Source organism: Pseudonaja textilis, chromosome 2, assembly GCF_049901715.1.
Source record: "Pseudonaja textilis isolate UNSWEBS1 chromosome 2, rPseTex1.2, whole genome shotgun sequence".
Lineage (NCBI taxonomy): Eukaryota > Metazoa > Chordata > Lepidosauria > Squamata > Elapidae > Pseudonaja > Pseudonaja textilis.
This window is the reverse complement of record NC_141991.1, coordinates 109,836,951-109,897,898: the sequence shown is the minus strand read 5'-3', so window position 1 is coordinate 109,897,898 and position 60,948 is coordinate 109,836,951. Positions and strand designations below refer to the sequence as shown.

Here is a 60,948-nt window from a genome sequence, read left to right as displayed (position 1 = left end):
AAATTTCTCCTGTCCATCAATTCTTCTACAAGTTTCCATATGTAATGTTGAATGCTAGTTCCTCCAGAAGAATCAGAAAAACTGATGCTTACCAATGCAGAATGATCAATTTGCAGAGGTGCTTCTGTTTCAAAATTTTGTTTTTGAAGGACTGTGCTTCCAAACATTAGCTTAGCTTTAGATTATTCTCAGCTTGAGACACAGACAAGGATCTTGTCACAAATTCATAAATTCCACTGAATGGTAGTTGAGAAGGCGTAATTGTCAAAACTTTGTATTTATTAGATTTTATCCCATTTTTATTACTTTACAAGTAACTCAAGGCAATGAACACACTCCTGGTATATACTCCTGGTTTCTAGGCTAGATAAAACTAATAGTGATTACGACTGGAGGAGAACTCTGATTAATAAGATCTGTTGGAAAAGCTCTTATAAAAAGAGCTTTTAAAAACTGCAGGTTCAGTTTCTTGGAATAAAACCTAAAACACGGAATTGCCTTTATTTGCCTTAATAGTGATAAAGTAAAGTTGATGGAGCCAGCATTCATGATTGACAAATGCTTCTCAGGCAGATAATATACATCCCTCTGTCTCAAGGAGGATCTTCTTGAGGAAATGCTTCTTTAGCATGTAAGCAAATACCCATAAGCCCTCCCTTTCCAGGTGAAAAAGTTTTTGTAGTTTTGGAAATTGCAGACAGTTCTCACATAGCAGACAAGCTGTGAACCAAAAGGGTGGAAAGAAAAAGAAAAATACATTCTGTAGCTTCTGAGAAAACCAGAATTTGCAGAAAGGATTTTCCTGGTAACACATTGGCATGATTCCAAGGAAGTCCTATAGAGGAAAAGAAATGTTAAGTAAGAATGTACTAATCTGGCTTCTTTTTTCTATCTGTTTGTACAGAGACAATCAAATAATCAATCTTAAAAATTCAACCCTTGTGCATTTTGTGCAAATTATCCTTCATATAAGACTTGCATCTAAATGAGAGCACATTAGAATTGCATGGGTATCTGCTAAATCTTTTGTCCTGTATGTGTTCGAGACACTGCCCGATTGTAGCACCCCTATATTTTTATTTTCTACACCACTATGGTTTTGCATGTAAATACAGGTAGTCCTAGACTTACACTAGTTTGTTCAGTGACTGTTCAAAGTTACAATGGCATTGAAATAGTGACTGTTTTTGACTGTTATGATCGTTATTCACTCTTATGAGCGTTGCAGCATCCCCATGGTCATGTGATCAAAATTCGGAAGCTTGGGGACTGGTTCATATTGATGATAGTTGCAGTGTTCCGGGGTCACGTAATCCACTTTTGTGATGTGACAAACAAAGAAAATGGGGGAAGTCTACTTCACTTAACAACCATGCTACTAACTTAACAACTGCAGTGAGTCACTTAACTATGAGAAGAAAGGTCATAAAATGGGGCAAAACTTACTTACTTACTTAGCAGTAGAAATTTTGGACTCAATTGTGGTCATACGTTGAGGACTACCCGTAGTTTAAAAAAAATTAGAAGATCAACTTTCATGAGATTGATACATTTCTCCATGGATAGATGGGGCCAATATAAGTAGCATTCCGGTTTTTCACCCAGGAGGCAGCTAAATAGTTTCTATCTGCTTTTTCTCTCTTTTTTTTTATAATTTAATAAGCATGCACATTTCTATTGCTCAATAAGGCATGCCAGTTGTAAAGAAAAGAGCAAGTATAAACATCCCCCTGAAAGCAAGAAGGTAACAGCAAAAACAGTCACTACATTAAGGCAGGAAGCGGAGCTAGATTGTAGGACCGGATGTTTTCAGGGAGAGCTGATTTGAGTTCTCCAGCCTTACCCCTACATATTCAGTAGTGCCGCTACAAAAGCAATTATAATTTTTTTATGTGTACCACAATTTAGTGAGAGAGCTTGATCCAGCTGAAACAAAAGTACCAATTCCTTACAGCATGCTTGTTGAATAACCCTAAAGATCACATTCAGGTCTCATTTAATCTGTTCTAATCCTGCCTGGACTACAATTGGAGTTCATCTTGGAAAAATCCAAACAAGGACACTTCATTAATTCTAAGTGTATGCTAGAAAACAATTATATACTGTAGAATTGATTGCAATAAATTCACTGTATGCATTATGTTTCTTGAACACCTTCACTTTGAGTACAGAGCTTCCTGCCTTTGGCAGTGTCCTAGACAGAATTCAAGTTAAAGGTGTTCTATGAAGAAACTGTGTTGGCCATTTGCTCTCCAGGGAATATAAAAGTCAAACCAAAAGAAAATGGAGCAAGCACTTTGAGCAATTGGTTTCAATACATGCAATGATATATGTAATAATCATGTTGAGGTTGTTAGACAAATATCTTTTTCAAAGTAAGTTGATAGGCTAATAGTAACTAGTGCCTCTTGTCAATGCTGCAAGCCTTTAATTACTTTTGATTGCAATTGCAATTATACTTCCAAATGTGATTATATGTGTAAATATAAAGCCAATGTGAAAAACCCTTCTAGTACAGGATCTGGCTTGAGTTGGAGAAATCAAAGATCACACCCTCAATCACTCAGAACTCACTGGCTAAATTTAGGCTGGTTGATCACCTACCTCTTAACAGATAATATGGTTAATATAATATTTATATCATATGACACACATGGGAAGCATCTGCTTCCTAATATAGTTCTGAATACATCAGCATCCCAGCTAATGTGTCTCCTTTGTCTTAGGAGCATCTAGTATTAGGTATACCAGAAACAACGCAAAGCAACAGTAATTTGTTGTACAAAGCTAATATGTAGAAATAAACACTCTGGAGAACTCTCGTTGATCACTCTGGTTATTACCATTCTTACTTTAAAGCTGACATGGCAACAGATTCAAATGTGTATCATTAATTACACATACATCATATATAAATCAGGAATAGTGGGCTTGCTACTTCAGTTGTTGCTAGATTACAGCTTTAACATGGCTGACGATCAGAGGTATTGATAGCTGTAATCCAACATCCACAGGAGCACAGTTCTTCCTAGTTATGTTCCTTAAGTCCCACTGAATTTACTAGAGCTTACTTCTGAGTTCCTTAAGATACAAGTACCCTTCTTTTAGGCCTGATCTTTCTTTCACAACAGAACCAGATTCATTAGGCTACGCCCTGCCTCCATGTGTAAGGTTTACTATTTCACAGCTTTCCCCCCCCCTCCCCTGCTGGCAGAGGGGCTGGGTCTTGCATGATGTGGGATCCTCACGCATGCTGTTTGTTATTCTGCCCCTTTCTGAAAGTTTTTCTTTCGTCCTACAAAGAAGAGGCGGGGTGGGGAGGCCAAAGGACTCTTTGAAGATACTTGACTTTCTATGATTAATTGCAACAAGGAGCCCACACAAGGGAGGGAGGTTATTTTTGATTTATTGACGTTTCTTTGTAAGAACAAATTTATAGCAGAGGGAAGCAGCTTCTTAAGAGGAATATCAAATGGTTAAAAGGTTCCATGCACTCTTTGATGTCATGGCCCTGTGGAATGTGGGAAAGGATTGAAGGACAGGCACTGTTTATTCATAAAATAAAGATCAGGTACCTGCCGTTGGCACAGATTTGGGGCTGGGCTCCTATTTAAGAACTTAAGACAGTGCTCAGGCCTGGAGATGACAAGAGCCCTTGATGTGGCCAAGCCTCCCAAGCGTACTCACCCTTTCCACACACCTCTAGAAGGTGGCACCTGTTTTTCTCATTAGGAAAGTAAAAACATTACCTGACTATGAATGGCATCAGAAGGGCAGAGCAGAGTTTCAGATAGCCACCATCTGCTCCAGGAATTGTATTACAAGAAACTCCCAACAAACTCACAGTTATTTTAGGCAACACTGACAGCCACTAAGCACCCCAACAGAGATGGCAAACAGAGCTGAGAAGGAAGGCAAGTTGTCATTCCAGGAAGTCAGCACATTTTGTAGGAAATTCCATATTACAAGTCTGTGGCTCATTTTGTTTGAGTTCAGCAAGATCTTCTTAGTAACAGGAATGCAGGTTTTTCACTCATCGGGTTTCTAGAAATCCAGAAGCTAAGGAAATTAAGAATGTCAACATAAATAACAGATTTGCCCCAAATTAATTAACAAATCTCAGTTCCATTTGCCCAGTGAGGATATTACCAGTTAAACATCTCCCTGTAAAAGGAGATTGAGATGCTTTTGCCCATATCCTTATCTTATGAATTATGGGATCTGAGCTGTTGTACACACCAGCTGTGGCAAGATTTTTTCCATGTGTTCCACTTCCACCCTAGCTACATCTTCGGTCTGAGCTTGTCGTGCTGCTCGTGCCGCTGCTTCTGCAAAAGACACAAACATGGCAAGCAAAAATAAGTACAGGGCACATTGGGAAGGCTGGCAAAGATGGCACGTAGCAAGGGTTTTTCTTAATGGAAAGGGGTATTTTATGTTTGTGGTCCTTTTTCTTGTCGCATTATAAAAACAAAATTATTAGAGAGCAAGCATGTGCTCTTTTTATATGTATCCTTGACACATGACTAGATAATTCATAAGAGGCAGAAAGATCCTAAGTAGTAACTCACAGATTAAAATTTCTAGAAATTTTTGATTTTTAATCAGCATGCATACTTTAAAAGCAGTTCATATTAAGATCAGAAATCAATCCTGGGATCGGAATAAAAAATGAGATTTATGAGTGATACACTTGCTTCTGCTAAGTACACCAAGGCATGAATTAAGAAGACTGGAACTTCATTGTACAAGAAAAACGTTAAGGTGCTACAGGCCCTCTCCCACCTTTCTATGACTCAGTGTAGTTTAATTACCTCGGACAAATATTTTAAGCATTTCAGCCGTCAGCAACACTGCATCACCACTGGCTGAAAGAGAAGGAAAGTTCCTATGAGACCATGTCTAAGCATCATCATTCCCTACACACATTGCACATGCAACCCCAGAACCCATACGCCATGGCTATTGTTTCAGTTATTTCTCATGTTCCAGGGCACGGGTCTTGCCACAGAAACATTTGGGAAGATGTCCAGCAGCAGTTGGCCTCTTTACAGAGGCAGAAGGGGAAGCAATTACCGTACCTCGGGTTTTGTCATCTTTGAAGTGGAGTTGGAGCAGTTTGTTCACAGTCTCCTGCATAGAAAGGGACAATTCAGTTAAGAATTGTTAATGGAGAAAAAGTGAATCTTTATCTTTCCAGTTTTAAAAACTACTCAATAGGTAATGTAATATATTTTAGGTCACCTCCTGTTGGCATAGAAATACGTCAAAAGAAACTGACCAAATATATTACCAGGCTTACATCTTTTTCTTTTGAGAGCAAGAGGGAATCAACTACTGAAGCCTTCATACCTACACAATATGAAGATCCTATCATCCACTCTTCTAGCTGCTTGGACCAAATTTTAATTACTTAACAGTACATCTCCCATCCATTTCTACCAGCCATCCCACCTGTTTACAATTATTTACTTCAATGAACACTATTCCTTGCTTTTTAAAATTTTTTCCTTCTAGTCTTTCTGGAAATGGTAGAAAACCAATAAAGTACATTGTTTGGCATTTTCCATTATTCCTACTGACAGTTGGTTTCTTTGGGTGGGGGGAATAAAGGCATACAGAAGTTTTTTTTTAATCTCAGTAAAGAGGAAAATGTTTAGAAAAAAATAGAGTTAAATGATATTAAATGATTATAGTCAAGTATCATATATCCAATATCTTAATATGTACACTTTGGGGGAAACTTCTTGTAGTTTAAAAGCAAAACAACCCTCCTTTATCTTTGTTTTCTATTCTTATTAGAACAATGCAGCTTCAAAAATAATATGATATATTGTGAAAGTTCTCTAACCAATATTTACATTTACTGTTATGCTAGTTAAAATAGGCTGCAATCCACTGGTTTGGCTGGGAGAACTATTATTTTGTTTGTCATCTTGAAGAGCTATCTTCCATTAAAGGAGCATTTGTCTCAACTTCAAAGCTATTGGACTTTATGCACTTACTGTGTAAAAAAACTTTTAAGTACTTAACACAGTAAATCTGTAGACACATCTACCAGGTAATGAATTCAATGGGCTTTCTCTTAGGTAAGGGTATGTAAAAATATATCTTACCTGGATTTACAAACTTCATAGCCATTTCTTTGTTAAAAACCCATACCATTTCTGAATTTTGAGCTCTAAACCAACAAATTACTGATTAATCTAGAAAGTAAGGTCATACGTATCAAATATTTTTTTAGGTTGGGGTTTTAAGTGATACAATAATATCAAAGTCAGTGCATCAAAACTCAGAAATTCTAGCAATTCTGCATTCCACATAACCTGAATGTACATAGCAACATAACTTTTGATTAAAGACACAAAATAAAAGTGATGAAGAAAATATGATTTTGGGGGGAAACTTTATTAATTTGTAAATAAGACAAGCTGCATTTTTATTCCAAAACTGAAGAGAGAAAAGTGACCTAGAACACTACAGTTTAGTAACTGCAATTCTAGCAACTGAACAAACTAGTATATGAATCCATGTATGATATATAGCAACTGTTTTAAACATAAATTGATACTAAAACTTTACATGTGATGGACATGGATTACCCCACTAATTAAGTACTCTTACTCGATTTACCACTTAATCAAACCTCACCCCAAATATTCTTGTTTAGAAGATCAACACACTGATGAAAATAATTCCATGAATTGGTCTTCTGGGGAAGAAATGGCGGATTGAAGATGAATGCAGGAAAAGCAGGGTGGAATGAAGAGCTGTCGGGTAGACCAGCTTTTTGTAATTCCTCTCCAGACAAGAGGATTTGAGAGTGTCCATAAGTGCTCCAGACAGTTGCTCTCTACAGATCATTGGTGAGTTTAGAGTTCTGAGAAATGGGGGAATAACCATCTTGACCAAACCAGTCAAGCACCTTTGAAACAACACTGAGTTCATGTATTTTCTTTTTAATCATTTTTGGAAATTTAACAATCTTTCAACTGTTATGAATCTTTGGATCAATATGTTTTATAGAACTGAATGGGTTTCTTTAATTCTTACCGAAAGAAGTTATTAAGGACAAAAATTAAGGGATAAATAGTAAAAATGTGATCAAATTTTTGATTTAAAAAAGTTTCAAATGGTTATGGACCCAGATAAATTTGAAATAACATTTTAGAGTTTATTATGAAGAACCATTCTTGTAGGAAAATATAATTTTGAATTTTTTTAAAAATGAAAAAGACAAAATTAGGCATTAAAGGAAAATAGATGAAACATTACAATTATAGAAGGACACTCAAACTCAACTTACGAATACAGAATGCAGCAAATTATTTTAACATTGGACATACTAAAATATTTTTGAACAATGAACATAGATAGCACTATGTTTAAAAAATACTATGGAAGAGCTTTTATCTGACATGATTGAGACTGATTTGAAAGTGGATTTAAAAATGATGGACTACATGAATAACATGGAAAAAGATGTTACACTGGATATACAAACATGCTGATATTTTAATAAAACTGTGTGACATGGATAATTTTCCTACACTAGATTTACAAAAGAGGTATGTTAAAGCTTTGAAGAATTTTGTGTGGAGAACAAGTACTGAAAAGAAATCAAGTTCTGAGTCATTGTTTGAAGGGAGTAGAGATCAAGAATGATAGGAGAAAAAGGAAGGAATATAAAATTAGTGTATTTGATCAAGGCTAAAATAGCTATCCTTCCTCTGGTAACCCTTAATGGACATCTGCTGATATCATAACTGAAATGACAAGGTTTGATGAATGTGTTTACAGATAAGAGATAGGATATAGATTTTATAAAAATGGGAAAGAAGATCATTTGTTGCATTTTAAAACGTGATGTTACTAAAATTGTTTATTCTTTCTGTGATAAAAAGGGGAAGTCACTTTTTAATTTTGTTTACTATATTCTTTCTTTTCTTTCTTATTTTTTATATTTTATCTATTCTGCACCTTCTATTTTTATTTTTTAGTCTATTAGTTTTTATTGTTGTAAATTGTAATATTTAATAAAATTATTTAAAGTGATAATTCTATGAATTATAAAGAGAATTAAGAGTTTATAAGCATAGTAAGAAAAAAGTAGAAAGAACTGAGCACTAAAAGAAGTTCAAATGGATTAGTAGCAACTGTTAAATATCTGATAGGCAGGCAGATGGAAAAAAAGTATATTTCTAAGCACACCTAGTTTGCTATTCTGCTCACTTTTACTCAGATCACTTATTTATATAATATACAAATGTACACAATACAAAAGCTATCGAAGTAATAATTCTTAACAAAGAATATCCAAACAACTACAAAGTTTACAGAATGTAAGCTATATTATCTCACTTGAAACATTTTATACCATTTCTTCAGCCTGATGAAGGTTGGGTTTCAGGGAGAGAGGAAAGGAAGACAAGCTTCATGGGCTTATGCTAATCAGAATAGAAGGAGCACCACATCTTTTTTTCTAATTTTTTTTTTTAAAATTCCCTTCCGTGAAAGGTAAAGGGGAAAAAAGTGTTCTTCCAGCTCTAGAGCCAGGTACTTTTGTCTTCCTATTCATGCAATTGTTTATCAAGTCAGACTATTAGTAAACCAAGTTCAATATTATGTATCCTGCCTAGCAGGTTTCTAAGATTTCAGCTCTTTTGCAGTTGTACTTGCCAACACTTTACAAAGAAGCTGTGATTTGTCTCCTAAAACTTTGGACTTCGGCTTAGGGATACTTAATCATGTAAAATTGAGCTATAAAACTGGGCTAATTAAAACTGGGCATTCAATTATGCTCTTGAAGTAATTTTTTTTTAAAAAAAATACATTTTTTGTACAAAAGAAGCAGGCACATTTTCATTCTACTGCAGGCTTAATAGGAAACAAAATAGAAAATAAACGAAGCTCTAGTGCTATCTACTGTATCAGTCTAGAACTGCTCCAGAGAATTTCATTAATTGAACACCTAACACTCGCTTGAAGAAACATCAAATGATACGTTTGTGTGTCATTTAAAATGCATTTTGAGAAAATGATAGTTATTAATATACAGCTTCAGTAGCTGAGTGAAACTTATTATTCAGTACTGAGATAGCATTTTACTCCAAAATGAATTCAACTTTTATATGTTTCTTGGCCTCTTAGCAGTCTGTCCCCTCCTTTATTACTTTGCTCTCCTGACCGTACTGCCCTATTAGACCTTCCAGAATCCAATCTTCCATTACTAAATGTTTAGGGAAACTATTATCCTCAGGATGCATGACCCCTGGGCACTCTTTTAAAAAAACATTTTTAATTTTCCTTTGATTATATGGACAATATTCCAGTTTTAATATTGTGATCTCTCTCAGTTCAACAGTATACTTTATCCAATTTTTAATTAAATCCCAAGTATTATTTGAAGTTAAGTCTGAGGCTGTTTCTTTCCTAATCAAAGTTGTCACCGGTTTTGAACATAACAATTTATATCTAATTACATGTTCATAACGTAGACATGCTCTTATCCATGCAACAAAAAGAGTTCCAAGGAACAGCGCTCAGTATAAAGTTGTGTACTTCCATCCTAACGGTGTAACAACTAACAAAAGAGCCTTTGTCTTCGCGTTATAATGTAAAGCTAGTGTGCACAAATACATTATGATGAATAAACAGATTATTTCGTAATAATAGAAATAATAAACATGGATTAAACTTGTCCCGTAGACGGTATTAGGGGCGGCAAAACAAGACATGATCTCCGGCGTCCCCAGTCCAGGATACCAGAGAGACTCGATTTCATTTTATAGCCCAACTTAACCTATTTCTAACTCGTACTTTATAGGCGCCGCCTCAATCATCTTTATAGCTCATGGGCAGTTCTTCCAAAAGTCCTCTAATTTTTGCTTTTCAGCCAGCGGGGCCTCCATTTCTTTCCCACTCATCAATTCCTACTACACAGACTCCATTCCCAGATTGCCAATGGACCGGTCTATTCCTGCCTCAGTTCAAGTTGCAAGCCTCCGCCCTGCCAGACAGCCGGATCCCCGAACCTTAAATTCTTCTCCTTATACAACAACACCCCAACCCTTGGGATAGCTGGTCTGCATGGGAAGCCTCCGGACATTCCCACGTTACATCTCCCGATACATCCTGGTACGAATTGCTAAAACTTCGAATTGCCGGCGCCTCTTTCCTTTCTCCTTTCTCGCCCATCTTAAATCCTAACCCAGAAAGACCAAGTTGAACTCTTTGTTGTTGTTGTTGTTTCCCCACTGTTTGCTTCTCCCGGCCCATTTCCCTAACCTTTTTGAAGCCTCCCGCGCACTCTTCCCCGGTCTCCATTTCACACAGCATTCCCTTGATTAGATTCGGCGCTCAAAATCATCAGGACATCGCGTGGCATGTTGGGAAGTGTAGTTCCTGGAGTCCCACCCTCAACCGTTTACTTCCGGAGAAGACCGGAACCACCAGCGTCTTGCAAGAAAGAGGCATGCTGGGAAGCGTAGTTGATTTTTTTTCCCCTCTCCTCCCGCCCTTCAGTCTCTGTAAAGCGGCTGATCTGAAAAGAGGCGGGAGGCTTAAGTTAGAAGTTTCATTTTAGGAAAGAAAAGCGAGCTGAGCTGGGGTCGGTGCCCGAAAGTATCGAGTCAGGCTCTGAGGATGGAGGAAATGGGGAAAGAAGGGGGAACGATCACAATATGAGAGTCTTGATTACAGTAAGTGGTCCAGGAAGGCCATCCGCGGCAGGGCGCCCAGGTGTCCTGCTTTGTGAACGCGTTTTCTCTGTTTCTCATGGACGCTTGCTTAGCCTTTTGCTCATCGGCCCTGGTTTTCGGAAAAGTTGTGAGAATGGACTTGTGGGTGGACGTTGTGTCGACCCTGTTGAATCATAGTCCTACACTTTAGTTCTTTGCTTGTGAAACTTCCGTCCGAGAAAATAGGTGGATTCACACGTGAACAAGCGACGATTTAGGACCGAGATCTATGCCTGTAGTGCCATAATATATTGAACACCTAGGACTTACTATTAGATATTGCAACTCAACTCCGTTGAATTCACTACTGTAATCTAAAAAAAAAAAAAAGCTTTAAAAAGTGGCTTGGGGATCTGGATTCTTATTTTCTAAAGGCAATTCTAGGATTTGAGCACAGTAAACCTGTTTAGGATCTCTGTTTAAATCTAAAAATAATTTAGAAGTCTCTTTAAATGGTTACACACCAACAAGTTATCTTTAATACTTGATGTTTCCTTTATCTTTTTCGTCATTCGTACACTTGTTTGTTTAATTTTTCCACTTGTAAGTATTTAAAGAGAGATGAAAATGAGTTTAAGGTTTACTGTTGAAAGTTCACAAAAAAACTTTAGAAAGGATTAAAAATAAATAATTGCTGGGACGTTTTTGAATAAAATGTAGGAGGACTAGGGAGTTGTATGCATTAAATATTTTCAACCATTTTTAATTCACATTTTAAAAGATTACATTGTATTAATGTTATATCAAGTGAAACAAAGTATTTCTATACAAGATTCCACAGGCTTCAAAACTATAACTTTATTACATGATGATTTAAGGACGAGTTCAGTTTGGGGTGGGTGAGATACTCTTAAATTGTTTCAGTGCTTGGGCTGTGAGAGTAGATTCAGTTTTTGAGTGACGATCACATAAGTGTCAGTTCATTTACTTTGAACTAATTTAAAGTATATAGATTATTACTGTCTGGAATATAGAAACACAAAGTGCCTATTGTAATTATACATAGTATGCTACATTACCTTCTCATAGACCACAACACCATAATGGCAACCGGATGATTCTAAAACAAATATCTGGGGAGAGAGGCATCAACTTGGCGCCTTTGTGCAAAACTTTGGCTCCATCCTTACATTTTAAATTAAGTTAAAACATTAGCTTGTTGACACACAAAGAATAGACAAACTTGCCAGATGTCATATGTTTTGCAGAATGTGCAATCCAGATTTTAACAATAAAACCCACACACTGAGTTTCAAGGAATCCTGTACAAAAACCGCACATGCGCGCATACACACATACAGAGACACAGGGTTGCACACATGTTTATGTTAACGAGTGGTCTCTTAACTCCACAGAAGATACAACTTCAAAGAATGCAATTTTATCTCAAAACAGTTGTGCCATAAAACAAGCATTAAATGTATTATTTATTTCATTGGATCATTTTTATTTTTCTGGATCTTAGCATATGTTTTAACTGATATCTTTGCTATTGACCTTTTTATTGAAAAAATATACTCGCTATATAGTATGAATAACTCAGTGAATCTACTGTTTTTCGGTAGAGAGAAACAACGCCAAAGAAATAATTAAAATGCCTCTGAACTACAGTTCCCAGCATGCCCTATTTTCCAGGTAGTAAGATGTAGAAGACAAGATATTTAACTACAATTCCCAACATGCTGCAGTCTCCTTAGTTACAAAAATAGGCATTGGCAGTTGAAGGGCGAGGCTTTAGTTCTAGCAACCGTCAGCAAGCTTTTGAACCAAGTTTGACTGTCTCAAGGCTTCTAGTAACAGAGGTATAAGCTGAGGAAGCTGGTTTCAACATTTGGAGATCACTTAGATTAGGTTCAAATAAGATCACTAAGCAAAATATGCTCTGGCAATAATCTGCAGTTGTTGTTATCCACCAGGCTACCAGCTGCTGCCTTTTGATATTGCCATCAGTCTTAACCCCTTATCTATATGGGGGAATGAGTGAAGCTGATGCCTGCTACAGAGATGGATGCCTTTCGACAGTCTTATACCAGGTTGTGCAAAGAGAACGGTGCTGAGCCTCAAGAGAGTATCCTGCCACACTTGGAGGAAGCAACAGGACGAAACCGCTTGGATTTGGCCACGCAGAGCCTTTCTGTAGATAGTTGCGGAATCCTTGGCAAGCTTTTGCAGGATGACCTCCAGTTCACTGAGCTCATACTGAGTGATTGTATGCTGAGTGAAGAAGGTGGGACCTTCTTTGTCCACAAGGCAATTCTTTATTTCTCTCCTGTCCTGAAAACTTATTGGAGTTCATGGTACTTCCGTTGTGTTGCTTGCTGTTAACTTCACTTTGTAATAAACCACTCTTGTGTTAACAGTTGGCCTAGACAGGTCATCTCTAAAATGGAGATCAGTCATAAAATTGAGACAAGGACATATGGTGATACATACCTTCCCAAAAGACAGGAGGAGAAAGAAGTGTTAGAGTGTTCAAGAGTATATTCTCATGATCAGCCAAAGTAAATCTATACATTATTTAATAATATGACAGTGGTTTCACATGTCACATCAAGCATGAACTCACCCGCTCTGGTTTACTCAATAAATCATGGTTAAACGAAACAAGATTCAGTACAAAGTGTAAATGTCGATGTTTTTTAAAAAATTGGGAAACTTGCTAACTTTTTCAGATATGATTCTTTTTCCTTGTAGGGGCTAAGCTGCTATTACATGGACTTTGCTCCAATACAGTTGTGAAGTTCTTAAATCTGAAGGTGAGTGTGCTGTACCTTAATCTTAGGGTAGCAAAATGTTAAAGATGCTTTTGCTTTGGGGAATAATAGCAGGGTGAATTTAAAATAGTCAAAAGCTTTCTGAGGCAAATCATATAACTGGAGTCTATAGGGTATGTGCAAACTTACAAAACCTGTTGTTTTTAGAATAGCAGTTGAAGATAAGTAATTTTTGAATAATTAAATAAGAATATAAAATGCACAAATAGAATAAAGGTAAAGAAAGAAAGAACTTCTGGTAAATTGTTTTTCAGCTGTTCAGTTTTTAAGCATATTTATATTTCCCAATCCTTACTAGATAATTTGGTATTAGAGATTATAGTAGCATTATTAAATTTATTATTAATTGACTATATTGTCACACACATACTGGTAAGTATATGGATATATATATATAAGCATACATATTCGTGACTCAGATTTACATTAATTTTCACACTACAATTTCTTTCTTTCCAAATCAATACTGGGAAGCTATTAATAAAATTTCTATGCTACCTTTCTATTTATACAGAAAATGATGGTAGAATCATAAAGATAATGTGGAACCATTAAATGTAAAACATAGAAATGGACATGAATTCGTGAATTCTGTAGTGAGAAGTGCAAACAATGCAAATGAATATGAATTAACAAGTGTGAAGAGGAGACGGTCAAAGTTTTCAGAATTTTCAGAGTTCTGTGGATGAAGCCATGGTTCTGTTTAATGTCTGGATGTATCCATGTTTTGAGTAATGGAGAGACTAACTAGTTTGGTTTCTTTTAGGGAAACAACCTGCGAACTGTTGGGGCTGAAGCTCTGGGAAAGCTCCTCAGGCAAAACAAAACTATCCAGAGGTGAGCAATCATAGGAACGGGGTGGGTGGGGGTCTGTCAACTGTGCGCACCCAATTGATTCAGATTGTCAGAGGAGCCTTCCTGTATTTGCATTATGTCTGCTTGGGAGAGGACTCCGGAATCCCTTTTCAACTACAACCTACGTCTTCTATGCCTCTATTAATTGCCTCCTTCTTCCCAAGGCTCATTTTGGAGTGGAACAATCTAGGTGTATGGGAAGAAAGCTTCACTATCTTCTGTGAGGGGCTCGGGGCAAACCACCATCTCCAGATGTTGGATCTGCGCAACAATCAAATCAACCATCAGGGAGCAGGAGAACTGGCCATGGCACTAAAAGCCAACTCTAGTCTACAAGAACTTGGTAAGCCTGGCCTTTTTAAAAACAGAGGGTAATTCCCATCCCTCCCCCTTTGACAACCAAGACCATTTTACTGGGAAATAAAAACTGCTAATTGTTTTTTTTATGCTTGGTTTATTAAAAATTTTGATTATAATTGTCAAATCTGGTATAAAGTAAACTTAAAGAAAAAAATAGGAGTAAGAAGTATGTGGTATTTCTTCATTACATATCCCATCTCTTATCTAGAAACAAATCCATAAAACATCATGTTTTTAGTCCTGGTGTCAGTAGAAAGTCCTTAAAAGGGCTGCCAAAAGTAACTATGTGTCTTGTTACAACCTTGATCAAATAAACCAGCTTTATATTCCTTCCTTTTGCTTCTAACAGTTTAGTTCATTCAGAAATTGTCATAGGATTTAATTTCTCTTCATTTCTTTTTTTTGCCATTCTTCAAGGTTTTAACAAGCCACTTTTGTAAAACCAGTAAGAAAAAAATAGATCACTCTCTGGGTTTATCATTTATATTTCCCTTTTAAATTTTAAAATTTCATCCAATTTATTTTGGAAATCCAATGAAACACCCTTTTCTTAGTCATTCTCTTGGCCTGTCAGTTGTAAATCCAATTTCCTGTCTTGTCAGATAAAATTTGTTCTACATCTATCATTTATTCAATAACATCTTTTGGCCATCATTACTGACATGGTTGATATTGTGGCTATTGTTTTCTGATTCCATTCTTCAAAAGTCTCCATCATGGTTTTAAAAATTTGAAGTGTTTAAAAAAAAATCTTTAAAAGTTTACAGCATAGTAGCGAGTAAGATGGCTAATCTCATTGTCTTGTAACTGGACCAAACTGCTGTCCTTCAATCTCTTTACAAGGAGCAGCTGTCTAGAACACTTCTGGGCAATCTCCTATCCTATCCTAATCTGGAGATAATAAGGAACCAGTCTGCTCACTGGTTCCTTGGTTTTTACAACAAATATCTGTTCTGCTTTTGCAGAGCTATCATCAGTTCACCTCTGCTGAAAGTCTGGAAATAATTGCTGCTGATTTGAAAATTGCATGAATTATTTATAAGCTAGGTGGAGCTTTTTATGGAATTGGGCCTGATATTTATACAATTAATGAAGTATTTCAGCTTGCAGAGATATTGTACTGCAGCACATTGTTCGAAAGTAGATACTTTTCCACATAGTCTACAATGTCCAACAGTAGGCACAACTATAGAGGCCTGTTCTGTGCAATTTGATAGAGAACTATCAAAAATTAAGCCACACTGATTGACTTGCTGCTGCCTTCCTAAGCAGTGCTTAATAATATATTCCGCAGCATCCTTTGAGAAATACTGTTTATAGTTCATTCTGGTAAAAGTTGACTGGTTTCAATTACTGATGTACCTGTTTGGGAATGCAAGACCTGGCATGAATGTTTGCTTCCTGCTTAGATCTGCGCTGGAATAACATTGGGCTCTTGGGCGGCCGGGCACTTCTGAACTGTCTTCATAGCAACCGGACAGTGCGGCAGCTCGAATTAGCTGGGAACAATGTACCAAGTGATATCCTGAAGGCTGTGGGTAAGCAATTGCACCAGCTTTCTACTTGATAAAAAATTAATTAGATTCAATTCTGGCTACAGATTGTTCTACTGTGTGCCTCCTATCTTTACGGCTGGAGGGCTAAGGAATCACCATACAGTGTGAAAACCTGGACTTTTTCAGAATTTTCAGAGACATTTCTAAGTCTGGATTTAGAGATCTACTCTGGAAATGGGCAGGGAGTGGACAATAGTTGTCTAAAGTCATTGCTGTTACATCCCGCTTGAGGGGTTTAAAAATATTGTAATGATAAATTACATATCCTAACAATGGGTGGGTATTAGATGGGTATATACAGGCATATACTCTTCTGACCTTTGGGAGAGGTACTTTACAAAGGAAATCTATTGTTTTGACACTGTGGGTGGGCTCCAGACTGATAGCTAATTATTAATTATTTTTAGGGGGAAACATGCTGGTCTATGCAGAATTTTTGTCCAATCCAGTAGTAGTGATGATGCATTTTCTGCCGGATCACAAATAATAACATCTGAACACACCTGCAAACCTGTTGAATGAAGGAACAGTTAACTCTATTTCATGTTTCTTTATGGTTCAGATCAAGCAATGGAACATAACCAAGAGCGTCAGAATATTCTCTCCAAAAATCGTAACATGACAAAAATTCTCAGCAAAGAGGTGATGTGCTTGAAAGAAGAGAAAGCTAAACAGGTTGGTTGTAATCAAAAGTAATCAACAGTTGTGACAGGTGATGAAGCTTGAACTTATAGTTTTCTCAACTGTGAAAACTGTCTAAGTTACTTTAGGCCAGTTAGTGGCTGAAATCGCCCAAAGCCTTGGATTTGTTTTGCCATGATTTATTGAATAAGGAACCGTTGACTGGGATCACACAGCAGCAGCCCAAATCAATCAAACAACTTTTATAATTTAGTGCAGTATGTGAGCCCAGGCATTATCTTTCAATCTAGCCTTCTTTATCTTGTGAGATTAAAAGAGGATAAAAATGATTTAGAGTGCCCTGGTCTCCCTAAAAGAAAAAAAAAAAGTAGTTTCTTCTCCACTAGAGCTTTGGAAACTTTCAGACTAAATTTATTCTTTACTCAATAAAGTGATCGGCATACTTATAAGTAGAGTAGGTTTGGCTAACAAATGCTTGCACTTCAAAAGGGTGCTGTTAAGGTAAAATCTGTTTTACAGTTCCTGGATCTAATGGACACCATTGACAAGCAGAGAGAGGAAATAAACCAGAGCAACAGGTAAGCACATTGAGAGAGATGTCGAGCTGAGTACTGTATTGTCTCAACTCTTTTCCTGGTGGATGTCTTCCATCAGCAATTTTGTTTAGCTGTTACGGAGGAGTGGAGAGAGAAGAAATCCTCAAGGCATTCCACAAAGTAGACTTCTTTGAGAAAGCCTCTCCTGTTACTCCTATCAAATGGTATTAATCCCTCAGGAAAGAGAAGACGACTGCAAATCAATGGCCCTTCTCTCCAATCCAGTAGTAGTAGTCCACAAGGACACCGTGTGATCAGTAAAATCAAAAACCGTTGAGAAGTTAGTGAAGACCAGTTTGAATTGATCCCAGTCTTTAATTCCTCAGCCTATTCTGAGAATTGAAGTCCACACATCTTCACGTTCCAAAGTTGAGAAAACACTAAGTTAGAGGTTTCAGCCAGGGGTGGGATTCAACCGGCGTTACTACCAGTTCGGTGATTACACCTCAGCAACCATCATGTCAGTGATTCTATCACACATTGCCATTTCTGGATGGGGCAGATGTGCCTTCTTCCCTCTGGTCCACAGGCACCACCTTCCAAGATGGTTCTGCTTTGGCAAGCAGGAAATTTGGGGTATTTTAAAGTAAGCTCGTCCAGTTTACTCCAGTTCTGAGCTGAGGAAAGAGCTCTCCAAAAGGCAGCTGGTGAGGAAGAGGCGTTTCTTTTCTGCCCCTCAATCATAGTGGGAGTTTTGCTGCACTGCACAACCCCTCTTCTACACTGCACAGTGAGACTCTCTGAAAGAATTTGAAAAATCACTAAACTTGACTTAAAAGTAGCAGGTGATAGAGGCAGGGTACAGTGAGAGAGGACCCTCCTGCATATCCCTGCATCCTCTCTTCTCCACATTACACATTTTTTTTAGGCCAGGAGTGTCCAATCTTGACTTGTAGACTTCAATTCCAGAATTCCCCAGCCAGCTGTGAGTTTTGACAAAGATTAAACCTACCAATAGCCATCTCCCTAATCTTAGATTCAAAAGAATTATTGGTGGATGTTTTTCACTCAGCTGGTGACATTTGGTAGGGGAAAGAAGCAAACCCATACATAGTAAATAAGAACGTCATGGTTTTGCAGCTACCTGACAGAGACCAGCCATTGATACACCATCCTGCTCGCAGTTTTTACCAGTATTGGCTCATATTTTGCCACAAGGGATCTTCTCTTGTCAGGATAAACTCTCAGTGCAAACTCTACACAAGGAATGTTCCCTTATGCATGGATATCTCCCTCTGCTCACTTTGCAGGGTATCGGCATCACGAGTCTGGCGTCTACAAGAGGCCTTGAATGAGCGCTATTCGGTGATGAATTCCCTAAAAGCAAAGTACGGAGAACAGCTTCGCAGTGTGGTTGGAGAAACCCGGCTAATGTTGTCGATGACAGTCCTAACTCAGATTTGATTCCGAATCAGGATGGTCCAATTAATGGAAAATTGTGGAACTAGAGGAGGGAACAGGAATGAAGTCAGGCAGAACAATGGACTGAGTAGCCCAATGGCAAAATTCAGTAATTGTATAAAGGAGAAGTAGAATTATTTACCCATAATCCTAAATACAAATATAAAATAACATACATATTGGGGAGGGGCAGGGGGAAATGGGGAATGTATTCTATTATTGTAAACATGGGTGACAGAATTTAAGAAGAGGATAGAAAATAGTCAGGCTCCTGTGGTTATGCATACTCAATACAGTTTTTCAAATGCCAAATTTGACTTGTAGTATACTTGTTGGAAAATGTGGCCAGCAACACACGAATTCATTCAATGCAGTGTAGAACAAATACTAACCTATGTATGTACCTACAGGTAGTGCTTGCACAGCATCTATTCATTTAGGAACCATTCAGATTTACAAGGTGCTGAACGAAGGGACTTATGATGTGTCCATCATTGCAGTGCCCTCACTGTCACGCGATTACAATCTGGGTTTTTGACAATGATTATACACTTACAACCCTCCCACGATCATGTGGTCGCCATTTGCTGTCTTCCCTGCCAAGAAGACTCCCTTCAGTTTCTGGGGGCTGGCTGCAAACACCTGGTGCTGCAAACACTCTGCCAAAACCCTGCTTAGATTGTGGGACAGATACAACATGGGGAATCCTGTCACAACTGGGGGCTTCCTGCAAATGTCCCATTGGTGCAGATGTTCTGTGCCCAAATCCTGCTTGGATTTGGGGTGGATCTTTTTCAGTTGGCCCCTGAGAGCAGAAAGGCTGACTGAGTCCCTTCTGCAGGCAGCTCTTTTCCTCCATCCACTTAACAACCCAGGAGATCACTTAATTGCCAGGATTGCAGTCATTGAGAGAATTGGTCACATGACATCTTGCTTAATGACTGCCTCAATCAGTGATCAAAGATTTCACTCTGGTACATGCATTAAAGAAAGCCTTCAAGGAGTGGAAATTCCGGATTTGTTTTGGTCAACCTGACACTCCAAATCCAGAGGTTGAGGTTTATGAGTAGATTTGGAAATGGATACAAATACAAGGATTGCTTAGCTCCTTTTCTATCTAGTTACTCTGAAGCAAGCTTTGCTTTGCAGTGCCAGTGCTCTTGTTGCTGGGCGGCTAGCTCAGAAAATCTCAAGGCAGCCGTGAAAATAGCTTTTACTTGAAACTTGATGCTTTGCAGACTCCAGATGACAGAGGCAGCTTTGGCTCTGTCAGAGCAGAAGGTGTGCAGTCTGGGAGAACTTCTGAGCACAGCCAAGGAGGAGCAAACAAAACTGCTGGAGAACCAGGCCAAGGAGTTTCATCAACACAAGAAGGTAGACTGGGGATGATCTGAGGAGTCAGGGAGTACATAAAATCCAGCAAGAAATCTGGTACTATTTGAAACAGATGTCTTTGCTTGAAAGAAGCCCAAGTGTTAGTGGGGAAAAGGGTGTGAAGCCAAGGTTTGGATCAAACAAGGAAGGACATTGGAAACAAGGAAGAAGGGCTGACTGATGCATCTCTGCTTTTGCAGAATTCTTCTGATCGTGAGGCAAAACTTCTTCAGGAACTTTCAACGGCCAACGAGAATAATTTCCAGCTCAAAAATGAGGTAAAAAATTGTTTGAATATCTCGGCGTTCCTTAACCTTGATAAACTTGTAGATGTGTGGACTTTGTCTCCAGAATTATCCAGCCACCAGGGGAGTTGAAGTCAACACATCTTCAAGTTCCCAAGGTTGAGACACATACTCCATTAAGAGTTATTTAACGTAGATCCTCTCAGCTTAGCTTCTGGTTCCTGGATGCAGTCTTCGACAATAGCAACTTTGGACAATTGCTTCAGTGAGTTACAGGTTGTGGGTTAGGAGCCATAAATGTATAAACTCAGTCAATCCAACACAATGGAACAGTTTTCCCAAGCAGCTTGCTAATCAGGCTGACAGCACCTATTCAATAATCAGTTGCTAGGTGGGCCACCAGACAGAAGGCTGCCAGGGATTTCTTGTTGCTTGTGATCTATAGGTTGCCTGTTTGTGCTTGACACTCTTTCCCAGCAAACTGTAGTAGAGAGATGGGGTCTTGTCTTTCTCTACTAAGAGTGGATTTCCTTTTAAGGTGGATGAGCTGGAAAGAAGATGCAAAATCCAGCAAGAGCAACTGTTCCAGGTGAAGGAGGAGCTGACCCACACAACTGCAGAAATGAAACTGAGAGCTGTACAGGCTGAAGGTGAGCATAACTCAGAAGTCTTCAGCTACTGAATGAAAGAAGGGCTTGGTTGGAATCCTTCAGAAAGGGAAGAAAGATGAAAGGAATTGGGGATCTCACTAATTTGTTTTCCCATAGAGCGTTTGGAAAATGAGAAGAAGCGGTTCAAGCAAATCCTGAGTGATGCAGAATCCCTTCGTATGAAGGAGGTGAGGAAGCTGTGGGGATTTTAGCATCCCTCCACAGAGAGAAGAGGTGGCTGAAGTAGATCTGACTCAAACACTTTCTGACCTGAAAATAAATTCTACCCATTCCTTCAGCATCTTGTTTATAAGATAGGATGCTTGCCTACCAGAGTCTTGAGCTCTTCCATCCTGGCCCATATGAATAAAGGAAGGCCTTTGGGAGTGTTGTAAGACCTGGTTAGAATGCCAGGAAATTGTTTCTTCCCAACGGTTTCTCCATTACCGAACCTCCACTCCCCCCATCTCTGAAGAAGTAATTGCACACTTTCACTATTGCCTCTCATCTGCAATTCAAGAATCTGAAACTAGGGAAGTCTTAAATAACTCTTGTCTTTCTTTTTAGAATAGGATCGTCCTTCAAAATTCAGGGCTCTGTTTTTTCATTACGTATCTGAGGAGGATGGACAGTTGAGAAATTAAGATTGGGTGAGTGGGTGGATGATGGACAGGAGTGGGTTTCTACCAGTTCTGTCCACCTCTGTAGAATCGGTAGCTCTAAAGAGCAGCAGACATAGAACCGGTTCTATGTTTGCTGATGTTTTTGCCCACCTGGGCTCTTACCTGACCTTTATTTCCTGATTTTTCAACTTCAGCTGCCGTGCGAGGCACAGCTGCAGTTAAAAAAGCAGGAAAAGAGGGCTGTTTCAAAGGCTGCTTCTCTGCACCCAGCATGCTGATGACGATTTACAGGCAGCACATCATAAATCACCGAACCTCGTAAATGACCGAAGTGGTAGTTAACCCTGTCGGATCACAATCCTGATGATGGATGGATGGATGGATGGATTAGATAGATAGATAGATAGATAGATAGATAGATAGATAGATAGATAGATAGATAGATAGATAGATAGATAGATAGATAGATATGGATGTATGTCCCATTCTGTGGGTTCATAATACAGTTTTATGTTTGGATTTTTTTGCTAAGGAGTTGGAAAACGTGCCCCAAGCTTTCTTGGAATAAATATGTTTGCTCCAATTTTCTTCGTGTTTCCTCCCATTTACCAAAGAGAAAGGCTGGTGTCAATCAGTTGTATTTATGTGCTGCTAAAGATCGTCTGAACAATGGTGTTTGACATGCAGGTGGGACAGATAACTCAGCATATGGAGACAAGTGAACATGCTCTGCAGGAGCGCATCCAAAGGCTGGAGGCCATCCGCATTGGGCTTGAGGAGGTGAGTGGAATGGCTTCCCAATATTGTTGGGGTTGTTTTTTCCTGAAAACCATAGACAAGTCTTGTCTTCAGTTGCTTTGGATCTTCTCTAAGAATATGTTCAGATTCAGACCACTGCAAGTTTCTTGATTTGCTTTTATGATCAGAAATTGCAGTGCATTGTTCTTTTGCCTTGTCACTAGGAACTGAGCCAAGTGAAAGCTGCAGCCTTCATTGAACGAGGCAAAATTGAGGAAGAAGTCATCAGAGCCAAAAACCAAACCAGGTTGGAAGAGGTAAGGTTGGCAGGACAGCTCAAAAGCAATATTGCTACATCATTTTATCTGTTAGGTAGCCTAGAACCTGTTTCCCATCAGACATTGTAATTCCCTTTTCATACCAGTAAAACATCAGAAACAAAGTAGAAATGGAGAAACAGGTCCAGCTGAGACTGGTATTTTCTTACAATTGACATGCTGTACAGTTAGAACAATGGATGAATGTCCATTTGGGGAGATTTTAAGATTAAGTTTTCAGGTTCATCAAGCTAAAGTTGTCACTCTTGCTTGACCCAGAACTGGTGACTCTGTTTATTCTCTATCACACCAGGGTTATTATTAGGTAAAAGAGAATGAAGAGAATGAACTAGGTTTTAATTTTTCCTTATAAAAGCTGCAGGTGGCAAGGAACATCTTTAAACATCTTAAAAGGCAAGCATCCGTTCTTTTCTCATATCTTCAGTGTTTTTCAACCTTAGCACTTTTATAAGGCGTAGACTTAAATTGCCAGAATTCCCCAGTCAGCATTCCCCAGTTGAACTTCTTTGATCTAAAAGTTGCCAAGGTTGAGAAAAACTGGTCTAGATCAACCTGGAAATTTTGATTACATCTCAGTATAACTGGAGGTACCCAAGTTGAGGGGTGGTTGATGATGCTTTCTAATTCAAAGAGGCTTTTTTTTCTTTTGAGGGGTCCTTGGTGCTCCTTGAGCTTGCTTATTTTCTTGCAGGTGTTTCATTACCCTAACTAGGTAACATCATCAGTGCTGGTAAGGAGTGCTGGTTGCTGTCAGATTATATTCTGGTGGCTTGCCCTGTCAGTCTTGGTGGGAGCTGTCTTAGAGATTTTTTGATTGGGCTGTTTAGTGATGGCTCTTTGGCATGTTTAGTGATGGCTCTTTGGTTTAGTGATGGCTCTTTCCCCTTGACTGGGGAATTGCTTACTTGATTGTTGGTCTGAAGTTAACCTTGGAGTTAATCTATGCAGGTCTGAGTGCTGATTACTGTGGAGAGGGGGTGGAGTCTTTTTGTTCTCTTTTTGGCTGGCTGATTATCCCTTTTGCCTAGTCTGTAGATGCTGTTAATGTCTATGTGTCTCTTGATGGTTGATTTGTCAGAGGACCAGGCTTCTAGAAATTCCCTGGCATTTTTTTTTTTTAATTTAGCCTGATCTAGGATTGTCACATTTTCCCAATTGAAACTATGGTTAAATCTGTCTATATGTTGTGAAATTAAATAATTTTCATCATGTCTGCTGACTGTGTTCATGGGTGCTTTCTGCCAGTCTTCTGCCTGTTTGTCCTGCATTGTGGTTGTTGCAGTTCTTACACTCTTAAGTTGTAGACGACTCCTGTGTTTTCTACTGGGATTGGTTTGCTTAGGATGTTTTGAAGGGTTTTTTTTTTTAAAAAAAACAGGCAAATAGTTAACAGATTAAAATTTATAATGGAAATAAAATAGAATCATATTAATAGTATGCGTCCAATTCTTACATATCAGTAATAGATTGAAAAATGATGGTTGGTTTCTCTTATTTATTTATTTTTTTGTTGGCAATTAAATAGCAACAGCGCCTGGAGCAGATGGAGGAGAAGCTGAGGCTGATGATGCAATCCCGTGACGAGGCTCAGAACCACTGCTTGCAGCAGAAGCGGGCAGTGGCAGAAGCACACGCTAAGGAGGGCCAGTTGAGTCTGCAGGTGGAAGGACTCAAGAGGCGACTGGAAGACCTTCAGCAGGTGAGGGAGTTGAAAAAGTCCCACAGGAAGAAGCCTGAGATCAGCATTCCACTGTAGGCTACAATTTCTTGGGTACATACCTGGGAGTCCTCGATGACCGGTCACCTAGCCGTTGTTTGAACTTCCAACTGACTTACCTGGAGCGCATAGAATGTAGAACAACAGAGTTAAAAGGGACCTTGGAGGTCTTCAGGTCCAACCCCCTGTACAGGCAGGAAACCCTATACCTGTGACGGTGAACCTATGGCACACGTGCCCAAAGTGGCATGTGAAGCCATGTTGCCCGATATGTACAGCTTTGCCTGTCTTGTGGGTTTCTAGCGCAGATGTGCACGCAACGATTAGCTGTCCCAATACTAAAAACCCAGATTCAACGTTCCAATGGCCAAGTCTCTCCCTCCACACCCCTGATTGCACTTTGGGCCCATGTGGCAACCAGACTGCATTTAGCCAAGATCTCACCTGGAAAAATAACACAAAAATAACACAGGTGGTCGGGAAGGCTCACCAGAGACTCCATTTCCTTAGGGTCTTGCGGAAATATCAGGTGGAGCAGCGACTGATGACTTCCTTTTACCAGTCTATGATAGAAAGCATCCTTGCATACTGTACTATGGTATGGTATGCTGGCTTGATGGCTGCGGACAAAAAGGCATTACAGAGGGTGATGAGCACAGCACAGAAAATTATGGGCTGTCCCCTGATGAAAATTATGGGCTGTCCCCCCTTTCACCACTGGATGAAATTGCCAGAACCCGCTGCCTCAGCAGAGTGAGGGAAATCCTCAGGGATGATTCAAACCCTGGTCAGCACTTCTTTACTCTCCTACCATCGGGCAGGAGATATAGAAGCACAGCCAGCCGAACGAATAGGCTGAAAAATAGCTTTTATCCGTGGGCTGTCCGCCTTCTGAACACAACACCACAACTAGGTTTAATACGATAGACTTGCAGGGCCAGCACCAAGGAGGCTCATTTCAATTTCATTGTACACATGTTGTGCATTGACAGTAAACGTTTGATTGATTGATTTGCAGCATCCCACAATCATGTGACCATTTTATCCCACAATCATGTGACTATTTTATAATAGTTTTGCCGAAAACTAGAGATTTCCTCCGGGTTTGGGCAAAACTGCCCATAGCACATGATTGGTTTACTTAAAAACTGCAGTGATTCGCTTAACAGCTGCTGGAAAAAAAAGGTTGTATGGTCAGTTATGTGACTGACCCATATTATGACCATCATGAGTTATGACCATGATGGGCAGACTCCATTATGATGGTAACTCGAGGACTATCTGCAGGTTCTTCTGAATAGACACAGGGCATGTTTTTTTAAAAAAAATCAGTGTTCAGATCCTCCTAGTTTATGGATTCCATACTGCTAAACAAGGGATGGTAGACTGTTTTATAAAACATGTGGAACAAGTAAATTGTCTGATTAACAAATATCATCTTTTGAGTAGTTTCTTCTGCCTCCAGGAAAGTTATCCTGTGTAATACCTGGTCGATGCAGGTTGAAAACAATAGTTTATGGATTCAGTGTACTGTGAAGTCACTCAGTTGTGACTGATGACAGCACAAACCACAGTGGAAACAAATCTTTCTCAGTATAATATATGACCTTAAAGGAGATCACCTTTCCTGTTTCATACTCAAATAATCGCAATATCTCTAGCCATTTCAACAGAACTTCGTCACAAAAATTAAAGAATTCCCTTAAATTGAGCCTGACTCCTGGTGGGGGACTTGACCCATCCACATAGTTTTCTTGGCCATAGTGCAGAGTGGCTTCCCATTGCTGCCTTGAGGGGTAGGGAGTGGTATTCCTAGTCTACTCTACAAATTAGGGATTTCCTGACAGTATCCCATCCAAGTGACAAGCAAGATCAGGACCGCCTTTGTTTTTCACAACGACCCCAAACTGCTTAGGTGCTCTACCCGGTTAGGCAGCTTCCCATCATATCCAACTTTATTTGGAAACATACGTAGCCCAAGACCGGTCAAGGCAGTGTGAGAAACAGGACAGGTGCAGGGTTGTTGGGCTGATGGTGAAGGCGTGCTCCATGTAGCCATTATGGTGACCTTGTCTGTAGTACCAACATTTGAAGCACAAACCGCTGATTATTTTGTGTGTGTTCCCACCCACCCCCGCCCCCCCGTGTGCTATGGATGGCAGGAGCTGGGCAGTAAGGAACAAGAGAAAGTTTCCGAGGTCAATAAAGTGCGTGTGGAGCTGCAGGAGCAGATTGGTCACCTGGAGGCTGAGAGAACAGCACAAGAAGGGCTGCGGGAGAAAATTGCGGCTCTTGAGCGCCAGCTGAAAGGTAACTAAAAAAGCCCTTCTTCTTCCACCAAAGTACCTGCTGGCCTTTATATGATGTGCCATAATATTGCACCGGTTACCAATACCTTACTGAACTGAAGCGTAAGTGAGGCCCCCAGATCTGGAGCTAACATAGGGGAGAGCAGGGACACAGGAGGCAGGTGGTGAGTCTCTTGGTTTTTTTCAGCATTGTGAGCTACCTCTGACCTTGTTTCCAATGGGAGATTTGATCTATTTCTCACTGCCACCGTGTCTGCTTTTGGGCATTTCTGTCAGCTTCTTAATATACTTTCCACATTCCTGTATCTTTTGATGTTCCTTTTGAGTAGGGAATAGTCAAGCAACTCATTTCCCGAAAGGCAGGGTTGAAACTTCCATCTTCCCATTTATCATCCCAATCTGACTAGAGGAAGGAAGCTGAATGTGGTAATAATGATTACTGCTGATATTAGTTAGTTTGGGTAATGAAATATTTGCAAGAAAACAACCAAGCTCAGAGAGAGAGAACCTCAGTAATAATAAGCATCTGCCACACAACACCCCAGACCTAACAATTGTTGATAAGAAAGACAAAATGTCCAGATTATGGACACTGAATTCCTGGAAATAGGAGAAGAGAAAGAATTGAAAAAGAAAGAAAGAGAAAATAACAACGTACAAAAACACGCAAATATAGTGGCTGTAGAAGCAGAAATAAGACCAATGGTAAAAGGCCCCTTGGGTGCAATCCCCAAACATCCAGAACACCACTTGAACACCGTGGGTATTGACAAAATCATCGGTCAATTACAAATGGCACCTTTACTTGAAACAGCTTTCACCCTGTGACAGTAACCATTAATATTATTAAACAACATCTGCTTATTCCAGATTCTTGAGAAGGTTTTGATAGGTGAACAAAAATGCCAAATCCAGTCTAAACACCTGGCTGACTGTGTGGCCAACCATCGTAATTCCTTCAGGCCATCTTCACTCGCCGTACATGATTAAGGCTGCAAGTCTAGATAAAAGTGATGGGGCTTTTCGGCTTGTCTGGTCCACTGATACGTGATGTCTCACTTTTTCCATCTCCTTGCCCGTAGCATCCCATCCTCTTTCCTTGCCGGAAGCCAGTTCAATTCTCTGGCTGGAGATGGTTCCCTGTTTGCTTACTTACTGCAGAAATAATGTACTGATGTAGGCTTTCACAGCTGGTATCTGCTGGGCCACTTCAGGAGTCAGTGGCTGTGGTCTAAACAACAGATTTCCTGACATTTTGCCAGCAACTCTGGCTGGCATCTTCATTGGCATGGTGGTCAGATCATAGGCAATTGAGCAAGGACTGACTGGGCTGTGGTCTTTATAGCCACATCTCTAGACCACTTTGACTCTAGAGATAGCACCCATTATTGCTGGTGAAGCCCAGTCATTAAACCTTGAATCCCAACACTGCTCAATAATGCTAAAGATCTTTTCTGTTGCCAAGCTAATGGTATCTTAGGAAGAAATTGGCCAGAGTTAATGTATCCCGGTTCGATTACTCTTTCATTCTAAATTTAGACAATGACATCATCTCCATGTTTCAATCATCTTAAGAAATTATGAAACATCATGTAGGTCTCTTGAGGCCATGTAAATTATATTTTGCCTTTAAAGGATTTCAATATCCTGAGTCAAAAAAGGCTAAATGCGTTCATGTTTCATTTTTTTCCCCTTTTTCTAGTGCTGTCCAGTAACCACCGGGAGGCACTATTGGACAAAGAGAGTGAAATCTCCAGCCTGCTTGAGAAATTACGGGTTCGGGAAGCAGAAATCTCCAGGATCAGGGAGGAGGAAGCTCAGCGGGCCAGTTTCCTTCAAAATGCCATCCTGACCTACGTGCAAGGTTCCCCACTTGGCTCTCTCAGCCCCAAGAAGTGACACTGAGTTCTGCAGTCGACAGGTCCTATCTTCAAAGAGGAATCAGAGGATCATGGTGGCCAGCTCTTGTGTTTCTTGAAGACCCAAGAATCTGCATGGCCAGTTACCTGGAACTCAGTGTGAAATGTCACTGAAGGACTTGTGGCTGCTTTGGAAACCATCTTAATTTCTGTGCCAAAATCTTGTTCAACCATGGCAGCAAGAATAGTCTTCAAGATAAAAGCCATCTATTCCCATTTTGTAGCCCACAGACAATGTATGCTCACACAAGTTTTCCTTCCCTGATTTGGGCCTCAGATTTAGGTCCAAAATGCACATCATTTCAGTGATAGGATTGTTGCTGGAAAAAAATAATGCTTTGATGTGACCAACTCTTTTAAATAGATCAATCAACAAATAGTAAAAGGAACATTTAAGTCAGCCAAATCATGGAGATTTTTCCTATATTCATTTACTCTGCAAGATCTACAGCATTCCAGATAATCTCAAAAGGACTAATGTTGGGTCTAGAGTCATTTGGGGCTGTCCTGACCCAGTAGAACACTGAATGTATTTTCCATGCTTGAGAGTATCACTCTTTTGCCTAGTCTTCTAAGGAGCTCTTTTATAGTAACACTTAGCCATTAGTACCTGATTCCTCTGGACCTAAAGGTGAAACCAATGGAGGGTCCAATTAGGGGTAGAGTTTGATTTATCCACACAGCTTTTTCAGTTTCAGTAAGGAGAAGAGCCAGATTCTCTCACTGATGACAACATTTGAAATGTGAGCCAGAGGCTAGAATAACTTCCAAATAATCCGGATTTAGCTGTAGTTGTCTTGAGAACAAGATGACACACATGGAACAAAGAATGATTTTTGGTTTTTATTTTTAGTTTTATAACTAGTATGAAAATGAAAAATTTAAATTTTGCCATTGTTGCAGGGACTGGCTTGCATTTATTTCCATATATATTATAAATATATAAATAGACATATTTATATGCAATTAAACATGTAAGAATATATATATATTCTTACACACTTCATTGCATATAAACATGTTTTTGCTTTGATGGTACATTAAAATGAGTGCATAAGTTTTAAAGTGGCAAATACAGTTCAGTATAAGGACTTTTCAAATCATATATATCAGAGCAAAACCTCTACATTTCACACATATTAATGGGACTGCAGCTAGCAGTAATTGATCAAGAAACAAAATCTTGTTATGGGAAGCTTAAATAAAGTGGTGATTTAATGTGCAACAAAAAAGAATTCTGTAGTAGAAATTATTTACAAAGGATTGAGATTAAAACTGCCAATGTAATTTAGAGTGCCCGAACTACTATGTAAGTTCTGCTTAGTTCTGGTAAGATAGATTTGGAAAACATGCAAGCAAGTTAATGTATTGGGCTACTGTAAAAGGTGTAGCTTTTTGGTTTACTTAAATTGTATTTCTTTTTTTATTTTAGCACAGGAAGGTAAAGAGAAATAGAACAAAAAACTTTCCAACTTTCAGATCTTTCCAGCACAACGATCAGGTTATCAGTAATTGGGAGGGACCAGGGGTCGTGGCTATAGTGCCATACCAAAACTAGCGGGCTGTCATAGTGAAAGAAAAGTTACTTTTGACACAAACATCCTATGATATGTGTCATTAGTTCTTGAGTATGAGTTAATGATTATGCATTCAAAAAATATGAGGAACCCCATCCTATTCCAAGTAGCTGCCCTTTTTCCATCTTTCATACAGAAAACCACCATGGTGGAATGAGATGGGGTCTTTCAAAGGCACAGCACCAGGGAAGTTTTCTCATTGGAATATAGGGATTCTGGCTCAGGATTGTCCTTCCCTTTTTAAAGCTTCATCCACCTGTTTTTGCAGGAACGTTTAGTGCTCTTTATTCATGCCTTTCTGAAATAATCAGTGCTCTGCAACCCGCCAATGCCTTGGTAGTAATACCATTTGACAGAGTATAAAAGAAATATTGCTTGTCATTAGGTTTGCTTTATGAATGTGAGGCTAAAAGGGAAGAGCAGTAAATCAGTCTTAACACTATCGTACATTTCTACTTTGGCAACAAAGTCTGATCTGCTTTCAGTGGTTTATTGACTTTGTGGCAGGAAACTTGACTTTTCAGCTATGGCACTAGTGATCAAATGTTTGAAACTCTAGAAAGAAGGCCTTTTGGATTTAATGGGACCGATTCCCTGAAAGGGTGTACCTTGAGCAATTTTGTGGACCCTGGAGCCTTGTCCCAAGATCCTGGATGGCTGATATTTGATTTCAAAAGTTTGGGTAAAAGCAATACCTTTTTCCATGATTTCTAGACAGAAGAATGATTAAAGAACCAAATGGCTCCCCCTCCCATTTTTTTAGTTTGTGATTAGAAATGGCTAAATTGTGTTGCTGCTATATTTGCTCCTTACTGTTTTTGTTTTTTATTATAGCCCATGGCTGCTATATAAAGTGGCAGTTATTGAGAACTGTAGCTATTTGAAAACTGCACTAAAGCAAATCATTTGCACTATGAGGAAATTCTACAGTGTATGACAGAAAGTAAAGAAAAGCCATTAAACCAAAGGCAAGTTTAAGACTTGTGGACTTCAACTCCCAGAATTCCTGAGCTAACATGATTGGAGGGGGAATTCTGGGAGTTGAAGTCCACAAGTCTTAAAGCTGTCAAGTTTGAAGAGCCCTGAATTAAACATTAAAAAGAAACAAAACACTTTCCTAAACAATACTTTAGCAGGAAATTCAAAAACAAAACACAAAAAGGACTTTTAGAAGAGAGAATCTGTAACTAAGGTAATCTTTCTTGTATGACTAGAAAATTATTTTCATTTTACAGGAATGAAATTAAACTCGAGATTGAACTCCTTTTCAGTAGGGACAAGAAGCATAAAGTATCAAGAGTGAAACATGGACAGCTATGTGCCTCTTTGTTTCAACTTGTCATTAGAGTAAGGGGGTTAGGGTTAGCAGCCTTTAATCCATTAAAACCTAACAGTTGCTAGAAAGGAATTTGCTCTAGTTACATTTTATGTAGTTATTTTGTTATCTGTGTGATCTGTATGAATGTTATCTACACAAGTCAGCAACACTGTAAGCTTGTACGAAAAAAGGAATTATACATTGTCAATAAGTTTATAGACTGCTGCATTAATTAGAAAACATGTGCCACACATTTGATTCACACAATGCATCCAAATCGTAAATCCATGTGCCTCAAAGAAGTTAAGCCTAGTATGATGTGGATTTATATGATCTGAAGAGAAACTAGAGTATACATTAAATCTGACTAAGAAATTTTGTTTGAGGAGGAGCATCTTAATCATAAATTACCATCACTATTTACTTTCAGTTTACTCATTTAAATTACAATCTGTAGTGTTATCTAAACTTAGTTGGGAGTATTTTGAGAGAAAGTTTGCTTTTGCTTTTTACTAGTTGAATAAAATAATGAAAAATAAAAATAAACAGTTCTAAGAAAAAAACAAAAAGAAACATTTGTATAGCCATATTTAATTGTAACCATCCATAGTTTATGCCAAGAGATTCATTTATAAATTGTTAATTATAAAGTTGAGTTGATATGTAATAATTTCCAAATATAACTATTACAGAACACTATATAGAAACATATTTAAATTAAGCATTAATTCAAAGCACTTTCTATATAAATGGAATCTAGTCTGATAAATCTGAAATAGTTTGTTGAGTAAGTCATAATTTAAGATTCATCATCACATTTTTCCTGCAAGTGCTTTTGGGTCAATAAGCTTGTGTGATCAAGCACAGTATCTGTGTCCACCTGGGCATTTTTCATGTCCACATTTATTGTGTCTTGCCATCTTTGCTTTGGCCTTCCACATGGGCACTTGCCATCTATATTAAAATGAAAGGTGATGTAGATATCTGGAGTGCTGCTTCGTAGAACAGGACCATACCACATAATTTAAGATTGACTGAAGTTTTTTGCTATCAAATGCCCTTTCCTAGACTTGAATATAAATATCTGTTTGTTCTATTTATAATTAATTTGATAAGAGATTTCCAGTAAGAAAAAAATCATCCAAAATTTGTCCTACCAATAGTTTTATAGTGTTTTGCAGGACAGCCATCAAATTTTGTTGCTTTAAAATGATTAAAGCTGTAAAATCATATCTTTAGTTTTATAAGTAGTCAAAGTAGCTACACTTCTTGGTGTAAAAAATCTAATTGTGGAAAATGAATGAATGAAAACAAAAGCCAACATATCTTTAAGAGTTCTGTTGTCAGGGCTGAAAGTTATCTTCAAATAAACTACATAATTTCCCTTCATCTTTAATATCCATAATAATTTGCTCATTTTTTTCTTCCTCAAAGTATTTGCCAAGATCTAACCAGCTCTTTCACCATTTCCCCAAAACATTTGATATAAATATGTAAACTCAGTTTTTCATAGTTGTCCTTACATTTGAGCCAAATAATACCTCAAAGACATATCTTGATGAACTGAGTTTCCTAAATTTGCTGCATTTTTCTGTTTAAATTATTGGTAGGAACTCTAGGCATCTAGACCCAAAGGGTTTTTAATATATTTTTCATAGTGGTCTCATGAATTTTTTTCTTATATGATATACATATAATAATGCTACCACAAATATATGCTTCTTATTAAAAAAAACAAGGAATGAGCTGAATCTGCATTTCATTTAAAGTATTGTAATGTCTCAGAATTAATCTCCGTTATAAATTCAGCTTCATTGAATAAAGAAAAATCCAGACAGTTTATTGTTAGTTGAAATTAGTTTAAATTGAACTATTGTTATGAGCCATCCAGAGCTGGTTAAAAGATGTGTGGCTATATAAGTATTTAGCATAAATACTCCTACAATGTTTGATCTATTGATTGAGGAGAATGAATCTAAAATAGTTTTCTGAATAAAAAATAGATTCTTTGAGATCTCTTATTTGAGACATAGCAATATCTAAAAAACAATCTAATTTTAGTCCTCCATGTAGATCTTGAATTGTAATTTTGATTGCTGAAGGATTAGATTTTTTTAGATCTAGCATCTCATTAAAAGTCTCCTCCATAATAATATACTCATATGGTATATTTACTGAATTATGAAAATGTTCATGAAATATAGGGTTAATCTGTAACACCATTTTCGGCCACCAAATATAAAGACAGGTGGCAGGAACAACTGCCAAACCGAGTCACTCCAGCTGTTGCATTTTTGCTGCTGCTGCCTCTAATGAACTTCCTGACCCCACATATATGCAAGAGCTGAAACTTAAAATGTGTAAGGGACAGACTTTATTTTAGACATTAATGTCTGGAGTAGCTGTGACTCTGGCTTAGACACTTGGATGTTTAATTAAAACAAAAGTTCTTTCATTCCCCCCCCCAACCAACCAAATATATGTATTTATATAGAACATTGTACAACAGCAAGCATATACAAACGCAAAACAAATGTGAACTGAGTACCGTAATTGCTAGCCAACCATGAGTGTTAAGTACTTTTTCATGTTCAGTGCTAAAGCTGGTTGAAAGTATCCTGCAGAGATATTCATATTGTGGTAAAATGCAATGTATTGTTTGATTTTGCATGCTGGATAAATCCAGCTGCTGTGCTTTGTAATTTTAAACCATTGTTTTAGTGTGTGAATCCTACCGGTGTATGAAACTGACACACTGGCAAGTGATGGAATGCCATGAGCTCTGAAATGATGGCGCTTGTGGGATTGAATGTAGTTTTAATCACCAAACCATGACTTTGATAGGCAGTTTTGAAGCTATGAACATCAAATCAACCTCTCCCCAACCCAAGTTATACTCTGCTTAGAGCAAAAGCAGTTTCAAACTTGAAACCAGACAGCTCGACTTCTGCTCTAGGTTTCTCCTCTTAGTTCTTAAGACTGGCAGAGATTATATCTGAAGGAGCAGAAGATGAATGTAAGCAATAACAAATTAGTCTTAAGTTTTAGATGTCTTATTAGGAGAACTGAAAAGTTCATATTCCAGGCTTGACAATTTTGTTTTGGACTATCTGTGTCTTGAAGTGAAGTTACCAAAATCAATAAGAGGGGCATCTATGTTGATAATGCTTTGCACCGAGTAATGTTGGATAAAAAAGAGTTGGCTTCCAGGCCACATAACATTACGGATAGCTTTGTTTGCCAACTGCTCATCTGAGATTCCCTTATTTTGAATGTTTCTCCAAATGGAGCTTTTTAACTGTCTGTTGGCAGATTCCACAAAGGCTTCAGATCACTGTTAGATACCATCATTCAGAAGTTAAACCTGACTATGGGAACCATCTTCACATAGTCAAAAGTAACAGACCAATTGCTGCAGACAGAGACAGACCAACTGCCAGAGTTCAACTTGGCAAACTGAGAAGTATGTACAGGAATTATCTAGAAAAACTCTAGTTACAACTAGAGCATTACTTCGTAGAATGAGAAGGAGTGCTGGCCAACTAACTTCCCTCTCCTTTCACACAAGAACTCCATCTAAAGTGGATCACTTGAATTACTCTCAACTATGGTTGTTGACCACAGGGCAGAATTAACTCTTTGCTGACAGGGGTAGAGGGGATAGAGTAGCTATATTTAAGAGTGATGACTCCAGTAGGTAGTATAAAGAGCAGAAAACAGAAAAGAAAAAAAAGATCTGAGGTCTTCAGGTAGCTTGGACTCAGACAGCTCATTCAGCCAAAACAAGGATGATCTATTATTAGAGAAATCCAAACAGGGAGCACAGCAGTAAGATTGAAGACTGCCTCTTTTTTTATAGGTTTGTAACACACATTAAAGGAGGTGGGGCTTCAGTGATAGCCTACCCACCAACCTTATGGATACCCCCCTCCCTGCAAATGCTTCTACCCAAATCTGGGTTTTTTCCACCCTTCTATTATTCACGTTCTTTTCGGTTTAATTTATGGGCGCGCTTATTATTTTGGAAGGGTTTCTTTGGGGTTTTCTTTTTAATTGCCCAGAGTCTTCAGGAGTGGGCAACGCATAAAGAAGCCGACAAATCAATAAGCAAACCACCACAGAATAGCGGTGTTCTGGGATCTCAGCCAGGGGGGCAGCAACAGCAATGCAAAGAGTCAATAACTCCGAGGCCCCGAACAAAACGGGCCGGTGCTGACCTTGGACCGGGTTGTGCTGCTGCTGCCTGCCAGGCGGGCCGGGCCGGGCCGGGCTGGGCCCCGCCCAAATTCTGGCCCAAGATCCAGTCCTAACTGCCTCGCCCTCAGCAAGATTTGCGACAGGTAGAAAGGGCCACCCTTTACGGATTAATTAAAATCAATTACTTTTAAAATTAATCAAAATCATAAATCCCCGCGCCGCCAACAAAAGGGACTATTCGAAGCGCCGAACGCATTCGTGAAATAACCCAGGACTGGATTGAAAAAGCGTCTCTTGTTGCATTCTTTGCAAGCCCGCTCTCACTAATGTCGCCTCGCCCCGGGAAAACGGCGCTGGCCCGCCGACCCAGGGCAACGAGCAGCCATCCCCTTCCCAGCGCTAGGCCCCGGCGGAGGGCCAGCACGCGCGCCAGTTGCTAAGATACCGCCGGGCGGGGGGGCCCTTCCCAAACTCGGCTGCTTAAGAAGCGGAGAGAGACGCCGGGATCCCGGTGGGGGCGGGGGGCGGGTGGGAGCGTTGCTCTCTCTCTCTCTCTCCCCGCCCGCCTCCTCTCGCGCGGCTGCTCTGGAGAGCGAGGGGTCGCAGGGAGGGGCCCCTGGACTCCCGCTCTGCCTCCGTCCCTCCTCCTCCTTCCCCGGCCCCGCCCGGCTACGGTCTCTTGCTCGTTCACTGCGGCTGCGGGGCGGCATCCATCGCCAAGGAAAGGAGAAGCGCTGAGCCCGGTGCCGCCGCCGCCACCGCCGCCTCCCTCCCTCCCTCCCAGCCCACCGCACTCTCAGGGCAGATGCAGGCCATCAAGTGTGTGGTCGTGGGAGACGGGTGAGTGCCGGCGGGCACGGGGCGGGAGGGCTGGAGGTGGGGGTGGGGTGGAAGGGGTGAGGGCAACGCTTTGGCGCTCGGCCCATGTGCTTTGCCTGCCCGCTGAGCGAGAGAAGGTAAAGGGTGGGGCTGGGCGAGGAAGCGGGGATGCTGCCGCCTCTTTCCCCGAGGAGGGGGCGGTGCGGGGCAGGAGGAGGAGGAGGAAGGTGGCATTCATCCTTCCCTTCGGGTCGAGCGGGAGCACGAGGCCGGGAGCAAGCGGGGAGGCGAGCTTGAGCTGGAAGCGCTGGGCACACACGCCCATCCAGCTCCTGCCTGGGCGCCCTTCTCCACCTATTGTCGCAGAAGCCACCCCTTTCCGAAGTCTTTGCCTTGCTAGCGACGGACTCCATTCTCGTTCTCCATTCTTCTGTTGCTCAGCTCTTCAGCCCCCTCCACCTTCTCTCTGCTGCAGTCTCAAGGGAGGTGCTCCCCCCCCCCAAAAAAAATAAACCTGTTTTGCTGGGTCCCCCCTTAGCCTCGCCATGCGGTTTGATAAGGCTGCTTTCTCAAGCAGCAGCTGCTTTGATCCCTCGCCCTTCACTCTGTTTCCTGGCCAAGAAGCACTTGAACCCTTGTCCCCAAAGACCTCTGCCACTGTAGGTGCCTCTTGGAGTGGAATGATGATTCATGGTGCACCCTGTCCACTTTGCTTCCAGAATGATGGGGAAAAAGAGAGCCGATGTCCAAATAACTAGGACCAGGACTAGCAGAACTCCATCCAGTGCCCAAACCAAGTGATTCCAAGTTCTGGCTCTCTTATCTGATTCCCCTAAGGGTGGGAGGGTCGAATGTACTACAAGGGAAAGGATGGGTGAAAGGGGTTTACTAGACTGATGTGTCTAATTAGTAGAGAAGAGAGTTTTAAACTAGATCACTACATCCAGAGGATGGCAGGGGCATCTTGAAGCATTAAAAAGCTTTTTTTTTTTTAAAGGGAAGGTTGGGGGTAATTTTGTGAAGTGTCCCTGTGCAATATCTACAAAATACAGCAGCTTAGTCTGTAGAGCTGCTGGAATGTTGGACTTGAAGCATTCTGGATTCCTGTGCCTGGAGACCATCCTTCTACGAGGCAGAATGAAGCAGCTATTTTGCAGCAGTGGGAAAGGGCAGCAAATCACATCTTAAATTTATTGTGCTTTCCTGCTAGGGCAGGGGAGGGACTTGTGGAAGTTTCCACCTGTGGTTCCAGAATAATTTGAACAGATTTTGGACTCTAGCTGTACAGCATAAGTTTGCAACATGTGTTTGGAGGGAGGGGGGAATTGCCATGTGCTGCTGAGTTTTGAGCTTTAGATCCTTGCTGATTAAGCTTTGGGATAGTCACTGCCATGATTCATGCTAAGCAATGATCTGCTTAATCGTGGTTTATCGTTGGATTGTTCTGTTGGTGGTTGGATGATGCTTAATTATGGTTTATTTGATAAACCATTGATTATGACCTACAAATCATAATGCCTGGATCACAATACATTAAATGAAAGCCAAGCAGTCACAGATAAGCCTGACTCCTTTGTCTCTGTGTGGTGGAATTCTATTCCATAGGCTTATTTTGAAGAAGAAAAGACGTAACCGGTTTAGATTTTTGCTGTTAAGGTGCAGTAAGTGATAAAGCTGTGAACTACTGCTCAGTTTGCATCTGAGTTCAACATCTTATCTATCTACCCCTCTAATGTGTGACAGGTACCTGTTCTCACTACCCTCTAGTTCAGGCACACTGCTCTGATATGAAATTACCTAAGTTGTGTCATTCAAAAGTTCAGGAGTATACACAGAGCCCCCTCCTCTCATTTACTATCACTATAACTACCCCATAGGATAAGCTGGGCCAAGACAGACTACCTGGCCCAAAGTCACCATGGGAATTTTTGTGGCTGGGCCAGGTGGTCTTGAACTAGAGTCATCCCTGGGCCAAATTACTGCCCAAATCACTGCATTGCATTGGCATGTAATATGGGAGAATATATGAACATTATTTTCAATACTCAGACGCTCTATAATTGGCCACACAAGGGGAAGTTCTCTAAATTATAATTCAGATCCTTAATCTCAAAAACATATTCCTGGCTCAAAAGCAGAAGTGAGAGCAAAATTAAGCATTGACACCCTCTCTTTTACATTTTGGTTTGCTAAAATGCTGGTGCTAATCTCAAGACAGTCTAGAAACAGCATTAATTGCTGGGGGAACAGGGAGCATTGAAAGATAAATAGCAGGGAGTAATATGTTTGCCATCTTCTGAATAGCTATTTTAGAGACATTCTCATTCTAAGTATGGTGTTCCAGCACTGTTTTCCTGCCAAAAAGCACTCTTTACTTGCCAGCATGTGGCTGACATAATCTTTGGGCCAAAAGTATGGATTTCTACCAGTTTAATTATCGGCTCTTCCAGGACATAGTAAGAAGAGTTCTTGAGATAAGGTTACTAGTTAGTCTGCAGCATAAGGTGAATATTAAGATACTCTTGGGTTAATAATTCAGAATTTGAATCTATTACATTTTATTCCTCTAATTTTTAATCTAACTGTGCCCTGGTAATTTAAATAGTAGGTTTTATGAGTATGTTGGAAAGAATCTCTGCAAAATATACTTTATCATCCATTACCAAAAGAGAGAGAGAGAGAGAGAGTGTATGTATGTATGTATGTATGTATGTATGTATGTATGTATATATATATATATATACATATACATATATATGGAAGGAATCAGTAGTAAAGTATACCACATTCAGACTATCTGATGACAATGTGATAATGATATTTAGATGTGATTTCCATATATGGGATGCAAAGAAACTTGGGTTAGTAACCTGAGGTTTAGTGCTATAGAGGGTATCTGTTTCTCCTCTAAACTCTAAGATTTATTATCTTACTATATTTATTGTGCTTAATATTTTGCCTTTCATTTTTTTTCAGGGCTGTGGGAAAGACCTGTCTCTTGATCAGTTACACGACAAATGCCTTCCCTGGAGAATACATCCCCACTGTGTAAGTACTGTGGGAGAAAGCTTGGGTTCGAGGAGAAAAGATAAATGCAAAAGCATAGTGATTTGAGCTCACTATGGGAGGCCCTTCAAGCATGGGCCCTTCAAGTGTGACCAAGTTCTATACAGATAAATAGTACACTCAATCATGCATTAAGAGTTTTGTGTGGGACTAAGCATGTACTTTCACCAAGAAGTCAAGATCAGCCACAATTCCATAGTACAGGTTCACATATACGTAAAGTGCCCTTGGGTAATCACTGCAGATGAGATGTTTGAGGATTTATATTATTTTGTGTATAAGCATGTATGGTGTGGAAATATTATGATGTGACAGAATGCATGCTGGTTAAAGCAATTCCCAGGATTGCCCTCAAACAGTTTTACAAAATAAACATTTATAAGATCCAGTTTATTTTCTTGCTTTAGCTGCCTTTATTGCTAGAAGACAGAGAGAAAAGGGTCTTTTCAAGGCATATGCATCTCCACATAATATTATTGCATAACTTGTTGGTGTAATATACAAGTTAAGTTTGAGCTCATTGTCACTCTTAAGAAACTTTTTCTGCAGTCATTTGAAAGTTGTCTTTTCACAGAGAATTTAATGTGTCAGTATATTTACACAGCACTATCTAATCCTGCGGCCAAGTTGTTTGTAAAATTTATCAGAGGTCCTCTTCAGTCCAACATTAAGTTTTCTGCTCACTGGATCTGGTTTTCTATTTGTTCCACAACGGGACTGCTGTTAATGATCAATTATTGTCTCCGAAGAAATTATTTTTTAAGCCCCATGTAGTACTAGCTTACTATAAAAATCAAAAAGAACAAAAGTACAAAAGGCATTCAAAAAGCACCATCTTGTAAGCGGCTTACATAATACAGAAGTGAAAACCATGTTTTCCACTAGAGCTCAATCTTAACTGCTTGTTGTTTGTACATAGAAATTGTGCTGGGAATTTAGTAAGCAAAAGTAATAAAAATATACTTTTATTAAAGTAGAATATAGTGACTTTTCCTAGTTGAGAAAAGAGAATTTGAGTTATCTTGAGAATGTACTCATCTGACTAAACCACTGCTGACAAGACCCTTTGCCCTAGATTTGATAACTATTCTGCCAATGTCATGGTAGATGGAAAGCCCGTAAATCTGGGCCTTTGGGACACAGCAGGACAAGAAGACTATGACCGACTGCGACCACTTTCCTATCCCCAAACGGTAAGTAAGGGGCTGCTACAAGGAAAAGGGGGTCCTGCTATTCTCCAAAGCCCCTGAAGGCAGGACAAGAAGCAATGGGTGGAAACCAATCAAGGAGAGAACCCATCTACAACTAAGGAGAAATTTCCTGACAGTCAGAACAATTCATCAGTGGAATGACTTGCCTTCAGAAGTTGTGGGTAATCTAACACTGGAAGTTTTTAAGAAGAGATTAGACAACCATTTGTCTGAAATGGTATAGGGTTTCCTACTGAGCAGGGGGTTGGACTAGAAGACTTCCAAGGTCCCTTCCAACTGTTATTCTGTTAAGTGCTGGAGTGTAGTTTAACTGGGTTCCTTCCTTTCTCAATAGGGCCTGTTTGTGCAAACTCTACAATAAACCCATTCCATATTTCATAAGAACCAGACCCAAGCAATATCAGTTCCAGCTAATTAAATGTCAAGATGACCAGTCGTATCACGTTTTATAAAACCTGGGATTTCAATTTTTGTGGAATGATGTTGGGTTGGTGGAAAACAAAGATTTGACATGGCATGAAAGAAAAAGTTTGCAACCTTGATTATTTCATATGAACACTGTTGCTCATATCCTTATAGGATGTTTTTCTCATCTGCTTCTCACTGGTGAGCCCTGCATCCTTTGAAAATGTCCGAGCGAAGGTAATATTCTTTCACACTGAAAATTATTTTGTAAAGAGCGACATTCTTGCTATTGATTAATAAATGATATTTTACTCTTAGTTGATGGCAACAAAGAATACTTCCAATAGAGGTGTAACCCAAAGGAATTTGATATGGAACACAATCCATCCTCCCCCTCTTTCTAAGGATGACCAGGCTTTGGTCAGCTAAAATGCAAGAAATGATTATTTTATCCTGAAACCATTATCTGCCGCTCCATCCATTTCTTATTTTAGTTATCAAATGAATTGACAGCTCTGTCTTACTTGTAGTGGTACCCAGAAGTTCGACATCATTGTCCTAACACACCAATCATTTTGGTGGGCACCAAACTGGATCTGAGAGATGACAAGGACACCATAGAGCGGCTACGCGATAAGAAATTGGCTCCCATTACCTATCCCCAAGGTCTGGCCATGGCCAGGGAGATTGGTGAGTCTTAGGAACAGAAACCAGAGCAGGACGGAGCCACGCAGCCCCTTTTTTTGCACCTTATGGAGCTCCTTCCTGTTAAATATTGTTGGCATGTTGGCTGAAAAAATGGTAGCTGGATTTCCATTCTGTTGCATTAGAAACACAATTATAGTTCAGTTGATCCAACTTGTGAAGAATCTCTTATCACTCTTTCCCCAAACAGGGAAAGGTGTTATCCTTCATTTTCCTTTCTGTTAGATTAAGTAGCATCTTTTCTTTTAAAAATGAATAGTGGGTATATTGATCAAAAGAAAAGGGGAGAGGGGACAGGAGATCCATTATGAAAACTGGTGCAAGCTTTCGAGATTCAATCGTTCAGTAAGTGAGATGGAAGGAGAAAAAGGTGAGGAAAACAAGAAGCATTGGAATCGTGAAGTGATGTTCAGAACAGTCTGTTTCCAGAGATAAGACATCCTGAGAAATTCCAAATTCATCTCTGTTTGATTTCTGGCCACACTGATTAAGCAATTCTAGAGGTGATCTGGCAGTTTTTAGGGAATAAACCACAAACCATTTTCTATTCTGGAAGAGGTATTTCCAGAAAACCGCCAGACCACCTCTAGCACAGCTGGAGCACTATGGTCTAGAGAGAGAGTAGAATGTTTAAGGCAAGGGCCTTCAAACTTGGCAAGTTTAAGACTTGTGGACTTCAACTCCCAGAATGCTTGAGCTAACATGACTGGAGGAGGAATTCTGGGAGTTGAAGTCCACAGGTCTTAAAGCTGTCAAGTTTGAAGAGCCCTGGTTTAAGGGATCCCTGTCGTTTTCCTTGTCATGCCTTTTTAAAAGTGAAATAATAAAGCTTAATAATCTGATGATGTCTGCAGAAAGAAAGAAGCCTAGTTCCTAATTCATTTATGCCCTTTCCCTACAGGTTCAGTGAAGTACCTAGAATGCTCTGCCCTTACCCAGAGAGGCCTCAAGACTGTCTTTGATGAAGCCATCCGTGCTGTGCTCTGTCCTCCACCTGTGAAGAAACCCGGCAAGAAATGCACTGTGTTCTAGAGCATTCCTGAGTTCCACGTGTTATGGATGATTCTTCTGGAGTCCGAGGAGGAAGAGTTTGTCGGGTGTTCCCACAAGGGGATGGCGGGGTCCCTCATCATGTGTGAAGTCAGTGTTTTTTAAATGTCTCTTTAATTTAACGTTTTGATGTAAAAGGGCCGCATGGGAAAAAGAGGAGCTCGGTGCTATCCCACCCCCAGGGTGGAGCCATGCAACAAATGCATTCTCCATGGCTCTCTGCTAGGACATAATTCATGAATGAAAGGAACAGCCCCTTTCTTACTACTTCTCTTGGTGCTAGAGCATTGTGGTGGGAATATATCGTGAACCCCAGGTGCGGCAGGAAAGACAAATGAGACACAGGTTGAACAACAAGCCATTTGTGCTTTATGAAGTGGGACACTATCTAAGCCAATAGTCAGGACCACTCTTGTGCTATTCAAAGCTACCACTGCCTTTCAGGCCATTAGCCTGTTTGCTGCTCCTGAGTGGTTTGACTAATCATCAGATTCCCCTAAAGATGGGGAAGAGGTAGGTCTCTTTACCTTGTCCAGCCTCTGCAGAAGAGGGCCACCTGGGAGGAACCTTTCCATAAGATTTGTGGAAGATGTCAAGCGACTCCTTCCTTTTGACAGGAGTGATGGACTGGGGGTTGGGTTAGAGAGAGCTTTGAGGGATTTAGAGACGGGTCCAGTTTTTAATCATCGTGTAGTGATGAGCTGAACACTTTATTTTATACAATAAACATTTATCCATAAGTAAGTAGTGTTTTAGAGTCATCAGCTGAAGGAAGAACATTTCATCATGCCTCTTCCTGTTAATTGCATTAAAGAAGATAAATTCTTTCTACTACTTTATTGATTTATTTGTATATCAAATTGTTCCCTTTTATGATCCTTCGGTGTTTTGAAAAAGACTAAACTGGATAAATCACGGAGAATTGGGCTATTCACCCCAAAGGAATTTACCCAACGAAGTATTGCTATTCTAGGTGGAGAGGAATCCTCCATCAATGGGCAGTGTGGCACCAGTGGTCATGTTGCTTTGGTCACTCAACAAGAACAGGATGCCATTTACCACATCATCCAGTTCTGTAAAGATAGATGCAGGAATGTTGGTGAAAGCAATTGCAAAGGCAATCATGTAGAAGACTTTCACAGACAGGAAGGAATTTCCCATTCCTGAAACCAAATGATAGTACCTACCCTTATCCAGTCGGCAATACCTAACCCTGATAGCTTTTTCTAGCAATTAAATTCATAAATTCCTTTTCACATGAATAGATGCAATATTTTTGTTGTTGAATTGTCTGTAATTGGTATGATACTGATAACAGAGAAATCAGGTGATATGGTCAGAGATAAATTAAATCTCTGATAGGAAAAGACAAAAACCACCCTTTTCTAAGAAAAACACTTCATTTAACTTTATCTAAAATGGCTTAGGACTTGCTATGTAAGGAATGGGGAGAGCTCTTCTCCAGAAATGCAATCTATTTCAGCTTCACTATCAATTGGGAAACTATAGGCCTTGATCAGAAGCTTATACGTTCCAAATGAATAGGTTCTTTAAAGCAGCCACAGCACTGGTGCATGTTTCTCAGCTATTGCTAACCACTTTGCCTCTGTGATGTTTCTAGATCTCCAGAGACCTTCTCTTGTCCTCTGACACAGGATGTCCGTGTTCTAGATTACCTGCAAATTTTCCCAATGGAATGCGGCTAAGCATAGGTCCAGATTTCTGGGGATCACTCCAATTTAGGCGTCCCATGTTGGTCATGACAACTGTGGGGTTCACACAATTTACCCGAATCTTGAAAAGTGAAGAAAGGCAATACAGAATGAATGCATGGTTAGACTAAGCACCCAGCAGATACATACTCTGTCTTTAAAGGAGGCACGGTCTAGAAATGTTGATGGTCTAGAATGCTCATTAATATTGGTAATCTAGAATTATCATTCCTCATCACTGGCCATGTTGGCTAAGGTCAAATGGGAGTTGGAATTCAGCAACATTTGAAGGATCACACATTCATCCCTGCTTTTTGAGGTTACAACATTTTAATCAGCTGGCTCTCTTGGTGAAATGTATCACTGGGTCTTCCTGAACCCTCTTCCTTCAAAATAGGTGTTCATTTTTTTGCAGGTTTGATTTACATTAAGCTCTACACAGTCACCTAAGGACAAAATCTTTTATTTTTGTTATTGTTTCTCCATTGTTTCATCTTATCTTGCTCTTCAGGCAGAGGTGCTTACCTTATGGGGGCCTAATTCCAGAGCCATTGACTTTGTCAGCATATCTAAGGCGCTCTTGGTTGCACCTTTAGGCAAACAGAACAAAATAAGTGTATTAAAAGCTCCCCTTTCTTCCTCTTCTCCTTGCTTTTGCGTTACTTTCCTGCAGTGATACTCACTATAGACAGTGTGATTTAACATAGCCCGTTGGGAAACCTGGCTTGAAACATTGACAATAACTCCTGGTGCTCTCCTGGCAATCAGCTTCTGGGCAAAAATCTATGACAACACAGAATTTATCAGACATTTTTCATTTGCAATTTAATGCTATCCAGGGCATCAATGTTAAATATAAAGAGAGTTGTCAAAGCAGTGAGGTGGAGATTTATTTCTGAACAAATGCATATAGGATGGAACCACAAATCCACCTTCCTTAAGACAATAATAATCTTCCAATTGTTAATGGAAGTTTTTGACTAACTGTTTCTACAATCCTACATGGTCTTTCCAACATCATGCAAATTTCTCACCTGGGAGATCTGTAGCACAGCCCGAAGATTGACACTGAACGATCTACAGGTATATAAAAGGAAAGTCAGATTAAATACATCAAGAAAAGCCAATGCAACAAAATGGAAAATTGCTAGAAGCCCAAAGTGCAGGGATTGCATACTAAAGCCCAAGTAGTCTTCCCCATCCCATCACCAGTTTCAGAAAACAAAGGAATTATCAGGTTGCTAAAACAAGTCTGCACTTTTTTAAAATCAAGGACAAGAAAAACAATTGTTCTGCAAACTAAAGCAAATTAACATCTGAAGCTCAGTTTTTATTCTAGAAGAACATTTTATTATATTTACCCCTCAAAGTAGAATGGAAAAGGCATAAGGTTGAAAATCAGAACCTACAGCAGTGGTTTCTAAAACCAAATTCTCACATTTCCCTTTAATTATCTGGTATTAATTGTGGGTCCTATTTTATTTAAATTTTCTATTTTTTACGTCTTTTCTTTGGCCTGGATTATTTCTTTGTTTGCTTGCCGCCCCCTCACCGTGATTACCTGTCAAAGGCTTCCTTAGTAACCTGTAGCAATGGCTGCAAAACTGCTACAGCAGCATTATTCACTAACAAATCAATATCTTCCACTGTGCTTAGTGCAGCCTCTGTAGCTTCCCAGTCTGCAAGGTCAACACACAATGTCTGGATGCCTGGGCACTGAGGACAGAAGTAACATTAAGGAAGATAGGGGATTGAAGCCGATTACAAACCAGGGGAGTTAGGACTGCTAGTCTCAAGTGACTTTTCTTAACAAAGAATACAAAATAAACTTTACCAGGACAGAATACTGATTTCAAACAAAGGTCCAAAAATGTAGTTCCTTCATGAAGCTTGAACTGCAAGGATATTTTCATGCAATATTCCAATTTTGGTTTTGATACTCAAAAAGAATAATTTGGACATCTGTAATTCTAATTAGACTCTTCTATATCCTGCAATAATCACCTATAATAAAAAAAGCATGCCCTTGAAACATGTTTTACACTATGTGAAGAATGGCAGGTGAGTACAATTTCCCTTTTCATGGCAATTCTGTGAGAAAATGATGAGAAATGCAAGAAATAGCTTATTTTTAAATCAGTGCTGTTCTGGGGACATAAAATGGGCCTTCTGATAGTGGTAGCTTTTGAATGACACTCTCTAGCAAGCCAGGCACAAGATTTTAATCTATAAAACCCAGGCATTTCCAGATTAGGTCAAGCCATTTTATTCCCTTTCTATGCCAGACAAATGTCCAGAAAACAGGGTGGAAGTTAATTTGCTCTTCTGTCTTTCAGTACAGCCTAAAGGCTAGAGCAGCTGGTAAAAAATGGGGAGATCCCTGAAGCTTTTCTGTGACCTTGGTAGGACTGCTGCAGATTTTGTCTTAAAAGTATTTCAAATGTTTGGGTAAAGGGCAAAGGGAAGGAAGTTTATAAAAATGGCTAGGACCAGTCAATAATCTACTCTAATTTTAACTGGAAGAATTATTCCTTCAACAGCTATTGGCACTGGATACTCTGATTAATTGGTTACCCTGAGGCATGATAAATATGTAGTGAGAAGACAAGGGTGGAAGGTCTGCTTTTGCAATGGTTAAAAATCACAAGCCATGCACTTGGCACACATGAGTGGTGAAATGTATCTGCTTAGGAGTTACAGTATCTCATGATCTGACCATTCTATTGCAGATCTACCTCAATTAGTTGAGATCTGGCACCTATAGGGACTTTTCAGACATGTATAGGAACATGCATCTGTGATATATAAGGACTTTTCTTTTTGAGGGTGGGCTAACAAAAATAGGATGCAATTGGAGTGTAGCTCCACTCACAGAAATGAACAAGCTTGAGGTAATAAGGGCCCTATAGAATGAAATTCAAGATTTATCTAAACCAGTGATTCTCAAAGTATTGTTTACTCTTTCAGGGGGATGTCGGAGTATTCTATAAATAACATTTCTCAGTTTTAATTTATAACATACTGCACAATGTTATAACCCACACAAATCAAAACTTTTGGGGTCCTCAACCACTTTTAAAAACTAAAGAGAAACCCAAGCTGAAACCTTTGAGAACTGATCTAGTCCAATATGTAGAGACCCCAGTGGAAAAGCTGTCTCATATCACTGTTTCCCAGAAGCAAAGCCATCCTTCCTCTGAGCTAGAAGGCAACCCCCGGTCCCCAGGCCTGACGCTCCAGGAAGAGACGATTTCCCTTCGGCCAGAGGAAAAGCGAGGGTCGGGCCACGCAGAAGCCAAAGAAGATCCACAACTGGCCACAGGCTGAGCAGGCAGGAGCCACGCTGCCTCTACCTCTTTTTGCAGGCTCTCGAGATCTGTCTGGGTCCGGCTCACCGCCACCACCTGAGCCCCCGCCTGGCTTAGCCGTACCGCCACAGCCCTGCCGATCCCTGCGAAGGGGAGCACAACGTTGTTGCACGGGGTTAACACGGCGGCGGGGGGGGGGGTCGTCCCCGAAGCGCCAGCATTGCTCCGGCGGCGCGGCCCTGGGGACTCTACCTTTGCCTGCACCCGTCACCAAAGCGCGGCGGCCAGAGAAGCACTCCATCCTCCGCGGTGGCTGAGCTTCCAATCGGCGCTGGAAGGGAAGGGGCGGCGCCCGAAGGGGCTTCCACAAAGGAGGAAGGAAACCCTCCCTCTGCCGCCGCTGCTGCTTTCGCCCCTCTCCTAAACAGCTCCTGGGTGTCCTGTTTACAGTCCCGCCCTAGGACGGGAGAAGAAAAGGGAAGGGAAAAAAAATCCAGGCTTCTTTTCCATGCTCCGTCAGTTTCTCTTTAAAGAAGAAAAAAAGAGCCGGGTCTATTTATTTATTTTTCTTATATGTATCCACGTATTCATAACTATGTTTTTACTTATACCTATTATCTTGTAAGCAATTGACAAACCAAATAAAATAAATAAAAATAAATATTGGGAGCCCCCGAGCCCGGCTTCTGGCGTCCTTCGGTGCACCGGGTGTAAAATCGCATCCGGCCAGCAGCTCCTTTGTCTGAAGGGGAGGTTCCCGCTTCCTTGTGTCGCCATGTTTTTTTTCTCCCGTGGACGGTGGAGGAATCGAAGAATTTCACGTATTGGTGGTGTGGGTCTCTGTCACAAAATCGGGGCCATGCAAGGCTTCTTGTATTATGATACCGGCCCATTGCAGGCTGATAAATATATAAGTGCTGATGAATGTATCGCTAACTCCATTTGGAGTTAAATACAGAGTAACAGAAAGTAATTCAGTAAGAACATTGATCAATTTTCCACAATTAAGTCTACTAAATGTTCTGCTCTGGAGGCGGCCAGTTTTGAACAGCTGACAGCCCGATAGTGGCCGTGGGCTTCAGTGATATTGAATCCCCAATGTATTCCTTGGAGGAGGGGCATTAAGAACTGCTGTACCTAATTTCATGTGTCATTTTTTTACTAAGACATAATAAGGATGAAAGAAAAATCGAATAAGGAAAACATGAGGAAAGTATCGTGAAGGTCGCCTCTAAAGAAAAAAGCAGCATAAAAACAACTTGTCACTACTCAAAGCTGTATCCTGACCAACTCAATTCTTTGCAGCAGATGGATGTGCATTACAATCAAGCTTCCATCTACACTTTAAGTTATTTTTAACTTTAACAATCTTGGTTTCAACTTTTGCATTTTTCTGTGCCTTGACTTGATGGCAAATACTTGATTTCAATTTTGGATGTCAAAATAAAATGTCCATCAGCTGTATCAGGAATGCCCAGCAGAAACAATAATACATGCAGCTATCATTATCTCCAAAATGAGTTGTCAGTATTGTTACATTTTTCATCAGGTGGTGCTCACAATCAGAACTGGTCTGGAGCTTATAGCATGTCAGATAGGGCATATCAGACAATCCAGTGCAATCTAGATTGGGTCATAAAAGCTTTTTGATGAATGCTGATATATTTACAAGAAGGATTCTGTACAATAGTGGTGACTCAGAAATAACTTTTATTAAGTGACCAAGTCTATCATGAACTTGTGGAAAACCCTCAAAAAACCTCATGATTCATCCTTTTACAAATACATTTGCTAAAACTCATGTTCTCAAAGATCCATTCTACTGGATGTTGGTTGGGTGTATCACATCAGGAAGTCTAGATGCAATATAATATTTTAAGATTCAGATGATGGCCCAGCCAACAGAAATATCTATTTCAATATCTTGAAACAATTCGTGGTTAGAAAATATTGAAGACCAATCACTTGGGACTTGATTGTAACAGTGGAGAACTTCTAAAAAGGTAAGAAGGAAAGCAAACTTTAAAAGGCCATGAAGGAAAGAGGTTCTGGTATTGCGTAGAACAGAGAAATTTCTAATATTTCTACTGTGGTTCCACAGGAGTACAGTTGGCAAAGCAGAATTAACAAAAATACTTTGATTATACTACCTTCCCAAATAAGAACACTTGTCCTAATAACACAAAAGCTATGCTTTGTTCCAAACATTTCTATAAATGTCTTTTTATCAGCCATATTGCTACAGTGCCAGACTGCAGCTTTACTTTGAAACTGTATTAATACAATGTAGGAAAGATTATGGCTCAGCAAAGATATATTTAAGATTCCAAAAGAAACACTGCAGATATTATTTATAATGTGCACCAGACCAAGGTTCTCAAGTATTATATTGGAGTGTGGCTGGTTTATTTGGGATTTGCTTTGTCTTTCTTCTTCCTCCGATACGTAGCTCTAGCTATTCATTTAAAGAAAGCTGTGTAAGAGATTCACAGGAAAGGGGAGATGTCATTTCACTATTACGGTAGGGCACCACAGAGTTTCAGGGTAGAGGAGGCAGTGAACAGATTTGAACCTGCAAAGAATAAGGTAAGAAGTTATAGTCTAATCCCGCAAATATATTATCCAGCTATTTTCAGTTTTCATGTTTGAATTTCTTAACAAGTAGGATAGAGGTTTAGGACATAATGTACACACCGAGTTGGATCTTGTTGTATACTGAATACTTCACCCACACTGACAACGTTGCGTTTATTCTCAGGGCCACCATAACTCAAGGTAACCTAGAAAAAACACACATTGCCCACATATTCAAAACTGCACTTTTTAGAAAGAGTTAATTAAAAATTGGAACACATTCAAGTCCTAAAACTGAATTCTACAGTTAATATACTTATCAAGGGTTGGAAATATATTACAGTCTCTCTAGGATAAGGACCAACTGAAACATCTTAGTTGGGGGAAGGGGAAATGAATAAAATCCCACAACTGCTGCTATCAGGTTAAACAATCATTAAACTATTATAGGGGGGAAATCCTTTTTTTTTAATCTCCTTATAATAGCCATCTTATTTAAGGGAAGAAATCAAATATTTGTTTTTTATCTTTGAGTGTACATTACTGGATGTGAAAGTAAGGCCAACATAATCAGGATCAGTTTTTAAAATACAAGTAATCCTTGTTTAGTGAACATTTGGTACTGGCAATTTGTTATTAAGTGGCTAGTAAGGGAAATTGCTACGGTGCTTATGATTTTATTTCAGCTTTCCTTTCCAGGACAGATCTGTGAAGGTAATAAATGTGAGGATTGGTTGTAAAGTTATTGTTTCATCGCTGCTGTTACTTGAACAGTTGATAAACAAGGCAGTCACTAAACAAGGACAAGGTATTCATAAAATTGACAAAAGTTCCCTGGAATCCCAGAAGTATAGCGTTTATGTTATTTTTCTTTTAAATATTGCTAGATGCTATTTATTCTTTCTCCCTTCATGGATCACTGCGTTGTCACTTGTTTTCCACAAATAGTATTCAAATAAGTATACAAATTTGACACTGACATTTAACTTTTCCCAATTGTTTTATGCACATCTTCAAAACCTAGCCTTTGCCTCAACAATAATTGAAGAGCAAGTAACTCTTATTGTTTACATTTACTTAGAAAATGCCCATCATTTCTTCTCCTTGTTCTTCCCATTGCCATGAGAGAAATTCACAAAAGGCTTTTATATTTTGATTGTACTACATCAGCACTGTCGCGGATGACAAACTTGCAGCATAGTCTCAGGAAGAAACTCCCATGAAACAGACCTTTTTAAGGAGGGAACAGGAGGTAGGGGAGGCAAGATGCTTAGTTTAGGAGAGTTGTCCTTACTTGTCTGAGTACAGCTCTACCACGCAGCCGCTGTAGGTTTTCCAGATGAGAGTGAAATAAAGGGCTGTGTAACAGTTTCACTTCCAAGAGCCCCTCAATGATGTAGCCAACGGTGCAATCATCAGGGAGGCGAATTCTCTCTGCAGTGCTGATGAAGCTGCCAAGGCTACAGAAAGCAAAAGTCAAGGAATGAATCTCTCCTTTCTTCTATTTGGGCCACAGGTGGGAGCAAGCATTCCAACTGCACCTACCTAGCCCATGGGCTCATCTTGAGGGCCAGGCCTCTGCTGATGCAAAATCCAGCACCACCTGTGGCAAACCAGAATTTTGTAGTGGTCTAGCAAAATAAATAGAGATGTGTTAGAACAGCTGAGCATTCTTTTTGTGATCAACTAGACATCATCAAATCTGACTATTAGAAAGCCTCAGAAATTGTTCGAACTTCAGGAAGCCAATCTTAAACCAAATTTAAATTTGAAGAAACACACCAGACTTTCTTTGTGTATAACCAATTCTTCATATAGTTTCAATGAAATTGGTTCAAGAAGACTTATGGAAGCAGATATGTATACGATTGTAATCGTAATACTATTTTCTATGGCTGTAGAAAAGAATCAGAACAATTAATTATAGAGAAACAGCCAATTGTAAGTACAGGGATGAAAACACAACCGTATCTATACATTCAAAATTGAATTTTGTAATTTGTTTAAAATATTAAAAACTGCACATTTCTTATTTCACATTAAAGGGCTTAGATCTTTTAATTTCTTTTGTTCTGTAGTGTTAGATATTTACAAATATATGTTGTCTATAAGTTGCATAATTGCCTAATTACTAGAAAAGGATCATTATTTCCATACTATGCTCTTTACTGTAGGATACAAATAAAAAAGATTATTAGACTTGCTCAGACATGATAGCATCATCTGATTTTTTTCCTATAATAACAGCAAAATATATGTTAATTTCTATGCCAACAAAGTGGGCTGTGTTTTTCTAGGGCAATCTTGTAAATAAAGCTTTCAATTTTATTAGGCGCTATGACTGGCAGTGAAGGATGGAGAAGATGGCATTTAACCTAAACCAAAACGATTGAATTGCCCTCCTCTAGTGATTATTCTGGTGTTTCTGCTGGATATTATTCTTCCATCAGTTTACTCATTTTGGTTGCAAGACATACAGTGCTCACAAACCCTAAACTGGACAGGCAGCTCCATTGCTAAGTGGCTCCTAGTGGTAAATCACATGATCATGACTTTTCTTTCTGTCTGGAGACAAGAGTAGTTAAGTTTCTCACCTTGGGCTTTTGTTTGCCTCCAAATCATTCTATTTTGTACAAATCAAAAGCAATGTGATCACATTGGCAGTCTGGGGCTGGAATCTCTGCCCTGGGAGAGGAGAAATAGGAATGGGGAGAAAAAAGCAAGTAATTTTTTGTAGGCTATTTCTTCTTTGCCTGAATCTTTTCCACTGCCAGTGCAATTCCATTGTTTTCAATGTGCAGAAGAGCAACCCGCTTGCTCTCTTAAAATCCCTCTTTAATATGTCTGTCTGGGGAGGGGGGAGGAAATGCAGAGAGGCTCTCCTCCGTCACCTCATTCCCTCCTGCTTTGCAGAGCGGAGAGATTGGAGAAGGGATTTAGAGTACTGTAAGCTATTTGTATAGCATGTCTGTAGTTCTCATCCCTGGGCTGCTACCACAGTTCCATTGTTTTCTATGTGTAGAAGAGCAAAAAGGTTACTCTCCTGCAATCTGTTTCTTTCCAATCCCTCTGTACTGAAGAAGGGTGAGAAAAATCACGCTCAGGCACATGATGAGTACTGATTATAATGGCAATCACATGACTGAGGGACACTACAAAGGTTGTAAATTGGGTATAAAATTATTTTTCAGTACAGTTGTAATTTGAACAGTCACTGAAGACATGGTTGATAAGTGAGGACAATCTGTAATAAGCTTTTAAATGGCATATTGAGTGTTGCAATCCAAAGTGGGTAAGATGGAATTTTTTCAAAACTTAAGCTACCCACTTTGTTCCAAAAAATCTTCCACCCTACCTAATCCCAAATAATGCCAAAAACCCAGCTGAAATTTGCTAGTTCTAGTAATTTTAAGAAGGGGAGTCTCTGGTAGCACCTTTTGAACTTCTGCCTAAAGTACTGCTATCAAGTGCTTTTGACTAAGGGCAACTCCAATGGAAAGATCATAAATATGGTTATCATTTCTGCTTCTTATTCTGAGCTTATTAAGCACCTGGGTCATAAACAGAATCCAATTATGGACTGGTAAACTGGAAGGATAGATGGCAATTCTACACCTTGTTTCTGAAGGATGCAACCTTTTTATATTATTCACAACAGGTTATATTATATGGAGGGAGAGAGCAGTAAATTTAAGCCAGAGGGGAAGCACTGCTACTGGAAAAAAAAAATCTATCAGCAGTCAATTCAGTACAACAAAGGGAGCAATATAGTCTGAAACATCTGCAAAAATCAACTTCAAGCCATGCCTCTTAGGGAAGTGTTGCCTGCTCCCACACTGATGGGATAGAAAACTAACAAAGCAGGGCGAGGAATTCTAGATGAACGTAAACGTGCAAGATTACAAGAATCTGCTTTTTTCTCAATTCATGAAAACCAACAGTGAAAGAATCCGCTCACAGATCCATCATTCCGGAGATGGTCTGCTGCTTCAATTGGATGGTCCAGACTTGGTCTTCCTATATATATATCTTGGCTATGTGAAAAAGCAGATAAAAGACTCAGGAGGCTCTTCAAATTCACATAGTTGTCATCATCTACATGACAAAACCACCTGCAGAAAATGCAGAAAAGAAAATTGCAGTGGACGTCATAACAAAGATATAACAGAGCTCTCTTTAAAGAAGATCTCATTTTTCAGATCTATGCATTGCTGACAATGCAAATGACATAAGTAAAATGCCTGGGAATGGGGAGAGAACAAAGGGAGAAAATCTTTTCAACTACATAAAATTAGATCAAACACAACATTCTCCTATTTTATCTGCTGATCACAAGAATAGCAGATACTAATTGAGGAAGCCAAAAGAAAAATGAAAGTACTGTAACTATTTATGAAACAAGTGATTTCCACTTACTTTTGCCCAGACTCTAGAAATTTATCATATTCCACAGACATCTTGCAGCAGAGAGCTTGGCGGGTGTGAACAGCTGAGCAATTTGTATTAATTATATGATCCCCTAAAAAATAAAATTGATTGCAAAGGAACAAGCTATGTAGTTTCTGATAGCAAATATAATCATATTCATAAATGAAGAGCAGTCCTGAGTGTTATATCACATCTATTGTTCTATGCCACTCAGAGTCACCTTTGGTGAGATTGGCAGCTACATAAATATGATTAATAAATAAACAATTATCTAGTGCTAGCTGTGAAGGATCTGGATTGTGCATCAAATAATGTCATGCTGTAAGAATATGAAATGGAAAAAACAAATGGGCAAGCTTCTGAAGTTTTCACCAGGAATGTAAGAAAATTATTATATCATTTAATAGTGCTATAGTTTTTTTTTTACAATTCCATGTTCCACAACTATAAAGCTGCAACATATCTTACAGTATAGTAAATTAAGCGCTGCAAGTACTATTTATCATTACAGCTTCTGGAACATTAACAGTCTGAAGGAATTTAAAAATATAAGCATCAATGCAAAATTCTCAACGGAAGCAAATAAGGAAGCATTTCAAAAAGAAAATAATCTTTTTGTACCTAGAAGTGGAAATAACTGAGTGTAACATCATAAACAGTAAGTCTAACTCTGGACAGCATCTATTCCTTGCCTCTCAGGACAGGAACTGATTCCTGCACTCCTCAATACAATGTCTGAGCGAGGGATCATCTTTTTGCAAAGCATATGGTCTATATAATCCTTTCTCTGAAAGGACAGTGACTGGTAAGAGTGATTTGCATCTTATTTTAAATATAAACCTGAAAAGTGAATAACAGTTTACCTGCTCTGAGATGCAGCTCACGATCTTCCCCATCTGTGAATACAAACGTCTATAGGATACAAATCAAGAATTACTCATCTTCTGAAGATTTCAGAGTAATGTTATTGTTAATTTCAGTCAGAATGTTATATTGGTTTCTCACAGCCACAAGCAAAAAAAGGAATCTTTTTTCCCCTTATTATAGGTTTCAAGAGTGTTAAGCACATTATCTGAAAGGCCAGTGGCCCCCAATCTTTTGGGCACCAGGGACAGGTTCCATGGAGAGCGGCTTTTCCATGGACCAGAGGGGGCACAGTTTCGTGTGCTGCCTGTATCCTGCATGTGTGCAGATGGGGCTTTCTTGGTTTGCATATTCTCAATTGAATGGTACAACTACCATAAATAGCCAATTATGATCTACCTTCATGCAGAAAAACATGTCAGAATCAACATGCATGGATGCAGAAGTGATCTGATGCATGGGGAATCTGCAGAGTTGCTTCATTAGGAACAAGGGATGGGGCTAGTTTGAATAGCCTTTGATTTCTGCAATGTATTATTTACTCATGCCAAGAATTCCCTGTTATAGAGAGCTTCTAGAACTCTAATGTCATTGGGGAAAGGAGGAATATAAGTAGGTAAAATTATCTTTTTATGTTAATTGGATGAGATATTTAACTTCAACTACTGTGTTATCATAAAAAAAGAAAATATGCAATCATTTCCCCAAAGGCGCTTTTTTAAGGAGGAAACTGGACTTGCTTGCTTTTTCTTTGGAAAAAAAAGTTATCTCCTGAAAAAAAAGTATCTTTGGGACAACCATGACGTGGATGACTGAGAATCTCTATAGAAATCATGTGTTTCTCACACTCTGGTGGTAAAAAAACACTATGTTCTTTTAAACCTTTGAAAAATGCTTTAACATGCACCTTTATACATAAACTGTTAATAATAAATATCACTAAAAAAACAATATAACCATTAAATAGTGTTCTTACCTGACCTTTGGCCTGGGATATCCATGTTTGGAACAGCAGGTTTAGCCTTGTTTTATGATATTTCCTTGTGGTTTTCACAGCAATAAAAACATCTTTCAATTCCAATTTTTTCTTAGCAGAGATCTCAGCAGATTCTGTATATATCACATTGTGTGGCCTTTCATTTATCTTTCCATTAGGTTTCGGATGGAATTTACCTGTGTCTGTGACATAATGATTCCATTTTTCTAGTAGATTCTCTTTTGTTAAGGGCACTATATTGTCAATCCCAGCATCCAAAAGATTGGGGGAATTGAACTCCACCTGCTGAAGTGGGGTATCATTCTTGTTGAAAGTATTAAAAACAAGAGATGGATGTGGCCGAGGATAGATCTTAAATCTCCAGCTGGATTGAAATTTAGGAATCAGCAAAAGGAGAAGTGTGCAAGTGATAACTGAGAGCAGGAAGCATATCTTACTGAGCCTAATGCAAGAGAAGCTCATTCTTCAGCCCCTAAGGGCATTTGCCATCTTGTAAAACTGGGATATCACTTCCCAGTGATGATTAAGCCTTTGAAATGAAGCCCAATTGTGTAAAAATTATTGAAGTTGTGGGACTTTTATAGCTACATAGTATCATCTTTGTGGCATTCAATCATTAGGGGTTGATTTCTTTGCATACCTGGGCCTGGATTTGTCATCCTAAAACACAGAATTTGTGACCTGTTATAAGAGAGACAAAAAAAAGAAAAGAAACTTGAATGTTTTAAGTAACCATGAGATAAGAATCAAAGTGCCTTAAAATCATCAAGAAGATGGTTACTGTGGACTAACATGAAAATATATGAAACTACTTTATACAGAATCATAATTGATCTCTCTATTCCAGTATTATTGTGACTAATAACAGTTCCCATATCTTTCCAATTATCTGCATTTGTTTTGGTTAGAACTTTAGTGTGAGGGATACTGTTGAAACTCTGCGATTACAAAAGAAAAACTGAACATTATGCAAAAAACAGTGCAGTTTAGAGCTTTAGGTGCATTAATGAAAATGACCTTAAATAATGTTTCGGAAACATGCTGAAAGAAAGGGAAATATAATCAAAAAATAATTATTATGCTGTGAGTTTCTGTCACTTGTTCTATTGATTTAAGCCTACTTAAAAAGGGGTTTACAATATTTAATTATCATATATAATCTATATATACAGTCTACAGTACATTTAGTAGAAACTTCCTCCCTGAAAATAAGGAGATAAACTTAATTGCATTTTTGGATGATGATGCTTATTTTGGGGGAAATAAGTGAAACCAAATTAATAATTGAAGTTAGATGGTTTATTCAAGAGAAGAAAAAAGACTCACAGAAACTTTCTGTCTAGAAACATGCATTGTAATGATATACTGTTAGATCACATACCATTAGCGGGGTGTTGTTGAATTAAGCAATGGATAATATATTATCTCTTTTCCCTACATCTATTTTTTCTTCCTGATGCTCTCCCTTTTCTCTCTTATTGACATGTTTTCTCTTTTTCCCATCCAGCAGATTTCCAGAAAAACCAGATCAATCTTGCATAACCCTCTGAATTAAGTGTTTGCAAACTGCTTTTGAAATAAGGCCAAAGAATACAAGAACAAGAAGGCAAGAACCACATTGGCTATCATCCCTGCTTTATATTATAGATGTTATGAAATACATTGTAGAATTGCAGTTCATTCTGCCCAGAATCAGATGCATTAAATCAATTGTGCTTAGGAAACCTCAATAGGACAAACAAATGAAATTTTACAGATTTGTTTTTTAAGTGCACTGATGCCTTGGTAAATAAATCTTTGGAGCTCCCCACCAAATGTCAGTATGAGATCAATTAATATATCATTCCAGTAAATAAACAAAAAGTACAGCATATATTTCAAGCAATATTTGTACTTTTTTTCGGAAACCAACAACTACTCCCCCCAAGAACTTCTTGTTGACAAGAAGCAACAGATGGAAGCTAACTAAGGAGAGAAGCAACCTAGAACTAAAAAGAAATTTCCTGACAGTTAGAACAATTACTCATTGGAACAACTTGCTTCCAGAAGTTATGAATGCTCCAACACAGAAAGTTTTTAAGAAGAAATTGGACAACTATTTGTGTGAAATGGTATAGGGTTTCCTGCCTCAGCAGGGGATTGGACTAGAAGACCTCCAAGGTCCCTTCCAACTCTGTTATTCTAAAGGAGGAGGGTGACATTTTTACAAGTTGCTAGGCGCTGTAATCCTTGGATGATGATGATGATAAAATAAAAAGTCACTGAGTAAGAATTTATTCTTAAGTAAACTTAGATAGAATTGCGGCCTCAAAATCATTTTAAGGTCAATTGTAATTTCAAGCAGAGACAATTTAAAGGCCACATACTCAAAAAAAAAAGTCCTAGGGATCGTCCGGGCTTTTTCTGTGGGACAACCTGCCGTGCGGGGTCTCTCCGGGGACCAGGCCTCCCAAAGCGGTTGCCTCGATTCCTCACCATGGCAACAAACAAACACACACACACACACACACACACACCTACCTTGACCCCCTCCTCTCCCTCCCGCCCCGTGAGAACGCGACGGGAATTCCACCCCTCTCGCTCCCTGCCAGAGCGAGGATTTCACTTACCGGCAAGGGCCGGCTCCGCTCCCGCTGGCGGCGGAAGAAGCCGGGCCGGGCGCTTGGCTCTCGTCACGCTCGCTGACCCAGGCTTCGAGCCCTCGCCGGGCCGAATCAAGCGGACACCGGTGGAGGGGTGGGGAAGAGGGCGGTCGGGGAGGAGAAGAGAACAGGGGTTACGGTCCCTTTAAGGGCTTTACCTGTCGCCGGCTTGACCCGGTTACGTAAGTGATCCGGACGTGGAAGTGGGAGGGGAGGACGTGACCCGGAGGTGCATGGTGCGAGGGTCAATATGCCGCTACCCGTCCAAGTCTTCAATTTACAGGTATCGAGGAAGTTTCGAGGGGGTCGCTTGAGGGGCGGGGGGAGGTCTGGCCCGCAGGGCGTGTCTTGCGGCGGCTCGAGGCGGAATTAAGGCGGTGGCGGGAAGGAGGCTGCATCGGCGGCGGCGGCGGCTGCCGAGCGGCTCCTCCGGTGGGATCAGCCCATGTGTTATTCTCGGAAGCCGCCCCCGGGCTGCCTCCAGGAGGAGGGGAGGCGGCGGAGGCAGGCGGGAGGCAGGGGCGGCCTCGAGCGAAGGCAGATGATCCGTTGCCCGGAGGGCGAGTGGTTGGCCGGGGTCGTGGCCGCCGGATGGAGAGGCCCTGCCGCCTGGTGCGCTGGGCTCTGCTGCGCCCCCCTCCCCGCCCACCCGCCGCGCCTCCACCCCCTCCTCTCCCCTCTCTTGCTGCCCATCTGGTTTCTGTGTAGACGCGGTAGAGGTGACCTTCTTGGGGGCTGCTGGCCAGCCCGAGGATCGGTCTGCAGCTTCTCGCTCCACGTAACGGGCTGAGGAGACTTAGTAGACATTTATAAAGATAAAGAGGAATAGGACAAGGAAACCATCCTGATGATGTTATCTAGGTTGATAACGAAAACGTTCAGAAGCTAAATTGAAACAAGCTCGGAGAGCAAAACCACCGCCAAAAACACTTAAGATACGCCTGTAGGAATTCCCGAAACAGAGCAATTGGGCTTCGTTTGAGTGCTTTTAAGAAGTCTTTGGTGGAGGCCTTTATTATTATTCCCCCCCACCAGTTGTGCCGTGATGGGGGAAGTAGATATAAATCATTTTTCAAGATCAGCTAAATAACACTGAAAGAGAATTAAACTCTCCCACCGTTTGCATGAGGAAGAGTTGTGTGATCTCCTGGTCATGAAATGCAATTCCCCAGCAAATGCTGCCTCTCAAAAGTTGGAATAAACTGGCTCTTTTTTTTTTTTTTGGTGCTCTTGTAATTG

General features: G+C 39.8%; 6 protein-coding genes across 8 annotated transcripts in view; 3 read left to right on the top strand and 3 right to left on the bottom strand.

The window, feature by feature from the left end:
* Window positions 1-247: 247 nt before the first annotated feature.
* Window positions 248-10,416, bottom strand: CENPX (centromere protein X). Of its 2 annotated transcripts, XR_015741355.1 has the most exons (6): window positions 10,288-10,416; window positions 5,082-5,133; window positions 4,815-4,868; window positions 4,240-4,328; window positions 3,750-4,059; window positions 248-835 (listed from the first exon to the last, which is right to left on the bottom strand). XR_015741355.1 is itself a non-coding variant. In XM_026701868.2 (5 exons), the coding sequence occupies exons 1-5, from the start codon at window positions 10,336-10,338 to the stop codon at window positions 4,045-4,047; spliced, it is 261 nt and encodes an 86-aa protein (XP_026557653.1). In that variant the 5' UTR covers window positions 10,339-10,416; the 3' UTR covers window positions 3,390-4,044. The 2 variants fall into 2 exon arrangements, 1 of the variants encoding a protein (XP_026557653.1); XM_026701868.2 differs by lacking the exon at window positions 248-835 and having other exon boundaries at window positions 3,390-4,059.
* Window positions 10,417-10,505: 89 nt separating this feature from the next.
* Window positions 10,506-30,071, top strand: LRRC45 (leucine rich repeat containing 45). 2 transcript variants are annotated; one of them, XM_026701870.2, is made up of 18 exons: window positions 10,506-10,700; window positions 12,656-12,966; window positions 13,434-13,495; window positions 14,280-14,350; window positions 14,533-14,711; window positions 16,138-16,266; window positions 16,847-16,959; window positions 17,446-17,504; window positions 18,773-18,850; window positions 20,162-20,297; window positions 20,498-20,575; window positions 21,081-21,192; window positions 21,310-21,380; window positions 22,503-22,595; window positions 22,778-22,870; window positions 24,417-24,590; window positions 26,771-26,918; window positions 28,620-30,071. In XM_026701870.2, exons 2-18 carry the CDS (start codon window positions 12,729-12,731, stop codon window positions 28,814-28,816), a joined length of 2,031 nt encoding a protein of 676 aa, XP_026557655.1. In that variant the 5' UTR covers window positions 10,506-10,700; window positions 12,656-12,728; the 3' UTR covers window positions 28,817-30,071. The 2 variants fall into 2 exon arrangements, with proteins under 2 accessions (XP_026557655.1, XP_026557656.1); XM_026701871.2 differs by lacking the exon at window positions 10,506-10,700 and having other exon boundaries at window positions 12,435-12,966.
* A 6,321-nt stretch (window positions 30,072-36,392) lies between these two features.
* RAC3 (Rac family small GTPase 3) lies at window positions 36,393-44,015 on the top strand. The gene is made up of 6 exons (XM_026701879.2): window positions 36,393-36,768; window positions 39,724-39,795; window positions 40,889-41,006; window positions 41,604-41,666; window positions 41,960-42,119; window positions 43,036-44,015. Exons 1-6 carry the CDS (start codon window positions 36,734-36,736, stop codon window positions 43,164-43,166), a joined length of 579 nt encoding a protein of 192 aa, XP_026557664.1. The 5' UTR covers window positions 36,393-36,733; the 3' UTR covers window positions 43,167-44,015.
* DCXR (dicarbonyl and L-xylulose reductase) lies at window positions 43,860-48,534 on the bottom strand. Its single transcript, XM_026701877.2, has 8 exons — window positions 48,457-48,534; window positions 48,250-48,347; window positions 46,458-46,612; window positions 45,931-45,973; window positions 45,580-45,679; window positions 45,422-45,486; window positions 44,861-44,978; window positions 43,860-44,257 (listed from the first exon to the last, which is right to left on the bottom strand). The coding sequence occupies exons 1-8, from the start codon at window positions 48,503-48,505 to the stop codon at window positions 44,154-44,156; spliced, it is 732 nt and encodes a 243-aa protein (XP_026557662.1). The 5' UTR covers window positions 48,506-48,534; the 3' UTR covers window positions 43,860-44,153.
* A 1,363-nt stretch (window positions 48,535-49,897) lies between these two features.
* On the bottom strand, window positions 49,898-59,880 carry RFNG (RFNG O-fucosylpeptide 3-beta-N-acetylglucosaminyltransferase). Its single transcript, XM_026701876.2, has 9 exons — window positions 59,677-59,880; window positions 57,047-57,748; window positions 56,070-56,118; window positions 55,195-55,297; window positions 54,737-54,890; window positions 52,324-52,409; window positions 52,073-52,238; window positions 50,899-50,984; window positions 49,898-50,776 (listed from the first exon to the last, which is right to left on the bottom strand). Exons 2-9 carry the CDS (start codon window positions 57,527-57,529, stop codon window positions 50,710-50,712), a joined length of 1,194 nt encoding a protein of 397 aa, XP_026557661.1. The 5' UTR covers window positions 57,530-57,748; window positions 59,677-59,880; the 3' UTR covers window positions 49,898-50,709.
* Window positions 59,881-59,908: 28 nt separating this feature from the next.
* The window catches only part of GPS1 (G protein pathway suppressor 1), a 15,538-nt gene continuing 14,498 nt past the window's right edge, over window positions 59,909-60,948 (top strand). Inside the window, exon 1 of the mRNA XM_026701875.2 lies at window positions 59,909-59,992. Coding sequence (XP_026557660.1) covers window positions 59,960-59,992 — 33 coding nt within the window. The 5' untranslated portion in view covers window positions 59,909-59,959. The remainder of the gene's footprint in view (window positions 59,993-60,948) is intronic.

Bases quoted from the DNA above. Each gene is read 5' to 3' on its own strand.
- CENPX (XM_026701868.2), bottom strand. From the start codon at position 10,338: ATGCTGTGTGAAATGGAGACCGGGGAAGAGTGCGCGGGAGGCTTCAAA. The intron at 5,134-10,287 runs GTTAGGGAAATG...CTTTCTATGCAG, and splicing joins GCGCGGGAGGCTTCAAAAAG to GAGACTGTGAACAAACTGCT. The intron at 4,869-5,081 runs GTACGGTAATTG...CTTCTCTTTCAG, and splicing joins CAAAGATGACAAAACCCGAG to CCAGTGGTGATGCAGTGTTG.
- LRRC45 (XM_026701870.2), top strand. From the start codon at position 12,729: ATGCCTGCTACAGAGATGGATGCCTTTCGACAGTCTTATACCAGGTTG. The intron at 13,496-14,279 runs GTGAGTGTGCTG...GGTTTCTTTTAG, and splicing joins TGAAGTTCTTAAATCTGAAG to GGAAACAACCTGCGAACTGT. The intron at 22,871-24,416 runs GTAAGGTTGGCA...GCAATTAAATAG, and splicing joins ACCAAACCAGGTTGGAAGAG to CAACAGCGCCTGGAGCAGAT.
- RAC3 (XM_026701879.2), top strand. From the start codon at position 36,734: ATGCAGGCCATCAAGTGTGTGGTCGTGGGAGACGG. The intron at 41,007-41,603 runs GTAAGTAAGGGG...ATATCCTTATAG, and splicing joins CACTTTCCTATCCCCAAACG to GATGTTTTTCTCATCTGCTT. The intron at 42,120-43,035 runs GTGAGTCTTAGG...CTTTCCCTACAG, and splicing joins GGCCATGGCCAGGGAGATTG to GTTCAGTGAAGTACCTAGAA.
- DCXR (XM_026701877.2), bottom strand. From the start codon at position 48,505: ATGGAGTGCTTCTCTGGCCGCCGCGCTTTGGTGACGGGTGCAGGCAAA. The intron at 45,974-46,457 runs GTAATCACGGTG...ATATACCTGTAG, and splicing joins ACTAAGGAAGCCTTTGACAG to ATCGTTCAGTGTCAATCTTC. The intron at 45,680-45,930 runs GTGAGAAATTTG...GTGTTGTCATAG, and splicing joins CTGTGCTACAGATCTCCCAG to ATTTTTGCCCAGAAGCTGAT.
- RFNG (XM_026701876.2), bottom strand. From the start codon at position 57,529: ATGAGCTTCTCTTGCATTAGGCTCAGTAAGATATGCTTCCTGCTCTCA. The intron at 56,119-57,046 runs GTAAGAACACTA...TGTATCCTATAG, and splicing joins TATCCCAGGCCAAAGGTCAG to ACGTTTGTATTCACAGATGG. The intron at 52,410-54,736 runs GTGAGCGGATTC...TTATTTTGCTAG, and splicing joins ATCTCCGGAATGATGGATCT to ACCACTACAAAATTCTGGTT.